Below are 72,089 nucleotides of genomic sequence, written 5' to 3'. Positions count from 1 at the left end.
ACGCAGAATTCCAGCGTATTTTCTATTGTGCTTTGATAAATAGGCTCCTTTGTTGTTACTGCTCTATGCAGTCTGTGAACTGATTTGTGCATGCAAGTTTCTTGATATCGATCTGTTTGTCCAGTAATTAAAGCAACTCTAAACTTTCAGGATTCAGATTGAGCAAACACTTTGTTTTAACACCATTCCGAATTGTTTCCATTATCAATTTGTTCTCAGTATTTTTGCATGCAAACTTTCTAAGGCAGCAGCATCTACTGAGCATGTGCAACAGTTAATTGTATACAAATACGAGTCTGTAATTGGCTGATGGCTGTCACATATACAGTGAGCAGGGAAATGGAAGCAATCTTTGAAATTTCTCTACTCATAATTTGAAATTTAGTGTGTTATTGCTTTGTCATTGTATTGTTTATTGTTGGATAATGCAAATATACTGTATTTAATGGTTCTTTAATAAACTTTAAAGGCAGATCCTCCCATTTTTCTGGGATCTGGCATTGTGTGTGTTTCTTTGTTCCTTGTCTTGGCTTCTTGTATGCTCAGTCTGGATTTCCTGGATTTGACCTGCTTTCTCACTAATCATGAATTGCCTACTTACCTTGCAACTTTCTCAGGCCCTTTGGTACTTTGCCTTGAATCATTGTACAGTCCTCCTCCTCTGGCTCTGTCCCACCCAGACATGAGAGATTATTCTAGCATAGACATTGGTTCACCGTCCATCCCAACTGGGTTTTTGTTACTGTTAAGTTTCCATTTAAAGTCTGCACAAATACCTATGTACTCCTCTATTTAAGTGTGGGGCTCTTTCAAGTCCAGACATGGGTGCTGATCTTAGCCCAGCAGTGTATTAACTGTCCAGCCCAGCTGCCATCTTACCACTATGTATCCTGTCAAGTTGCCAGTCATTGCATTCTAAAAAAATCTTTCCACTGACTACAGCCCTTATAATTGACTTTATAATTTCCTGTCTACTATTCTGCTGCACTTCTGCCTCAAAGAGGCCTTTAGTATCGTTTTTGCATTCCAATAAAGCTCACACAGTGTTTTCTTTCAAACTTGACCTATGCATAATAATGCTGTTGTGTTAAGTTTTCATTATGTCTAGATATTAACGTTTCATGTTCTGCATTTTTCTTGACCCAGCTATTTTTTTTTTCCTAGCTCTTACCTACTGCTTGTGCCTTTTCAAATACATTTTTTTGCACTGTGAAAACATGACAGATAATTTTTAGTGAGAAAACAATGGTATTCCAAACCATCATAAAAAAAAAAAACTGGGTTTACATATTTTTTATTTTTAAAATTCAACACTTTTCATGTTTGTCTGCTAAAATACCTTTAAAAGGTTGCAAAAGCCCTTTTCTTTTTAAACTAAAAATCTGGACCCCCCCCAACAAACATACGGCTAGATTATGAGTCTTGCATTAGCCTTAAAAAGCAGCGTTAAGGGGTCCTAATGCTGCTTTTTAACGCCCACTGGTATTACGAGTCAGGCAGGAGAGGGTCTACCGCTCACTTTTTTTCCGCGATTTTAGCTTACCGCAAATCCCCTTACGTCAATTGCGTATCCTATCTTTTTAATGGGATTTGCCTATCACCGGTATTATGATCGCCTGAAAAAGTGAGCGGTAGACCCTCTCCTGTCCAGACTCCTACCGCATATAAAAGTCAGTAGTTAAGAGTTTTATGGGCTAACACAGTAACATAAAGCTCTTAAAGGGACAGTAAAGTCAAAACTAAACTTTCATAATTCAGATAGGGCATGCAATTTTAAACAATTTTCCAATTTACTTTTATAATCAAATTTGCTTTGTTCCCTTGGTGGTATTTTTGAAAAGCTAAACCTAGCTAGGCTCAAACTGATTTCTAAACAGTTGAAAACCGCCTCCTAGCTCAGAGCATTTTGAAAGTTTTTCACAGTTAGACTGTGCTAGTTCACATGTGTCATATAGATAACATTGTGCTCACTCCCGTGAAGTTATTTAGGAGTCTTCACTGATTGACTACACTGCATGTCTGTCAAAGGCACTTAGATAAGGAGGCTGTCTGCAAAGACTTAGATACAAGGTAATCACAGAGGTAAAAAGTATATTAATATAACTGTGTTGGTTATGCAAAAACGAGGAATGGGTAATAAAGGGATTATCTATCTTTTTAAATAAGAAAAATTTTGGTGTAGACTGTCCCTTTAACTAAAGTGCTACAAAGTACACTAACATCCGTAAACTACCTATTAACCCATAAACCAAGGACCCCCCACATCGCAAACACTATAATAAAATTATTTAAGCCCTAACCTCTTTTTAGAGTTGGGTTGGGTGTGTGGGTGGTGGGTTTTAATGTTGGGGGGGTATTGTATTTTTTTTTACAGGTAAAAGAGGTGATTACTTTGGGGCAATGCCCCACAAAAGACCCTTTTAAGGGCTATTTGTAATTTAGTATATGGTAGGGAATTTTATTATTTTGGGGGGCTTTTTTATTTTATTAGGGGGATTAGATTAGGTGTAATTAGTTTAAAAAAATTGTAATTCTTTTTTATTTCCTGTAATTTAGTGTTTTTTTTTCTTCGTAATTTAAATTATTTAATTTAATTGTAATTAATTGTAGGTAGTTTAGGTAATTATTTTAATTGTAGTATAGTGTTAGGTGTTATTGTAACTTAGGTTAGGGTTTATTTTACAGGTAAATTTGTATTTATTTTAACTAGGTAGTTAGTAAATAGTTAATAACTATTTAAAGGACCAGTCAACACATTAGATTTGTATAATCAACAAATGCAAGATACCAAGACAATGCAATAGCACTTAGTCTGAATTTCAAATGAGTAGTAGATTTTTTTATAACAAATTTCAAAGTTATGTATATTTCCACTCCCCTTGTACCATGTGATAGCAATCAGCCAATCACAAATGCATATACGTATAGTTTGTGAATTCTTGCACATGCTCAGTAGGATCTGGTGACTCAAAAATTGTAAATATAAAAGACTGTGCACATTTTTTTTAATGGAAGTAAATTGGAAAGTTGTTTAAAATTACATGATGTATCTGAAACATGAACATTTTATTTAACCTGAGTGTTCCTTTAATAATTATTGTACCTAGTTAAAATAAATACAAAGTTGCCTGTAAAATAAATATAAACCCTAAGCTAGATACAATGTAACTATTAGTTATATTGTAGCTAGCTTAGGGTTTATTTTATAGGTAAGCATTTAGTTTTAAATAGGAATAATTTATTTAATTTTAGTAAATTTATTTAGATGTATTTAAATTATATTTAAGTTAGGGGGGTGTTAGGGTTAGGGTTAGACATAGGTTTAGGGGTTAATAAATTTATTATAGTGGCGGCGATGTTGGCGTCGGCAGATTAGGGGTTAATAAATTTAATATAGTTGCGACGACGTTGGGGGCAGCAGATTAGGGGTTAATAACTATAATGTAGGTGTCGGCTATGTTGGGGGCAGTAGATTAGGGGTTCATAAGTATAATGTAGGTGGCAGCGGTGTCTTATTAGGGATTAATAATACAGGGAGTGCAGAATTATTAGGCAAATGAGTATTTTGACCACATCATCCTCTTTATGCATGTTGTCTTACTCCAAGCTGTATAGGCTCGAAAGCCTACTACCAATTAAGCATATTAGGTGATGTGCATCTCTGTAATGAGAAGGGGTGTGGTCTAATGACATCAACACCCTATATCAGGTGTGCATAATTATTAGGCAACTTCCTTTCCTTTGGCAAAATGGGTCAAAAGAAGGACTTGACAGGCTCAGAAAAGTCAAAAATAGTGAGATATGTTGCAGAGGGATGCAGCACTCTTAAAATTGCAAAGCTTCTGAAGCGTGATCATCGAACAATCAAGCGTTTCATTCAAAATAGTCAACAGGGTCGCAAGAAGCGTGTGGAAAAACCAAGGCGCAAAATAACTGCCCATGAACTGAGAAAAGTCAAGCGTGCAGCTGCCAAGATGCCACTTGCCACCAGTTTGGCCATATTTCAGAGCTGCAACATCACTGGAGTGCCCAAAAGCACAAGGTGTGCAATACTCAGAGACATGGCCAAGGTAAGAAAGGCTGAAAGACGACCACCACTGAACAAGACACACAAGCTGAAACGTCAAGACTGGGCCAAGAAATATCTCAAGACTGATTTTTCTAAGGTTTTATGGACTGATGAAATGAGAGTGAGTCTTGATGGGCCAGATGGATGGGCCCGTGGCTGGATTGGTAAAGGGCAGAGAGCTCCAGTCCGACTCAGACGCCAGCAAGGTGGAGGTGGAGTACTGGTTTGGGCTGGTATCATCAAAGATGAGCTTGTGGGGCCTTTTCGGGTTGAGGATAGAGTCAAGCTCAACTCCCAGTCCTACTGCCAGTTTCTGGAAGACACCTTCTTCAAGCAGTGGTACAGGAAGAAGTCTGCATCCTTCAAGAAAAACATGATTTTCATGCAGGACAATGCTCCATCACACGCGTCCAAGTACTCCACAGCGTGGCTGGCAAGAAAGGGTATAAAAGAAGAAAATCTAATGACATGGCCTCCTTGTTCACCTGATCTGAACCCCATTGAGAACCTGTGGTCCATCATCAAATGTGAGATTTACAAGGAGGGAAAACAGTACACCTCTCTGAACAGTGTCTGGGAGGCTGTGGTTGCTGCTGCACGCAATGTTGATGGTGAACAGATCAAAACACTGACAGAATCCATGGATGGCAGGCTTTTGAGTGTCCTTGCAAAGAAAGGTGGCTATATTGGTCACTGATTTGTTTTTGTTTTGTTTTTGAATGTCAGAAATGTATATTTGTGAATGTTGAGATGTTATATTGGTTTCACTGGTAAAAATAAATAATTGAAATGGGTATATATTTGTTTTTTGTTAAGTTGCCTAATAATTATGCACAGTAATAGTCACCTGCACACACAGATATCCCCCTAAAATAGCTATAACTAAAAACAAACTAAAAACTACTTCCAAAACTATTCAGCTTTGATATTAATGAGTTTTTTGGGTTCATTGAGAACATGGTTGTTGTTCAATAATAAAATTAATCCTCAAAAATACAACTTGCCTAATAATTCTGCACTCCCTGTATAATGTGAGTGTCAGCGATAGCGGGTGTGGCAGATTAGGGGTTAATAAGTGTAAAATTAGGGGTGTTTAGACTCAGGGTTCATGTTAGGGTGTTAGGTGCAGACATAAAATTCCTTTCCCCATAGGAAACAATGTGGCTGCGTTAGGAGCTGAACACTGCTTTTTTGCAAGTGTTAGGTTTTTTTCAGCCAGCTCAGCCCCATTGTTTCCTATGGGGAAATCGTGCACGAGCACATTTAGCCAGCTTACCGCTACCGTAAGCAACACTGGTATTGAGGTGAGATGTGGAGCTAAAGTCTGCTCTACGCTCACCTTTTTGCGGCTAACGGCAGGTTTAAAAAAACCTGTAATACCAGCGTTACTATAGGTGAGCAGTGAGCTGAAACTAAGCGTTAGCAACGCATCCCTGTTACCGCAAAACTCGTAATCTCGCCGATAATGATTGGTAGGTCCCCTGACTTTTTGCTTTAAGATAATAAGTCTAAAATTGGATATAAAGTCTGGGCATGAATTTGCAGCTAACACGGCTAGCCATGGTTATTATGCTAGTATAACATACATTGTTTTCATTTCTTATCTGTTAAAGCCAAGCAGGAAAAGATATGTAGAAGGGTTAGCCTTGAGTAGTCTGTAGTTTGCTTTTTTAGATTTTGCATTGAGAAATGCTGCACTTTCCAGAGCTAAATTACATGAAAAGGGGGCAAAATAAAGCATAATGTAACATTTTTGCACTATACATAACTAAAAGGAGATGGATATCAAAGAATATCAAAGGCATTAAATGCTCCATGGAGCACTGTCAAAGAATCATCAATAAGTGGAGAAAATGTGGCACCTCAGAGACAAAGATTAGGATAACCCTTGAAAGTCGATGAGAGGAATAATGAGAAAACTTATCCGGGTGGCTACCAAGAGGCCAACAGCAATACTGAAAGAGCTACAGGAAATTCTCATAATTTAAAGAATACCATACTGACTTTGAAGTATAATGGTAGCATCATGCTTTGGGGCTGCTTCTTTTCAGCTGGGTTTTAAGGGACTCTTGTCAAGATAGATGGGATAAAAAACAGCTCTAAATATTAAGATATTTGGCAGAAAACCTGATGGCCTCTGTCTAAATCCTGAAGAGGAAGAGAAATTTCACATTCCAACATAACAAACAATGATCCAAAGCAAACATCCAAATCGACCAAGACATGGCTTCAGAGAAGGAAAATCAAAGTCAGAGCCCAGACCTCAAGCCCCTTGAAAACCAGTAGAATGACCTAAAGAGAGCTTTACCTGGGAGATTCCCTCATAATGTGAAGGAACATTAGATTTTGTGCAAAGATGAGTGGCATAAAATTCCAAAGTCTAAGTTTTGTTTTATAATTGTATGCTCTGTCTGAATCATAAAAACAAACAAACATTTTTGGGTTTCATATTACTTTAAATATTCATCTGGCTTCATAAACATTTGGATACATTTTTCTTGCCTGATACTCAGTGTCACATATTATATCCCATAAACTTGAGGCTATTTAGACTATAATGATTAATAACTTTAACATGCCTTGCAAATATGGCACCTTATAAATGCATCAAAAATCTGTATACTCAAAAGATGTCCTCTAATGATGATCAGTATCACTTAGCTGTTAATCATCCTTGATTTCAAGAAATGTAATACTAGGTTATATAGATAGGAAGCTTAGTAACATACATTAGTTGGCATCTTGGACACAATATTTAAAAACTATAGTTGCATTAAAATCTGTTTAGGACTCTTTAAGAAGTCAGTATGTGTTTTCTAGCATAGAAAAAGTTTATGCTTTAGTCATTTTAAAGAATAATAGTGTTTATCTTTTTTTTCTGTAGAAAAATATGAGAATAACATTGTTCTATTGCAACAATAGTTTGTGTTATTTCATCTATTCAATTTTGCTTTGAGGAAAAATCTGTTGAAAAGAAAGTTTGAGAAACAATGAGGAAGAAGACACATTTATTGTTTTCTGTCTGGCTTTTCACTTTGTTTCAGTTCATATTTAATGACTAAGCATAGATCCTTTGTAGGAAGCTAAGATTGAGTCACTGAGGGAAAAAACAACTAGCAACAGTAGATTCTACATGATGGCCCCATTCAGTATCCTGACCATAAAATGCTAATCTCCATGAACCTGACCACTGCTATATCTAATAACTGATAGCCTGATACCCCACCATTATCAACCTTGACATGGACATCCCACTGTACATAAACATAAAGGCTAACCTGCTCCACCTGCTACTATCCTACACACAGACCCCGTTTCTAATATCCTCATATTCACAGGGTATAATACTTACACTTTTTTTTATTTACTATCTAAAATAGAAGTTTAAAATCTATTACAGCTCTTCCTAGATTTTTGAAGTTTAAAATTACATTTAAGCATCTTTTACTTCAGCTTTTTTCAAGTAAAAAATATGTTTAACGTGTTTATTTCTTCTTTTCATATACATGATAAGTAGAATTTGAGTATCATGTTCCTTTAACTCAAAGCAACCACCTCAACAAGATCCCTTAAATGAAAAAACTTGTGTACAATCCCACCCATTGCAACCACTCCACCACTAAATCAAAATCCTGCTTTGCAAACAACCCAATATGAATAAATAGAAACACGTGTAATTAAAAATTATAAAAAGAAAAAATGTTGTCTAATTCAAATATGCTCATTTGAATTCTAACTGAATGTTCCCTTTTAGCCTCTTAACGGACGTCAACAGCAGCTCCTTGTCCTTCATTCATTTCTTGCCATAGGGGCCCATTTATCAAGCTCCGAATGGACCGCTGCTCCAAAACCTGTCCGCCTGCTCTGAGCAGGTGGATAGACATCGTCGCAATTCAACCCTATCGAGTATGATCGGGTTGATTGACACCCCCCTGCTGGCGGGCGATTGGCCACAAATCTGCTGGGGGCAGCGTTGCACCAGCAGCTCACATGAGCTGCTGGTGCAATGCTGAATATGGAGAGCGTATTGCTCTCCGCATTCAGCAAGGTCTGTTGGACATGATCCGCAATGTCGGATCAGGTCCGACAGACCTTTGTTAAATAAGCCCCATAGTCTAGACTTCTCCTAATGCTTATCAGTGATGGCTGCTGCAAATCATTGCTACTTAGTTTATGAAAAGGCCTTTCTCAGAGCAAACATAAAAAGTTCATCAAACAAGCATCCTTGTTAACATCTGACATGGCTGTTGGTAGGACACAGGACCACTCATTTGAAAGAGGTGGATCTCCTTTTAAATTTTATAGGTACCAGTGTTTTTGAAGCTGGTGTCAGTGCTGGTAAACATTATTGGTAAGAAGGACCAGCTGTACTATAATGTAGTGGGTGTAAATAGCATGCTGTTACTAAATAATAGGTTATAAATATTGCAGGGTCACAACAAATATCATATTTTCATGCATTGGTTAAATTTTCTTAGTATAGAAGTTATAAAGGTTGTTAATGATATAATTGTGTTTTATAATTAAGCAATATCCATAAACTAAAAAATAAGGATATCAAGAAGAAAAAAGTCAATTAAAATAAAAGCATTTTTTTTGACTGATGTAATATAAGTCATGTTATAAAGAAAATTAGTACTAACTGAATACATAGTCATACAATATTTTATATATCTGATGTTAGAATATTGTTAGTTCTGATTGTGAACTATTTTAGGATCCTGGTGGACAAATAAAAGTCCTTTAAAATTAAATCTTTGGTTGAACTGTTCTTTTTTTGGTAGTTGCATTTGAGGGTTTAGCATCCCTTGTCCATGCCTGGAGCAGAAAATGGGGATCGATTGTTTTTCCACTTTGATTCACATTGTGGGCTAGATTACAAGTGGTGCACTATTGGGTTTTATTCATATTTCACATTCCAATGTTCTTTATATACAGGATAATGTTTTTTTTATTGTAAATACATCTTTATATATATATATATATTTAGGAATATATATACCTATACCTGTATATATATTCCTAAAGATATATAGGTATAAATACCTATTCTATGTTACCATATTCATATTTATATTTATATATATGTACAGTATATATATATACATATATATATATATATATATATATATATATAGTTAGTTCTTTTATTAATAGAATATCACCATAAATATTATATCAGCGCTGTACTCCGGTTATGTTATATTTATCCTAGGTTACACTATAATTTATTATATTTCAGCAGTAACCTCCAAACAATGTGGGTATATTTACACAACAATAATTCTAACTAAAATTGAACATTTAATCCTTAGTTCTGATCAGTTACCTTTATAGACACATTGAATATATTTATGTTAAAACCAGATTATGAATCAATTATATATGTTTATGCTGTTACAATTTTCAATACAAAGCAGACCATAAAATATATATCTCTAAAATGTATCCTTAGCTCCAAGTGAGTCTCCTATTAAAATATCACAGATGAGTATACCAGAACAATCTATATTTAGCCAGCAATCTAATTTACTGCCACTATATGATTCACTAAGTTACAATACTGAATTTATAACAGACCAGAGAAATTATATATTATTATCACTATAACCAATTTATAAGCAATTTCTGAGATATTTCGCAATAAATGAGACTGACTTATAAATATAAAAAAATACAAAATCTCTTTCAGCAATACAATCATTTAGCACCAATATAATTATTTCTAAACTACTCAGGAATATTGAACCCATAGCTGTACTTACAATTTACACTTACAAATCATAGCTACCATTTATCTATAGAATACCTTTGTTAAAGGGACAGTCAAATCCAAAAAAACGTTCATGATTTAAATAGGGAATGTAATTTTAAACAACTTTCCAATTTACTTTTATCACCAAATTTGTTTTGTTCTCTTGGTATTCTTAGTTGAAAGCTAAACCTAGGAGGTTCATATGCTAATTTCTTAGAACTTGAAGACAGCCTCTAATCTGCCTCTAATCTGAATACATTTTGACCACTAGAGGCCATTAGTTCATGCGTTTCATATAATAACATTAAGCTCATACACGTGAAGTTACCCTGGAGTGAACACTGATTGGCTAAAATACAAGTATGTCAAAACAACTGAAACAAGGGGGCAGTTTGCAGAGGCTTAGATAGAAGGTAATCACAGAGGTAAAAAGTGTATTTCTATAACAGTGTTGGTTATGCAAAACTGGGGAATGTGTAATAAAGGGATTATCTTTCCTTTTAAACAACAAAAAGTCTGGTATTAACTGTACCTTTCAAATCTATTAAAATCACCAGCAAAACAGTATGAGAATTCAATATCCTGTGGCTTCCTGTTGGTCTAACATGAAACAATATTCCACTATTTGCAAGGGTACAGGCCTCAAACTTATCTTTCTTATCCTTAGAAAGGGTCCCAACAAAATGGAGTCAGAGAAACTAGCAAAATGTGTGTATCTCTGTTTTAGCCCAGTGAGTGTGTGCCAGCCAAGTGGGTCTGCAGCCAAAAAGTCTCCAAGAGGTTTTTGTCTCTATGAATCTGTTTGAGTCTGTGTCAGTCCCCTCTCACAGCTAGTGTAGCAGCTTTTATCAGTGCTAAGTCACTCCATCACTTCTAATAATTCCAACAGGAATTGTGTACGTCCTTAATCAGAGCTTGTCTTTTCATTGGCCCTTCGGATCTTGTCTTCTCATAGGTTACTGGGAAATGCATATGGTAGTCCAACCCCCATAATTGAACATTATAAGTAAATAAAAGTAAAATAAAAATAAAAATAAATAAGTAAATATTACAGGAACATATTCTCTTATATGTTTTCATTAAATATACTTATATTTTCCAGTATTAATAAATAATACATTCAATCTATATGGGACTATTTCATACTACTGAAGATGCACAATTCAAGACCACACATGGCATACTGATCAATTCTATAGTAATTCATTATATAGACATATTTAACATACACATCCTTGTGTGTGTCTCACTATAATTTTCTACTCATAATATTTCAAAAGATGTACTTAAAATGTCATATTTTTATAAATGGACTAGTGGTATAAATCAATAATTTCAGTATGACATCAGTCAATCTTTCAGGAACCCTAACAATATTTAATTTCATGTTTTGCTGTTATATTGCTATAATTTTGATTATATCTCTAAATATCATATGTACCTGCATCAGAGTTCTGTAGCAATTTAGTCATGACAGATATATATATATATATATATATATATATATATATATATATATATATATATATATATATGAGCACTATTAGTATTGACTATGGCCTCTATTTATCAAAGTCTGGCGGACCTGATCCGACAGTGCGGATCAGGTCCGCCAGACCTCGCTGAATATGGAGAGCAATACGTTCTCCGTATTCAGCATTGCACCAGCAGCTCACAAGAGCTGCTGGTGCAACGCCGCCCCCTGCAGGCTCGCGGCCAATGGGCCACCAGCAGGGGGGTGTCAATCAACCCGATCGTATTCGATCGGGTTGAATTGCGGCAATGTCTGTCCGCCTGGTCAGAGCAGGTGGAGAGGTTATGGAGCAGCGGTCTTTAGACCGCTGCTTCATAACTACTGTTTCTGGTGAGCCTGCAGGCTCACCAAAAACACGGGGCCTCAAGCTCTATCCGGAGCTTGATAGATATGCCCCTATATATAGTCAATTTTATTATGGCACATGTCTCAAAAATGTTTAAAATATGGACCCCTATCTATGACATATTAATAGGATAATGTATTGCATCTATATTAATTCATATTTTGAATCTTACTGGTTTATCAGATGCTTGAAAGAAACAAAGAAGATGGAATTTATTCTGAAGTAAGTTGGTTAAACATTTTAAATAGACAGTTATATATTCACTTTAGATATATTATACAAATCTTACACACATCTCCCAGATTCATAAATATATATATTATTTATAAAGTCTGAGTATTATAACTAGATGTGAAAATTATGCAATCCATTTTAAAATAGCTTTTCCCATTGTTGATATCTTAAGCTAGAAAATTTCCCCAGAAGTATATGTGGATTGGACCTTCAAAGGAACTCTAATTTGTATATCATACAAGTGCTAATTACTTACTTTTCTTAGGTTCTGTTGGCTTATCTGACTTTAAGTACAGAATTGTGTCTGTCACCCAGGGGGGCATCCTGAATTAACTTTATTACTAGTTCTTCTGACAGTGATCAAAAGTTTATTTGAAGTAACATAATCAAATGTTCTCTTTTGAACTCTTAGATGTCTTAAGCAGCGAGGGGGGTGGTCTGCTGTGGCTATAGCCAAATCAATTTATATCAAAGTAGATATTAGCTAAAATGTCAGTCAGACATTGACCGGATCATTTGGTTAACTAACTGAGCAGAGTAGCGCTCAGTAACACCCGACACGGAGGCAAGCCAGACAGAGATCTACAGTGCAGCAAGCTAGCGGCCATGTCGGAAACCCACATGGCGAGGGTGAGATTGTTGCTTTTCTCATGCTTATAAAGGCAATTGTGAGGATATACAGTTGGCACCGGAGGTTGTAACGGTGCTTGTTAGTATAAAGCTGAAATGATTTATGTTTGCAGGGAGCGCTTTCTGGAGGCAGCAAGCTACTAAAACCCAGGCTCAATTGGGACTTTGTTATATAGTGAAAAGATTAGTGAGATGCAGGTACAATGTGTTAAAAATAGCGCTCATGTTTCAAACTCTTTTTGTTTACTAAAATACGTTCTTCAGTGTGATAAAAGGACTCATGAACAAGTTTTAAAGGAGACAGCAAGTTACATATAGATGCAGACCTACAATAAGGAAGTTTAATAGCTAATACATTTACAATGTGAAAGATGTCTTAACTGTGAACAGACCTCATGGTGGATTAGAAAGCCTGTTGCTCTGTTTTAGCAGCTGCATAGGCAACAAGGTAGATATATTCTGAAAGAGGATAGGTTTCCAGGCCGCAGAGGAATAAAAATCCTCACGTAAAACAAAAAGGGGGCATTTTGTCAAAAAATTATATCAGCAGAGGGCCATAAGTAACAGAGTTTATATGACTGGCCGGGTGCTATTATCATGACCACTAAAAGAAATACCAAGGCTATGCCATTAGGCAAGCAACCTACAGCTCCCATCTTTTTTAAAGCTACTAGAGAGAAATCTCCAGATCAGCAATCACCCCAGTCGGATGAGGAAAGAGATCATGATGCAAGATACCAAGCAGGGGTTGGAAATCAAGTACCAATCACAAAGGCTGATTTGGAGCACCTGGTTTCAAAACAGGACATTTCTACAAACTTTGAGAAACTCCTGGAAAAAATGGAAAATTTGCAAAATATGGTTGCCAGCAGCTTGACATAACGTAAACAGGAGATGGGTGAATTAGGCTCCAGAGTGAATTCTCTTGAGAAAAGTGGGGATGTCTTAGCAGAAGGTTTAAACAACATCACAACTCAAGTATATGCTCAACATCAAGAAATAGAATATATATATGATAAACTTTAGGATCTGGAGAATCGGAGTCGCTGTTGTAATATAAGGCTGAAGGGGGTGCCGGAATCGGTGAACCTTAAAGATATGAACACATACCTGCTCAATCTATTCCACGGTATCACAGGGACCGGTGGTGAAGAGAAATTTCAGATAGAAAGGGCTCATAGGGCTCTCGGGCCAAAACCTAAAGGAGAAAATCCGTCATGTGACGTCATTATTAGGATGCTTAGATATCAAGAAAAAGAAGAAATTCTGGTGGCAGCTCGCAGAAATCCTACATTTAAGTATCAAGGAAATGTTGTCCAATTCTTTCAGGATTTGTGTTTGAGGACTTTGCAGAGGAGGGGTGCCCTTAGACCGCTCACATCTCAGCTGAGAAAAAATATAATTCCATATAAATGGGGATTTGCATTTGCTTTACACATCACATGGGAGAACAAGATGCTCTCCATTAAAGATCCTGAGGAGATTCCAGAAATATGTAGAAAATTGAAACTTGATCCTCCAGTTCTTCAGCAACAGAGATCAACGTCAGGAAGTGATACTGGGAGCAGACCAACTTTCCAGAAAAAATGGTCTAAAATGCCTGAGAAGAGACGGAAGACGTGAAGCTTCAGGAGTAGATCTTTGAAAACTAAGACATTTGGAGCTTACTTGAGCTCTTAGCATGGACTACACACGTTTAGGTCCCACGTTGTGAGATGGCGAGGATCATTGAATTAACAGATCATCGGACAGATGAGTATAATATACTGCTGTTTATGTATTGTTCCTTTTATAGGTCGTGGTTGGTTTATGTCTAAGGGCCACTATATTAGTTAAACAGACCCATATAAAGAGTTAAGGTTCATGCTTGATGGGTGGTGTACTTGTTGATTAGCAGGTACCTGGATACATTTGCAAGAAATATGTGGGACCCATAATACTGCCAAGATGGGAACACTGGATGATCAAAAATGTATTGCAATATCTTCAGTAATGACTGATGGAACTACAGTATAATAAATACACTAGCCATTGATGTTATTTAGGATATAAGATGATATAACAACTGCCTTTTAGGTTAATATGATGCAATGTTCAGTTAAGATTGGAAAAGTTATTGTTCAATTGTTATGTTATATTCTGTTATTATTTGTTTTTTTCCAGGTGGTGCCAAATAGTTACAGGTACGGGGAACAAAAGATATGGAGAGGGAGGTGGGATAACGGGAGATTAGGGTACATTAAGGTGCAGAGACTCACTTACATAGAAGACAACATTTTCAGGTGTGGGAATATAGGGGACAGAGAGAGATAGAGGGGTTGAGCAAAGATGTCAAATAATTTCATTTTACTTTCTCACAATGCGAGAGGGCTTAATACAGATACTAAAAGAAAATCTGCTATGTCACAATACCTGAAAACAAAAGCCAAAATAATATTTTTACAGGAGACACATTTTGTGAAGGCAACCATTCCAAAGTTTTGGTCGCACCACTTTCCACAACACTTTCACTCTACTTTTGATTCCAAAAAAAGAGTGGTCTCAATATTGATACATAGATCCCTTGACTTTGTGACAAACAAGGTAATTAGGGATAAAGACGGATGTTATGTGATAGTCCAGGGCACGTTTCAGGACGCAAAAATAATATTGAGTAATATATATGCCCCCAACGAAACACAAAATACCTTCTTTTCTAAGATGTCCTCATTGCTCACACAGTGGTGACAAACTAGATTAATTTTGGCAGGCGATTTTAATATCAATATGTCTCCTTTTGCGGGGTAAGAAGCCTCGAAATTAACTAACAAACAACACAGACACAACAGCATAATTAAATCAATTAGAAATTCATTGGAAGAGCATGGTCTTGTGGATTCATGGGAAGCTGTGGGCAATTCAGACCATGATTATACTTACTACTCACCTGCCCATAAAACTTACACCACACTTGACTACATATATGTTAGCCAAATTCTGACACCAAATTTAGTGACATCAGGCACTCAAGTGTGCGTTTAGTCAGACCACTCACTGATATACCTAGAGCTTACGGGACTTATACATTTTTCTAGGCACAGGTCATGGACATACAACCCGACTTTATTGAAGGACCCTGAGATACATAGTAGAATACAGAAGCCATTAAGCAAATATTGGGATATAAATTTAAGCTCAGTTAAAAATCCATTAATGACATGGGCTGCTCATAAACCTTTTATAAGAGGGCTCCTCATAAAAAAAAGTCGATTAAGAATAAAAAAGCAACTGCATTGGTTAATACACTGTAGGGGGAAGTTGAACAATTGGAGAAGGAACATCAGCGTACATTATCTGATAGAACATACAAGACACTAGTAGTTAAAAGAAGGGAATTAGTCAGGATACTAAACAACGCTTCTATAAGAACGGCCTTGAGACTGAAAGCCCACTACTTTGTTTATGCAAACAAGCCGGACAGATATCTGGCACATAAATTGAGGGAAAAAAACAAATTATTCTCTATATCTAAATTATTTATGCACAACGGTGATCTTACCACAAACCCGCAGGAAATTGCAGACTGTTTTGCCCAATATTATGAGAATCTATATGATGGTAACAAAGTAGCATCTGGAAATGTAAACGCCCAGATAACCAAATTTTTAGACAAGGCAAGACTGAAATCAGTTGAGGATAGTGACCTAAAGAACCTTAATTAAAAATAACGAACTCGGAAATATTAGGAGTAATTAAGGACCTAAAAATAGGTAAAGCGGCGGGACCTGATGGCTTGACGGGAGAATACTACAAACTTTTTAAGAAAGAATTGCTCCCCATTTGGTCAATTTTTGTAATGGGATCATGGAAGTCTGGGAGTTACCTAGGGAATTGCTTCAGGAAAATATTATAGTGATACCAAAGGGTGGGAAAAATGCTAAATTATGTCAAAATTATCGTCCGATCTACCTGATAAACCACGATATTCACATTTTTGCTAAACTTATGGCGAATAGACTGAAACAGATTTTACCCTCACTAATCCATCAAGATCAGGTGGAGTTTGTTCAGGACAGGGAAGCTCCAGACAATGTCAGGAGAACCCTCACTCTGTTGGATTATCTGAATGCGACTGGGAACCCAGCTCTAATCCTGTCGTTAGACGCGGAAAAAGCGTTCGACAGGGTGGACTGGAATTTCATGTTTAAAGTACTATCGGCCATGGGATTTATAGGAGCCTTCATAAAAGCACTTGAATGCATTTATTCAAGGCCGATGGAGGTGGTGGGAGCGGCAGGTTATCGGTCAAGGCAAATTAATGTTTTAAATGGGACTCAGCAGGGCTGTCCGCTGTCGCCGCTGCTGTTCGCTATCTGTATAGAGCCATTGGCATCGTGTATTAGGAATTCGAGGGACATCTCGGGGTACAGTTGGCAGCTTCTGAGTATAAATCAATGCTGTTTGCTGATGACATTTTGTTAACAATTACCAAGACATTGAGTTCATTACCACACCTTTATAAAGTTCTGGGAGAATATTTAGAGATTTCAGGTTATAAGATCAATACTGATAAATGTGAGTCACTTGCGGTTTGTCTTCCCGCACACACTAAGAAAGCAATTGAGTTGAATTTTGAATTCTCATGGGCAAAAAGCCATATAACATATCTAGGGGTTAAATTGAGTGACAAAATGACGGACTTATACAGACTAAATTATATCCCTATCTATAACGCTATTAGAGATGACTTGAGGAAGTGGAAAAGGGGTAACTTTTCGTGGTACGGGAGACTCAAGACTACCAAGATGAATGTCCTTCCATGATTAATGTACCTTTTTAGAGCTATACCGATTGGTATACCCATCCCAGAACTGGAGGCCTTGCAGGCTGATCTTTTAAAATTCCTGAGAGGGGATGGTAGGACAAGGATAGCCTAACAATTATTGAAACAACATAGGCAGGTAGGAGGAGTAGGTGTCCCAAATCTTGTAGAATATTATCAGGCCTCTAGGTTGGCACAGACGGTTATTTTAAGTAAAAAAGATTGCGGGTTGGTGTGGCCACAGGTAGAAGCAGAAATGGCGGGATGCTATAAAGCCGCAGATATTATTTGGGACCCAGAGTTACTTACAAAAACGCGGGAATATAGATCACCGATAACATCAGAAGCAATTTGCTTGTGGAATAAGATCACGAGAGGACTGAAGTTATGTAGGCCAGAATCATTACTAATGCCTGTTAAATTCTTATTACCAAGGGACTTGTGAAGGCTATTAGATACATGGGAAAATAAGGGCTTATATAGTGTAGCAGATTTTCTGCATGTGTCAAAAATGCTTTCGTTTAATCAGGTTAGAGGACAAATAGAACCAGAACAGTTACATTGGTTTATGTACTTACAGATCAGCTCGGCAATAACCACATATACGTTACATAAACAGGCCCAACCGCTCACAGAACTTGAGAGAATGGTAGTTGCACCTTGTAGGGGGAAAAGGTTGATCTCTCGACTTTACGTGTTAATCCAAAAAGCTAAATATAATTCTAAATCTACTATGGTAGAGAGATGGGAAAGAGATACCATGGAGGTGAGGGAGAAAAGTGACTGGGATGAACTGATGTTGATCTCTAGTAAGGGCTTGATTAGTGCGGACATGAAGGAAAATTGCATCAAGGTTTCTTTTAGATGGTACCTGACACCTGAATGAACAGCACACTATGAATCATCGCACAATGGAAATTGCTATAGAGGTTGTCAGGTAAAGGGAACATTTCGACACATGTGGTGGGATTGCCCAGGGGTTCAGTCACTATGGAGGAGACTATCAGACTTGATAGGTAATCTATTAGACGAGAGAGTAACTCTCACAATGTCACAAGCATTATTACACGACAGGGTGAGACCATTCAATATAGCAATCAACAAGTTTATCAGAATCCTCTGCAAATGTTTGAGAATATGTGTTGCTAGACACTGGAAGGTTGGGACGCCCTCATGGCAAAAAGTAGTGGGAAAAATCACAGACACATACACCATGTCAGAACTAGCTGCCTGGACACAGGGGCAACCTGAGCAATTTCAGAAGATCTGGTTTTATTGGATGTTCAGGAATGAGTAGTAATAGAGAGCGGATGAAATGAGGTGGCAGTTTAAGTTGGGGAGGCTAAGGTTGAATAATTTAGCCATGATTATGGACTCTTGATGAAGATATACCCCTATAAAGGAGATTAAGGATTACATTAGAAAACACACAACTAAACAATTACCTCCATTAAGGAGAGCTTGGCACTACCTGGAAGGGGGGGGGGGGGGAGTTCACTGGGTGGGGGGTGGGGATTTAGGTTGGTTATTTATCTATGTTATTAAGAGTACAGGGCAGATGGAGTAATATAAAGGTTCACAGATGATTAATGTCATTATTGTACTCTTCTGAATAGGAGTTTTGGAGTGCTCTATATATGGCATTTGTTTTGATATACTGCCTGTACAAATATGTTATTATGATTGAGTTTGTTTTTCAAAAATCACTAAAAATTATTTAAACTAAAAATATTAATAAAAATGATTAAAATGATTATACATAATGTAAACAAATTAAAACACTCCATATAATATATTGCCGATGACACCCAAATCTACCTCTCTGCACCAGACCTACCTCCTTCCTTACTAACCCGTGTCACTAACTGTCTTTCTCACATCTCATCTTGGATGTCCTCTCACTACCTTAAGCTAAATCTCTCCAAAACTGAACTCCTTATTTCTTTGATGTAATTGGCAAGAGTCCATGAGCTAGTGACATATGGGATATACAATCCTACCAGGAGGGGAAAAGTTTCCCAAACCTCAAAATGCCTATAAATACACCCCTCACCACACCCACAATTTAGTTCATTTCCAGCGTCATACATGACGTCGAGACCTTTCACACGGCAGCGTCATTAGTGATGCAAGTGTGTCATTTCCGGTCATTTTTGGCGCCAAAAAAGTTTACGTTACATTGTGCGTCATACTTGGCGCCAATTTTTTCTTCATTATTTCAATACCCCATTGTTGTTTGCCTCCTGCTTTCCTTTCTATCAAGAGGCCTATGCTTTTGCATTTTTTCCCATTCCAACTGTCATTTAAGGAAATAGATAATTTTGCTTTATATGTTGTTTTTTCTCTTACATTGAGCAAGTTGTCCCAATCTGATCCTGCCTCTGAAGTTTCTGCTGGAACATTGCTGCCTGACATGGGTTCTACAAAAGCTAAGTGCATTTGTTGTAAAATTGTAGAAATTATTCCACCAAATGTCATTTGTAATAGTTGTCATGATAAATTTTTACATGCAGATAGTGTTTCTATCAGTAATAGTACATTGCAAGTTGCAGTTCCTTCAACTTCTAATGTGCATGATATACCTGTAAATTTTAAAGAATTTGTTTCTGAATCTATTATGAAGGCTTTGTCTGCATTTCCACCTTCTAATAAACGTAAAAGGTCTTTTAAAACTTCTCATTTAGCTGATGAAATTTCAAATCACCAACAACATAATAATTCATCCTCTTCTGATGAGGATCTATCTGAAACAGAAGATCCTTCCTCAGATATTGACACTGACAAATCTACTTATTTATTTTAAATAGAGTACATGCGTTCTTTATTAAAAGAAGTGTTAATTACTTTGGATATTGAGGTAACCAGTCCTATTGACGTTCAGTCTAATAAACGTTTAAATGCTGTTTTTAAACCTCCTGTGGTTTCTCCAGGTCTTTTTCCCATTCCTGAAGCTATTTCTGATATGATTTATAGGGAATGGAATAAGCCAGGTACTTCCTTTATTCCTTCTTCAAGGTTTAAGAGATTGTATCCGTTACCAGCAAAATCTATAGAGTTTTGGGAAAAGATCCCCAAAGTTGATGGGGCTATTTCTACTCTTGCTAAACGTACCACTATTAATATGGAAGATAGCACTTCCTTTAAGGATAGGAAGCTTCAATCTTATCTAAGGAAGGCCTATTTATATTCAGGTCATCTTCTCAGACCTGCTATTTCTTTGGATGATGTTGCGGCTGCATCAACTTTCTGGTTGGAAAATTTAGCGCAACATGAATTAGATTCTGACATATCTAGCATTGTTCGCTTACTGCAACATGCAAATCATTTTATTTGTGATGCCATTTTTGATATTATCAAAATTGATGTTAGATCCATGTCTTTAGCTGTATTAGCTAGAAGAGCTTTGTGGCTTAAATCTTGGAATGCTGATATGACATCTAAATCTAGATTACTATCTCTTTCTTTCCAAGGTAATCATTTTTCTCAGTTGGATTCTATTATTTCAACTATCACTGGAGGAAAAGGAGTTTTTTTGCCTCACGATAAAAAACCTAAGGGTAAATCTAAGGCTTCTAACCGTTTTCGTTCTTTTCGTCAGAATAAGGAACAAAAACTCAATCCTCCTCCCAAGGAATCTGCTTCCAGTTGGAAGCCTTCCTCAAATTGGAATAAATCCAAGCCATTTAGGAAACAAAGTCTGCCCCTAAGTACGCATGAAGGTGCGGGCCTCATTCCAGCTCAGCTGGTAGGGGGCAGATTAAGGTTTTTCAAGGAGTTTTGGATAAAATCTGTCCAAAATCATTGGATTCAGAGCATTGTCTCTCAAGGGTATCGAATAGGAGTCAAAGTAAGACCTCCTGTGAGAAGATTTTTTCTCTCACGCATCCCTGAAAATCCAGTAAAAGCTCAGGCTTTTCTGAAGTGTGTTTCAGACCTGGAGTCTTCAGAGGTAATCATGCCAGTTCCTCCTCAGGAACAAGGTTTGGGGTTTTATTCAAACCTATTCATTGTACCAAGGAAAGAAAATTTGTTCAGACCAGTTCTGGATCTGAAAATTTTTAATCATTATGTAAGAGTACCAACTTTGAAGATGGTGACTATAAGGACTATTCTGCCTTTTGTTCAGCAAGGACATTATATATCCACAATAGACTTGCAGGATGCATACCTTCATATTCCGATTAATCCAGAACACTATCAGTTTCTGAGATTCTCTTTTCTAGACAAGCATTACCAATTTGTTGCTCTTCCATTTGGCCTAGCAACAGCTCCAAGAATCTTTTCAAAGGTTCTGGGTGCCCTACTATCTGTAATAAGAGAACAGGGTATTGCGGTGTTTCCTTATTTGGACGATATCTTGGTACTAGCTCAGTCTTTACATACTGCAGAATCTCACACAAATGAACTAGCGTTGTTTCTTCGGAAACATGGTTGGAGGATCAATTTACCAAAAAGTTTCTTGATTCCTCAGACAAGGGTCACCTTTTTAGGCTTCCAGATAGATTCAGTGTCCATGACTCTGTCTCTAACAGACAAGAGACGTTTAAAATTGGTCGCAGCATGTTGGCTCCTTCAGTCTCAGTCATTCCCTTCAGTGGCTATGTGCATGGAAGTTTTAGGTCTCATGACTGCAGCATCGGACGCAATCCTCTTTGCTCGTTTTCACATGAGACCTCTACAGCTTTGTATGCTGAATCAATGATGCAGGGATTATACAAAGATATCACAATTAATATCCTTGAATCCCAATGTACGACACTCTCTGACATGGTGGATAGATCACTATCGTTTGGTTCAAGGGGCTTCTTTTGTTCGCCCAACCTGGACTGTGATCACAACAGATGCGAGCCTTTCAGGTTGGGGAGCTGTTTGGGGGTCTCTGACAGCACAAGGGGTTTGGAAATCTCAAGAGGCAAGATTACCAATAAATATTTTAGAACTCCGTGCAATTCTCAGGGCTCTTCAGCTCTGGCTTCTACTAAAGAGAGAACCATTCATTTGTTTTCAGACAGACAATATCACAACTGTGGCTTATGTCAATCATCAGGGTGGGACTCACAGTCCCCAAGCTATGAAAGAAGTATCTCGGATACTGGCTTGGGCGGAATCCAGCTCCTGTCTAATCTCTGCGGTGCATATCCCAGGTGTAGACAATTGGGAGGCGGATTATCTCAGCCGCCAGACTTTACATCCAGGGGAGTGGTCTCTCCATCCAGATGTGTTTTCTCAGATTGTTCAGATGTGGGGGCTTCCAGAGATAGATCTCATGGCCTCTCATCTAAACAAGAAACTTCCCAGATACCTGTCCAGGTCCAGGGATGTTCAGGCGGAAGCAGTGGATGTACTGACACTTCCTTGGTGTTATCAACCTGCTTACATCTTCCCGCCTCTAGTTGTCCTTCCAAGATTGATTTCCAAAATCATCATGGAACATTTTTTTGTGTTGCTGGTGGCTCCAGCATGGCCACACAGGTTTTGGTATGGGGATTTGGTTCGGATGTCCAGTTGCCCGCCTTGGCCACTTCCGTTGCGGCCGGACCTACTATCTCAAGGTCCGTTTTTCCATCAGGATCTCAAATCATTAAATTTGAAGGTATGGAAATTGAACGCTTAGTTCTAAGTCATACAGGTTTCTCTGATTCAGTGATTAATACTATGTTACAAGCTCGTAAATCTGTCTCTAGAAAGATTTATTATAGAGTTTGGAAGACTTACATTTCATGGTGTTCTTCTCATAAATTCTCCTGGCATTCTTTTAGAATTCCTAGAATTTTGCAGTTTCTTCAGGATGGTTTGGATAAGGGTTTGTCTGCAAGTTCCTTGAAAGGACAAATCTCCGCTCTTTCTGTTTTATTTCACAGAAAGATTGCTATACTTCCTGATATACACTGTTTTGTACAGGCTTTAGTTCGTATTAAGCCTGTCATTAAGTCAATTTCTCCTCCTTGGAGTCTTAATTTGGTTCTGAGGGCTTTACAGGCTCCTCCATTTGAACCTATGCATTCTTTGGACATTAAACTACTTTCTTGGAAAGTGTTGTTCCTTTTGGCTATCTCTTCTGCTAGAAGAGTTTCTGAGCTATCTGCTCTTTCTTGTGAGTCTCCTTTTCTGATTTTTCATCAGGATAAGGCAGTTTTGCGGACTTCTTTTCAATTTTTTCCTAAGGTTGTGAATTCTAACAACATTAGTAGAGAAATTGTTGTCCCTTCTTTATGTCCTAATCCTAAGAATTCTTTGGAGAGATCCTTACATTCTTTGGATGTGGTAAGAGCTTTGAAATATTATGTGGAAGCTACTAAAAATTTCAGGAAGACTTCTAGTCTATTTGTTTTATTTTCTGGTCCTAGGAAAGGTCAGAAAGCTTCTGCTATTTCCTTGGCTTCTTGGTTGAAACTTTTGATTCATCAAGCTTATTTGGAGTCGGGTCAAACCACGCCTCAGAGAATTACAGCTCATTCTACTAGATCAGTCTCCACTTCGTCGGCTTTTAAGAATGAAGCTTCAGTTGATCAGATTTGCAAAGCAGCCACTTGGTCTAAACTAAACTAAAAATATTAATAAAAATGATTAAAATGATTATACATAATGTAAACAAATTAAAACACTCCATATAATATATTGCCAATAACACCCAAATCTACCTCTCTGCACCTCTCTACCTCCTTCCTTACTAACCCGTGTCACTAACTGTATTTCTCACATCTCATCTTGGATGTCCTCTCACTACCTTAAGCTAAATCTCTCCAAAACTGAACTCCTTATTTCCCCCCCTTCTTCCAATGTCTCCACCCCCAAAATTTCTTTAACTGTTGATAATTCCATCATTACCCCTACCCCGCTCACCCGATGCCTTGGGGTCACACTTGACTCAGATCTTTCCTTCACTCCTCACATCCTGTCCTTGGCTAAAGCCTGCCGCTTCCACCTTAAAAACATTGCTAAAATTAGACATTTCCTTACACAAGATTCAACCAAAGATTTTAATCCACTCTCTCATCCTTTCCCGCCTCGACTACTGCAATTCCGTCCTCTCTGGTCTACCTAGCTGCCGCATAGCTCCTTTACAATCCATTATGAATGCCTCTGCCAGGCTCATCTTCCTTACTCGTCACTCTTCATCTGCTGCACCTCTCTGCCAATCCCTTCACTGGCTTCCTCTTGCCTCTAGAATTAAACATTAAATCCTCACCCTGACATATAAAGCTCTCAACTGCACTGCTCCCCCCTACATCTCAGAACTTGTCTCTAGATACTCTCCCTCCCGTCCCCTTCGATCAGCTCAGGATCTCCTCCTCTCCTCCTCTCTTGTTACTTCTTCACATTCACGTTTACAGGAATCTGCAGACTGGCCCCCATCTTGTGGAATTCCCTGCCTCACTCCATAAGACTCTCCCCTAGTTTTAACAGCTTCAAGCACTCCCTAAAAACTCTACTATTCAGGGATGCATACAACCTACACTAACCTTTCCTAACGCCATTGCTTTCCCCTTGAACCCCTTAGATTGTAAGCCTATGGGTCCAGCTGTTTACAGATCACTTCAAAAGAGCCGACTACAACAGTGAAACTCTCGGCAGGGCCCTCTACCCACTTGACCCCTACAAAAGCTATCCTGTACACCGACTATGTTTACAGCGCTGCGGAATCTGTTGACGCTCAGCAAATACCTGATAATAATATCTATCTATATATCTATCTATCTATCTATCTATCTATCTATCTATATATATATATATATATATATATATAAATATATATAACATTTAAAATTATGGGGAGGTGAAAAGTGAGTTTAAAATCCTCCACTAAGCACAAAATATAGAGAAAATAACTTATTGTGTAGTACATTAACAAATCTAGACAAGCCAGAAGGCTTGTTTTTCCCACAGAAAACCTCTGAATTACAGAGAAATCTATAGCTATATATATTTACAAAAAAAATTACATTATCCTGTATGTGAAGAACAACAGAATGTTACATATGTACAGTATATATACAGTAAAACACATAAATGCATCTGTACACACACACACATATATATATATATATATATATATATATATATATATGCACACTATGAGTAAAGAAGAACTAAATGACATACATTACTGTCACGTTTAGAGAGAACAAAGTTCCTCTCATATTTATTAACTGCAACTTGCACGTGTCAGAATTGGATATCATTTACAAGGATAAAAGTGATATATGTGACATACAAATAAGCAAATAGTATGAAAACAAAACAAAACATATAAAAAAAGAAATTGGAACAAATACAGGAGGATACTAACTCCCAGGGTAGAGAGGCTAATACGGTAAAAATGTATACAGATGATAGCAAACAAATTTAGCTGGCCAGCTAACTACCGTAAACAAACCAAACATGGGGTTACCTCCCAAAAGAGTCCACCTTTGTGCTACTCCAGAGAGAACTTTATAATGGAGGCTGGTAAACAGTTAGTAGAGTAATGGCTGCATCATGCCATAAAGCTGTATAAACAAACTGCCTGCATGCTCCTCTCCTTGGAGCTTCCAAAGCTCATAGCAGTGATGTCACAGTAAAGGTGTGTCAGAAGCAATACACACCTCTCCTCCAATTGGTGGAATCTCAATCTCTCTGCACAAATCACAACAGAGCCCATCCTGGCTCAAACAATTGTGATACAAAAGACTGTATATTAATGCAAGCAGATAGGTAGATCGTCAAGCTGAGAGCAAAGCATGGTCATCTCAACTCTTGCAGTGTACTTCGGGGTAAAACCGGACACATTTCTCAGGTCACTCCTGGATATCCGGAAGACTCCTCCCACCAGCTTCACAGGACACTGCAGACTCACAGACCTCACACGATGCAAAGTCAAATGTCCCAAATGTCAATAAGAATAATGAACACAGATGTTAGCAGTGTCCACATACAAGCAACACATTCAGTGTCCAGGTAAACACACTTGGTGCCAACATCATGAGCGTTTCACCCCCACAAATCTCATGTGTGTGAGGGGCGTCATCAGGGCATGATTAGTAACTCAGAACCACCTCCTTTTATAGCACCTGTCTGTGCTCAGGTGATTCACCTCTTAATTACTTAAAGTGAACTTGCATATCATGCTGCAACTTATACATACATGCAAAGAACAAAGTTATACCCAGGTTAAACACAAACTCTAAACAGATAGCTTAAGTAATAGCAACATTATTCCTAGTGCACATTAACACAGCTATATGTCTATCAACTGCTGACACATACATCACAAAGTGATATGGCACTCACTCTCATAAATGCAAAGTGTTATATAGGAAAGATACTCGTATTATTTAAGAAAAGTTTCAGGTAACTAACTTATAGAATAAAAGATATAGGTTGCACTAGCTGGATTTGAACTCACAACCTTTGGTTTGGGAGGCAGTTAACCTAACTACTGTGCCACAGCAGCCTCAAAATAACAATAGGGAACGAGTCTCAGATTAAAAGATGTTTTACACATTATAAAAATCAAGCATATTCACACCTTTCATTAAGGCCAGAAGGGAATTTGGTCCCCACCCTAAAGATTCATTTAGCTTCTTTTTGAAGCAGAACTTTGTTATTATAACCACCTCTCCCAGAAGCAATGCCATTATCAATTATTACAAAAGTAAGGGAGTGCACATCAGCATTATGTGCAAGCGCAAAATGTTTTGCCGCATTAGTGTCCCTTAATTTTGTAATGCCATCTCTATGTTCTTGTACCCGGTCCATCATGGACCTTTTGGTTTTACCAACATAAAAGACCAGGCACGAACACCACAGGAGATAAATTACCCCAATAGAATTACAGTTCAAAAAGTATCTGATGTCATAGCGTTTTACACCATCTACAGAAAAGGTTTTGGTACTATCCATATCGGTACAGTAAACACAATGGCCGCAAGGAAAGCTTCCCTTAATTCCTTTATTTTTACGAAGCCAATCAGAACTTGATGGCCCTTTGATGAATTGGCTTTTCACCAACTTATCTTTTAAACTGAAATCCTTTCTTGCAGCCATTGAGGGTACCCTACCTACTGCTTCACCTACAAAGCTCTTAAAGGAGGAACAGTTCCTTTTCAGGCGCAGAAACTGGCCATAGGGAACACATTTTTTAAGGTGGTCCATATGTCCACTGTCTGCGTGTAGTACGCTATTCATTGCCGTGAGCTTCCTAAAGTTTTTAGTCAAAATCTCCTGTCTTTCCCTCATGATGGTAATGTCCAGGAAGGACAGGGACTTATTACTGGTCTCAAAAGTCAAAAAAATATTCCTAGCATTCTTATTCAGAATTGATACAAATTCTTTAAACTCATCTGCAGTACCATCCCATAGGATGAACACGTCATTCACAAAGCATACCCACATCCGTACATGATCCTCCACATTATCCCTGTATTTATCAAACACATCCTCAAGTTCCCAGGCCCCTAGATGTAAACATGCAGAGGTGGGGGCACAAACTGCCCGCATGGCTGTACCTCTCATCTGTCGGTAAATTTTGCCATCGAACATGAAAACATTTTTTTCCAATACAAATTTTAATAGCGAGATCACAAAATCAGTATGTTCGTTAAATTCTGGGCCTCTACTATTCAAGAAACACTTTGCAGCTTCCAAACCAGTATTATGAGGAATTGACGAGTACAAACTTTCCACATCCAGTGATGCCAGAATACACGTCTCTCTCCCACACATATACCATCCAATCTTCTAAGGAGATCTGATGTGTCCTAGGAGGGAAGTGTCACCAAAAATGGGCGTAGATACTGATCTACAAATTCGCCAATCTTTTCGGTGACACTTCCAATCCCGGACACTATCGGTCTCCCAGGTGGACATTTCATATTTTTGTGTTGTTTGGGAAGAACATAAAACGAGAAGAGTGGGGGGAAATAGGTTGGGTGTGTGTATTATGTAAATAGATGAAAAAATCTGTAAGAACAGAAGATTCAGTTCAATAGTATGTTGTTAAAAGCTGATGTGCAAATAGACTGTATAAGGTGTATATATGTACATACACTAGGATGGCAGTGTTTCCCCCCAAAACACCTCCCACCATTCAGATTCCAATGAAGCAGTAACAATCCACTGTAGATGAAATTTTGTAATAAAGGTGACTCACCACTCACTGCCTCCTTGGAAAAGGGGGCAGCCTTGTTCTTAGGTGCTGTGTCCCCTATGTTGGGGATGTCCGTCCTATTCTGCTCACCTCCGGCTTTTAGCAATGATATAGCAAAAATGCTTTAGCTGGACATATGAAGTATTTCTTCTTTACAGCATCCGTGGTTTCCCAGCTGTCCCTTTAATGTTGCAGTCTAATGCAGCAAGCTTCTAGCTACCTCTCACAGTATTTATCCTTACCTGTGCTCACTGTCTGGCCTTTTTGAGAACTGCAGAAAAAATGTGTAACAGGAGCACCAGGTGAAGTGATAAAAGTATAAATTTTTATTAAATGCAAAAGGGTATATACCCCGGGTAAGAACACACAAAAAAGAAAAAAGTAACAAACAGATGAACAATGGCTGACCGGTTTCGGCTGTTGCCTTACTCCTAGCCTGCTTAAAACAGATTGACAGTTACTGCCTTAAAAACCCTCATCTGAGTTACTATTGGTTCAGGGGCACACGCCCCAAAATCTCAGCTTCATTCAATTAAATGATCATTAAATGACACCTGAATCTCTACGGTACATGGTTCACAAAAAGCATGCAAATATACAAAACCAAAACTAATACACCTTAACACTCTTGGAGTTTCGAATAATGTTGATCTTTGTTCTGTTATTGTGTCTGAATATGAATTTATGCATGCTGTGATTGTGTGCATGCTAAAACATGTATACCTGTGTACAAGTAGTTGTTAAACTTGCCGATCGCTCCGGCTGTGTGTGAAAGTGCTTAATGTTTTATTCATTTAGGAGGGACACTTTAGTCCGTATCATATGCTTTAGTGAATGATAGATTTCTTTAAAGTTTACCTTAAACTTTTTGCATTTAGCCTCGTTTGTTATCGTCCGCTCACTGCTGTGTGGCTTGCAAAGGGTGGCCGCCCATGTCATTGTTCAAAACATTCTGATAGGTTGAAAATCGTAAGATTTGGCCAATCACCCTGCAAGTCTCACTGCACAAGTCTGGAACGGAGAAACACAGTTTCCTATTGGGTCCCTACGCTTGCAGTGTCCTCCTATTCGTGACATATGCATGTTTGTTAGCAACCGACTGTGGGTAAAATCTGCAATTAGCTTTTCATTCCATGTGGAAAAATAAGTTAAATGGGGTGAAAATTTGACAAACAATGAATAGATAGAGAACTAAAGTCTAGGATCTACAAGTTCCTAATACAAGATAATGCTGCCAGTTTAAGGAGATATTAAGGTATGATGTAAATAGCTTGTAGTGTAATATCTAGATTGTAACTATCTAGCTAATAGTATAGTGAGTGGCCCCCATACAGTGTGCCTATTATCTAAGGAAAGATAGTTACCAAATGAAGATATTAGACCTGAATTATAATTTGAATATAAAATGGAGGAATAAACTGCATTGTGCAGTGGTTAAATTAAGGAATGATACTAAAAAGGAACAATTCAACTAGGGAAATCAAAAGATACCAGGTATGGCATTTTTTGATTTGCTATGTGTGGTGTGAACTAGCCTCGGTTACCAAAAATTAATTAAATCAAATTCTGAGTTGAGGCCTTCTGGAACTCTCGTTTTTAAACGAAATATCCAGAAGGCCTCTCTTTCACCCAATTTACGAGTCCTATCTCCCCCTTTGGTCTGGATAGGTACTCTCTCAATGATTGTCCACGTAAAGAATCTCTTATCTTTATTGTGAACATTCGAAAAGTGATTGATTAATGGAGTGGTGAGAGCACCTTCTTTTATATCCAGCAAGTGTTCTTTAATCCTGACTCTAGCTTCCCTCGTTGTGAGTCCTACATATTGGAGCGCACAATGTGTACATGAGATCAGATACACCACGAAGGTTGACCTGCAATTCAGGCATAGCTTCTTTTGAAAATTCTCACCTGTGACCAGGGAACAAAAAGTATCCCCTGTAGTAACCCTTTCACAGGCCTTGCAGGTAAGATGGTTGCACCTAAAGGTGTCATTAAGTCTTAACCAAGAAGACCCATCCGTCTGTTCTTGTTTTAATCTCGTAGGTGCAACCATGTTGCCTATAGTCTTGTTTCTTCTGTAGGTGCATCTGATACCCTCTAACACAGTTTCTTTAAGAGCATCATCAGCTAGCAATAGCTGGTAATTGTTCGTAATGATCTGGCATATCTGGGTATACTGCTGAGAGTAATCCGTCGAGAATGTGATTTTCTTCTCGATTTTCCTTTCGGTCTCTTTTCTATTCTGTTTTAGAAGGTCAATTCTACTGATCTTGGTGACAGAATTCCTCTCTTTCGAAATAATTGACCTGGGGTATCCTCTTTCTAACAGTCTGTTCGACAGTTCATCCGCTTGTTGCTCATATGTACTGTAACTCGTACAATTTCTTTTTAAGCGGATGAACTGCCCTCTTGCTACACCCCTGAACACTCTCCTGGGGTGGCAACTTGAGGCATGCAATAGAGAGTTCCCTGTGATTGGTTTTCGATAGGTCTCTGTAATATCTTGTGGCCTGCTACTCCTTTGAGCGTAATATCTAGAAAATTTACTTTGTGTTGTTGAATCTCTGAGGTAAAGCTGATTCCCACAGTATTGTTATTTAATCCCTTCACAAATTCCTCCAAATCCTGAAGAGGACCTTGCCAGATGAAAAGAAGGTCATCTATAAAGCGCCTGTACCACACTATCCCCTGCCTGAAGGGATTCCTCTCTCCAAAGACGTGGGAGAGCTCCCACCACCCCATGAAGAGGTTGGCATAGGAGGGGGCAAACTTGGCCCCCATTGCCGTCCCACGCCTCTGGAGAAAGAATTTCCCCTCAAACAGGAAATAATTGTGAGTCAGGAGGAATTTGGTTAGGCGAAGCATCAGAAAAAGTGTATAACAGGAGCACCAAGTATATGGATAAAAAATTAAACTTTATTTAGAACATAAAGGGTGTCTTCACCCTTGGGTAAGAACATACATGAATAGTCAAACAGATGAACAAATGGCTGACCGGTTTCGGCTGTTGCCTTACTCCTAGCCTGCTTAAAACTGTCTGTCAGTTCTCAGATTTAAAAACCCTCATCTGAAATCCTATTGGTCCAAAAAACAAAAATAAAATAGTATATTAAGATTCACTTCTAATTGGAGAAATCTACAGGAGATAGGTTCTATGCTAGAGCGCAACACACCTACCCCTTTAAATAAATGTGTATTTACACTTGGATAGGGTTCAAAAGGGAGTGTCATAATGGAGTCTTTATTCTTTAATTCAGGTTTGGCAGGCAATACACGCACATAGTGTACGGATACATTCCATTATTTACATGTAGTGAACATTTAGCAGTGACAGCTTAGGAAAACAGGGACTGACAGAGAGGTGTGACGTGACAGGCATCATTATGATTGGTGCACACATACGATATTTGACCAATCAGGGCACACTAAGCAAGGACCAATAGCTACTGACATGACTTCCTGCAAAGCACAGCTTAGGAAAACAGGGACTGACAGAGAGGTGTGACGTGACAGGCATCGTTATGATAGGTGCACACATACGATATTGGACCAATCAGGGCTCACTAAGCAAGGACCAATAGCTACTGACATGACTTCCTGCAAAGCACTGGGGTTTGATAGATCACACCGGATTGGCCGGCACATACGGTATCTAACCAATAGGGATTGGGGAATAGCCTCCATTTATAAACAATAATTACGAACCAGCACAGAGTTTAAGCAAAATACACGGTTTTCTCCATAACAACTATAGGCGATCTAGGATGTATCTAACAAAAACTGAGAGCTGCTATGTATATATAAAAGTCTGGTTAAATACTAACACACAGTACTAGAGTTAATATATATCTCTATACACAAGCGGCCCAGCCCTAAGATAATTTCCTTATACAATGATACAAAAATGTATGTCAAATAGACAGTTAACAGTTCTCTTCATGTTTTTTTATTAATGATAAACAGGAGATTAGGAATGTAGTCTTTTGCAATATTGAGTAAATAGATGAATACAGCTATGTTAAAGAGGTGAGTTAATTGATTCAAGCTGAAGGGAGTTTAAAATGAGGGGTGTGGATTTTTGGACCAATAGGATTTCAGATGAGGGTTTTTAAATCTGAGAACTGACAGACAGTTTTAAGCAGGCTAGGAGTAAGGCAACAGCCGAAACCTGTCAGCCTTTTGTTCATCTGTTTGACTATTCATGTATGTTTTTAACCAAGGGTGAAGACACCCTTTATGTTCTAAATAAAGTTTAATTTTTTATCCATATACTTGGTGCTCCTGTTATACACTTTTTCTGATGCTTCGCTTATTATTTGGCCAAACAGTGAGCACAGGTTTTGGATATAAATTGCGGTAGGTGAGCTAGAGGCACACTGCATTGACTGTTTTAATATCCAAGGGACACAGGTGGACTTTTTTCAGGGCCCCAAAAACAGAATAAATGGGCAGAGAGTAATAATCCTGGATTACAGGACACAACTGTTCACACCAAAATTGGATACAGCATCCTGATCTGAGAGGAAAAGAAAAAACACCTCACCAAGGGACTGAAAAGTGGTGAGTCAAGCACTTTATCTTGTATATATACGGATGTCTGGGAGTGGTCCCTTGTGAATGATAATATTGTGGGGGTTGTTTTGGGGGAACGCCGCCACATTTTTCATTTATAAACAGTCTAATTTGTGCAGTGGCCTTACAAGGAATTGTTTTCAGGACTACTCATATATATATATATTTCTTTAATAACAGTGCATACACCTTACCCCTCCCCCTATTGTATCTTGAAAGGAATTTGGTTACCCTCAGTACGTAATCTATAAAATCCTGATCATGTTATATTTTCTAGATAGAAAAAATTCCAGGGCCTCAAGGCCTTTCTCATGGGGTATGGTGGAGTACAGGGATCTTACATCCACTGTCAACCATTTGAAGTTGCTCTGCCAGGTGATTTCAGAGAGTAAGTTTAGTACATGCTTTGTGTCTGACAGGTAACTCCAAAGGGTGCTTACCATGGGTTGTAGGATACCATCCAGCCATTCTGACAAGTGCTCTAGGAGGGAACCAATTCCGCTTACAAATGGTCTCCCTTGAACATTCTCTATAGACTTGTGAATCTTGGGTAGGTGATTAAACACAGGAATGCCAGGATTTTGTATCAGAAGATAATTCTTGGTTTCCTGATCCATATAACCCATCTCTACCCCATCGTCCACAAGGGAGAACAATTGTCGCTGGAATTGGCGTGTAGGATCTTGTGACAATATTATGTAATCGAAATCTGACACTCAGGAAATTCTTCAGGACCCAAGATTCAAGTGGAAATGATGAGAGTCCACAATCTGTTGATGGCTCCGAATTAGAGCCTAATTACATCACTGATCTAAATTTCCAGGAATTGTGTGATGTGAGAGTTCTGGAATCTCTCCAAGGAGAGGAAGAATTGTCAGATGGAAGAAGCATTAAAACACCATCACTTAAGAACAATTCTCTCTTTTTATCCCATTCAAAGTAGGGGTCCTCTTTTGGAGAAATTCCAGAAACGTGTGGAGAATGATTTGATCAAGCTTCAGTACACTACACAGAGGGGTCTTAACTCAAATATCACAAAAAAACAGAAAACAGCTTTGGAAAATTTAAGGAATAATAAAAACCTTGTAATTAGAACTGCTGATAAGGGCGGAGCTATAATGGTCCTAGATAGGGAGGATTTCATTAAAGAGGCCCTTAGGCAATTAAGTATAGAACAGGATTACAGACACGAAGCATGTACTAAACTTACTCTCTGAAATCACCTGGCAGAGCAACTTCAAATGGTTGACAGTGGATGTAAGATCCCTGTACTCCACCATACCCCATGAGAAAGGCCTTGAGTCCCTGGAATTTTTTCTATCTAGAAAATATACACATGATCAGGATTTTATAGATTACGTACTGAGGGTAACCAAATTCCTCCTGACTCACAATTATTTCCTGTTTGAGGGGAAATTCTTTCTCCAGAGGCGTGGGACGGCAATGGGGGCCAAGTTTGCCCCCTCCTATGCCAACCTCTTCATGGGGTGGTGGGAGCTCTCCCACGTCTTTGGAGAGAGGAATCCCTTCAGGCAGGGGATAGTGTGGTACAGGCGCTTTATAGATGACCTTCTTTTCATCTGGCAAGGTCCTCTTCAGGATTTGGAGGAATTTGTGAAGGGATTAAATAACAATACTGTGGGAATCAGCTTTACCTCAGAGATTCAACAACACAAAGTAAATTTTCTAGATATTACGCTCAAAGGAGTAGCAGGCCACAAGATAATTACAGAGACCTATCTAAAACCAATCACAGGGAACTCTCTATTGCATGCCTCAAGTTGCCACCCCAGGAGAGTGTTCAGGGGTGTAGCAAGAGGGCAGTTCATCCGCTTAAAAAGAAATTGTACGAGTTACAGTACATATGAGCAACAAGCGGATGAACTGTCGAACAGACTGTTAGAAAGAGAATACCCCAGGTCAATTATTTCGAAAGAGAGGAATTCTGTCACCAAGATCAGTAGAACTGACCTTCTAAAACAGAATAGAAAAGAGACCAAAAGGAAAATCGAGAAGAAAATCACATTCTCAACGGATTACTCTCAGCAGTATACCCAGATATGCCAGATCATTAAGAACAATTACCAGCTATTTCTAGCTGATGATGCTCTTAAAGAAACTGTGTCAGAGGGTATCAGATGCACCTACAGAAGAAACAAGACTATAGGCAACATGGTTGCACCTACGAGATTAAAACAAGAACAGACGGATGGGTCTTCTTGGTTAAGACTTAATGGCACCTTTAGGTGCAACCATCTTACCTGCAAGGCCTGTGAAAGGGTTACTACAGGGGATACTTTTTGTTCCCTGGTCACAGGTGAGAATTTTCAAAAGAAGCTATGCCTGAATTGCAGGTCAACCTTCGTGGTGTATCTGATCTCATGTACACATTGTGCGCTCCAATATGTAGGACTCACAACGAGGGAAGCTAGAGTCAGGATTAAAGAACACTTGCTGGATATAAAAGAAGGTGCTCTCACCACTCCATTAATCAATCACTTTTCGAATTTTCACAATAAAGATAAGAGATTCTTTACGTGGACAATCATTGAGAGAGTACCTATCCAGACCAAAGGGGGAGATAGGACTCGTAAATTGGGTGAAAGAGAGGCCTTCTGGATATTTCGTTTAAAAACGAGAGTTCCAGAAGGCCTCAACTCAGAATTTGATTTAATTAATTTTTGGTAACCGAGGCTAGTTCACACCACACATAGCAAATCAAAAAATGCCATACCTGGTATCTTTTGATTTCCCTAGTTGAATTGTTCCTTTTTAGTATCATTCCTTAATTTAACCACTGCACAATGCAGTTTATTCCTCCATTTTATATTCAAATTATAATTCAGGTCTAATATCTTCATTTGGTAACTATCTTTCCTTAGATAATAGGCACACTGTATGGGGGCCACTCACTATACTATTAGCTAGATAGTTACAATCTAGATATTACACTACAAGCTATTTACATCATACCTTAATATCTCCTTAAACTGGCAGCATTATCTTGTATTAGGAACTTGTAGATCCTAGACTTTAGTTCTCTATCTATTCATTGTTTGTCAAATTTTCACCCCATTTAACTTATTTTTCCACATGGAATGAAAAGCTAATTGCAGATTTTACCCACAGTCGGTTGCTAACAAACATGCATATGTCACGAATAGGAGGACACTGCAAGCGTTGGGACCCAATAGGAAACTGTGTTTCTCCGTTCCAGACTTGTGCAGTGAGACTTGCAGGGTGATTGGCCAAATCTTACGATTTTCAACCTATCAGAATGTTTTGAACAATGACATGGGTGGCCACCCTTTGCAAGCCACACAGCAGTGAGCGGACGATAACAAACGAGGCTAAATGCAAAAATTTTAAGGTAAACTTTAAAGAAATCTATCATTCACTAAAGCATATGATACGGACTAAAGTGTCCCTCCTAAATGAATAAAACATTAAGCACTTTCACACACAGCCGGAGCGATCGGCAAGTTTAACAACTACTTTTACACAGGTATATGTTTTAGCATGCACACAATCACAGCATGCATAAATTCATATTCAGACACAATAACAGAACAAAGATCAACATTATTCGAAACTCCAAGAGTGTTAAGGTGTATTAGTTTTGGTTTTGTATATTTGCATGCTTTTTGTGAACCATGTACCGTAGAGATTCAGGTGTCATTTAATGATCATTTAATTGAATGAAGCTGAGATTTTGGGGCGTGTGCCCCTGAACCAATAGTAACTCAGATGAGGGTTTTTAAGGCAGTAACTGTCAATCTGTTTTAAGCAGGCTAGGAGTAAGGCAACAGCCGAAACCGGTCAGCCATTGTTCATCTGTTTGTTACTTTTTTCTTTTTTGTGTGTTCTTACCCGGGGTATATACCCTTTTGCATTTAATACAAATTTATACTTTTATCACTTCACCTGGTGCTCCTGTTACACATTTTTTCTGAAGAACATAAAACACTGGCATCACTGGATGTGCAGGATACAGTAAAAGAAATTCTTTAGGAGAAATTACACCTCTAATTTTTGCATCATTTAGCAGCATAAACAGGGAATTTTGTATTTTATATAGAGGATTCTTGTCAAGTTTTTCATATTGAGACTTATCATTCAGATGTTGTTTCACCTCATTCATGTACAGGCATTTGTCCATTAGGACCAGGTTACCGCCCTTGTCCGCCGGCTTAATCACCAAATTTCTAGCATTGCAAAAGCCAGTTCATCAAAGGGCCATCAAGTTCTGATTGGCTTCATAAAAATAAAGGAATTAAGGGAAGCTTTCCTTGCGGCTATTGTGTTTACTGTACCCATATGGATAGTACCAAAACCATTTCTGTAGATGGTGTATAACGCTATGACATCACGTTCCCTATTGTTCCTTGGAGGCTGCTGTGGCCCAGTAGTTAGGTTAACTGCTTCCCAAGCCAAAGGTTGTGAGTTCAAATCCAGCTAGTGCAACCTATGTCTTTTATTCCATAAGTTAGTTACCTGAAACTTTTCTTAAATAATATGAGTATCTTTCCTATCTAACACTTTGAATTTATGAGAGTGAGTGCCATATCACTTTTTGATTTATGTGTCAGCAGTTGATAGACATATAGCTGTGTTAATGTGCACTAGGAATAATGTTGCTATTACTTAAGCTATCTGTTTAGAGTATGTGTTTAACCTGGGTATAACTTTGTTCTTTGCATGTATGTATAAGTTGCAGCATGATATGCAAGTTCACTTTAAGTAATTAAGAGGTGAATCACCTGAGCACAGACAGGTGCTATAAAAGGAGGTGGTTCTGAGCTACTAATTATGCCCTGATGAAGCCCCTGACACACATGATATTTGTGGGGGTGAAACGCTCATGACGTTGGCACCAAGTGTGTTTACCTGGACACTGAATGTGTTGCTTGTATGTGGACACTGCTAACATCTGTGTTCATTATTCTCATTGAAATTTGGGACATTTGACTTTGCATCGTATGAGGTCTGTGAGTCTGCAGTGTCCTGTGAAGCTGGTGAGAGGAGTCTTCCGGATATCCAGGAGTGACCTGAGAAATGTGTCCGTTTTTTCCCCGCTAAGCAAGTGTGTATTGAATGAAGTACACTGCAAGAGTTGAGATAGCCATACTTTGCTCTCAGCTTGACGATCTACCTATCTGCTTGCACTAATATACAGTCTTTTCTATCACAATTGTTTGAGCCAGGACAGAGAGATTGAGATTCCACCAGTTGGAGGAGAGGTGTGTATTGCTGCTGACACACCTTTACTGTGACATCACTGCTACGAGCTTTGGAACTTCCAAGGAGAGGAGCATGCAGGCAGTTTGTTTATACAGCTTTATGGCATGATGCAGCCATTACTCTACTAACTGTTTACCAGCCTCCATTATACAGTTCTCTCTGGAGTAGCACAAAGGTGGACACTTTTGGGAGGTAACCCCATGTTTGGTTTGTTTACGGTAGTTAGCTGGCCAGCTAAATTAGCAGATGTTTGTTTGCTATCATCTGTATACATTTTTACCGTATTAGCCTCTCTACCCTGGGAGTTAGTATCCTCCTGTATTTGTTCCAATTTCTTTTTTTATATGTTTTGTTTTGTTTTCATACTATTTGATTATTTGTATGTCACATATATAACTTTTATCATTGTAAATAATATCCAATTCTGACACCTGCAAGTTGCAGTTAATAAATATGAGAGGAACTTTGTTCTCTCTAAAACGTTTTTGTGTGCAAATTTCCGTTTCTTTAAAGTGACAGTAATCTATGTCATTTAGTTCTTCTTTACTCATAGTCAGTGGAGGCTCCTCCATATGTGCACAAGCGCACGTGCCCCCCTGGAGAAAACGTGCCCCCCTGGAGAAAAAAGAAAGAAAATTAAATGTTTTGGCTGAATAAATATAATTTTTCCAATAGCCCCCCTATTGGAAAAAAATTATATTTATTTATCCAAAAAATGTTCCTGTCTACTGCACAGTTTAATAAAATGAAAAAAAAATCCGTTTTATATATCTCTATACCTCTCTACCGCACGTGCGGTAAGAGAGGTATAGCCTGCCTTAGCCCTTAGCATATTTTTTCTATGTGCCTGCTGCTCCGCCCATAACTGAGCCTATACCTTTCCTAATCGCACAATCTTCAGTGTGCGATTTGGCTCATTGCTATGGGCGGGCAGCAGGGGGAGCACTTTTTTTAATGCTTCCTTTTTTTTTTTAGCTGCCTGTGTTAGCTGCGACGCTCAGAGGCAGTATAGTCAGTGTGGGATTGAGTCACAGTGAATTATGCTCCGCCTCTGGGAAGACTGACAAGTCGGGCAATTCGGCATATTAGAGGGCCCGCTGCCACTGCAGATAGATTAAGGTAACTTATTTTTTATTAATAATAGTATTTATTACTCAAGTTTAGGCACTCAAGTTTGTGTGTGGGGGTCCGTGTGAGCGGTGCGCTGTGACAGTGGAAGCGCAGGAGGTAAGTCCAGCCTGGCTGACAGAGGCAGCTGCATATGTAATATTACAAAAAGATCGCAGATTCACATTGTCTATTTTTCTATCTGCAAATTTGAGCAAACTACTATTTACAAATTTGCAGATAGAAATATACACTATGCGATCGTTAAACTTTTGTAATATTACAATTAGCCATGTTGTTTTGTTTCTCCATAAGCAGCAGCCAGCCAGGCAGCCAGTTTGTTCCTCCTTGTCTGACCCCCGTTGACTGTAGCAGGGAATTTAATTGATTTTTGTACGTGCTGTGATAGCCTCCTGTGCATACTCTGACTAAACTGTCAGCTCCCGCATGGCCAGCTCAGGTTAAAAACATTCCGTTGTCAGAGAGCACAGCACTGCAATCCTCTTCCCCCCTCCTTCTTTCTGACATAGAGAGCCATGCTGAATGAACTGAAAGAGAGGTAAGAGGAGTCGGAGGTTATCTCTTCTTGCGGTCAGCCTCCCTCTCTGCAGAGTTGTAAAGTTTAGTTAACCCATTTGTTCCCTATTATTTGTGTCTTGACTCTTGTGTGTAAAATGTGCTTCCTAATCATACTCATTGATGTGTTGTTTAGTCTAGGTACACACAAACACACACACATATATATATATATATATATATATATATATATATATATATATATATAATGTATGTGTATATATATGTATGTGTGTATATATATATATATATATATATAATGTATGTGTGTGTATATATATATATATATATAATGTATGTGTGTATATATATATATATATATATATATATATAGTGTGTGTGTATATATATATATATATATATATATATATATATAGTGTATGTGTGTATATATATATATATATAATATATATATTATATATATATATATATATAAATATATAAAGTGTGTGTGTGTATGTGTGTATATATATATATATATATATATATATATATATATATATCTCAAAATCACAAAAGTATTGCATTAAGCAATGATACTTTTTTATTGGACTAACTATATATTTATAATATATAGTTAGTCCAATAAAAAAGTATCATTGCTCAATGCAATACTTTTGTGATTTTAATATATATATATATATATACATACACACACTTTATATATATCAAAGACCAAGTTTGCAGGTGTCAGTGTAGCTGACGTGAGGGAGGCCATATTTAAAAAGGCTTTTGTAAGGAATGTTTAGTCATTTTTTTGCCTCCATAGTTTAAACAAGTCTAAAAAAATATAAAACGCCCATTGTTTTTAAGACTATACTATTGTCTGTGCAGTGTGTATTATAGATAAAACGATATGACTTTTTATGGGCTAGTATATTGGATTCATTACTTTTTAAGTGCCCCTAATTATACTTACTTACGTGTTTGCATTTTATTTTTTAATGATTATTATGTATAATCCATGCTGGAAAAGCACACTTTCACTGGCACAGTGCTACAGTGATTAATTGCAAAGTTAAAATCCTTACAGAATTGTAATTCAAGTGCAACTATCTCCTACTCATTGTAAAATGTACTTATTTACAAAATGGACATATATGTATGCTATGGTTTCATTCTTTCAGATGCAATTTTACAGCATACCCATAATAATCATATTATAGCTTTCTATGATTATACAGGACTGAATTTCTGTTTTATATATTTTAGTTTTCCTCAATTTTCCTAATATAAAACTTTTCATGCTGTATGCTATGCATAACAATTTATGTGAATCTAGTATTGTGTATGTGTGTGTGTATAAGGGCTGGTTGATTGTGTTGTGATACTACTTCTGCCCATAGTAGTCTCCTTGCTAATGTTGGTCTGTGTGTAGACCAGTCTCCTGTCAGTATGTATGTCTAAACTGATTTGTAAGTGTGCCAGCGCTATACCTAACTTGGGCATTTCTTAGATATGTTGTTAAATATATACACATACATACACAATAAAATGGGCGGAGCCATCTGAGGGGCGGGGCTAGTGCTCCCCCATCTTCAAAAGTCACCAGCCGCCACTGCTCATAGTGTGCATATTATGTAAAGGGTTGCACTTTAAACTAATTATATTGTGGTATTATCTCCTCCCTCATATCTCTATCTATATATATATATATATATCTATATATCTATATATCTATATATCTATCTATATATATATATATATATATATATATATATATATATATATACATATTTAGACATGTATTTGCATGCATATATACACTATAGCCCTTTGCAATAAAACACCTTGTCATATACCATGTACCTTTTAAATCTTATAACTTTTTTTTATATTTCTATGAATAATTTTAAATGTATTTATACTTTTTTAACGCAATACCATTTATGCGAGAATTTAAGTCACGCTAACCCATAGAATATAAAATGCAGTTGGGCCTTCACGATTGCATTTACTTTCAACTTGGAATATGCAGACTATTTCCGACGTGTTCAAAAACTTGGTAGCGCTCGTGCACAACAGTTATCACACCACTTTTAATTTAGTCATGATGGCACAAGACTGCTTTTGTTGCTGCTTCCACCTTAAAAACATCTCTAAAATTAGACATTTCCTTACACAAGACACAACTAAGATTTTAATCCACTCTTTCATCCTTTTCCACCTTGACTACTGAAACTCTGTCCTCTCTGGTCATCTTTACAATCCATAATGAATGTCTCTGCCAGGCTCATCTTCCTTGCACGTCGCTCTGCATGCTGCACCTCTCTGCCAATCCCTTCACTAGCTTCCTCTTGCCTCCAGGATTAAACACAAAATCCTCACTCTGACATACAAAGCCCTCAACTGCACTGTTCCCCCCTACATTTCAGACCTTGTCTCCAGATACTCTCCCTCCCGTCCCCTTCACTCTGCTCACGATCTCCTACTCTCCTGCTCACATTCCCGTTTACAGGACTTCTCCAGACTGGCTCCCATCTCGTGGAACTCCCTGCCTCGCTCCACAAGACTCTTCCCTAGTTTTAAAAGATTTAAGTCTTTTCTATTCAGGGATACATACAACCTACACTATCCTTTCCTAACTCCATTGCTTTCCCCTTGAACCCCTTAGAATGTTAGCCTATAAGTCAAGCTGTTTGTAGATCGCCTTCTTAAGAGCTGACTACAATAGTGCAACTCTCAGCAGGGCCCTCTACCCATTTGATCCCTATAAATGTTAACTTGTATACTGCCTATGTTTATAGCACTGCGGAATCTGTTTGTGCTCTACAAATACCTGCTAATAATAATAATAATAATAATAATAATAATAATAATAATAATAAAGCTGGACCATAACGGCTCTAAAGTTGTCTCCAGAGATTCATAGATGGGGGCAAAAATGTTTTTTTACTTTCTCTCATCTCATAGAGAAGGCTTACATTTATTGGTGTGGGGCTTAGTAAAATAGATCACATAGAGAGCATCCAAGACTCAAGTGTGTAATTGTATTAAGCAAATAAAAACCCGGCTATGGTTGCACTTACTAAAAATGTGATGTTAAAAGTCAAATATTTATTTTAATGGGTATATTTACAGTAAGAGTTAATTATGGTGGGAAGTTCCTGTCTGTTATTATTCAATTATTGAGTGTGTTGTCAGTTATTATAATTAATAGCTAAGGGTTATTTGAGGTTAAAGCCTGATGAAATGGAGTGTAGCTGTGAAACATGTTGATTTTATGATTTAATTAAAGAGATTTTAACTTTCTACTTTACACTCCTAAGGTTATGTTTTCACCACCTACAGCTCATTTGTCACTCTGACATTAAACCACTTTCGAGTGGAAGTGGTGGTCTTGACATTTGTATCCGGTTATAGAGCACTGAAAACTTCTGTGGTGTTTTGTTTCTGCAGCTGGTGGTGAGCTTGCCAGGCAGCTCTGAGGTCCCTGTTGGCATTGCTAGCACTGATTTAGTGATTTCCCACAAGTGTGTACAATCTCCTGACATTATATCGGACTGTTTACTGAAGTTACTGCACTATAAGATGTCTCCTCTTCTTTGTTGTCATTTATATAGTAACCTATTGCTTAGGAGTGCTGCCCTGGATGGAGTAAATTTGTTCTTCAGCAGTCCAACACTAGTACTTTGTATTGCATATTTAATAGATTTAAATGGTTTTATATCAAGAATGTATATATGATATACTCTCCTGGTGCATTTTAGTAAGTATATGATATTCACTACTGTTTGATATTATCTCTCTTTGATATATAGTGGTGCTCACTAGTAGTTTGTTTTAGAGATATTTGATTTAAAGGGCCACTAAACCCAAAATCTTTCTTTCATGATTCAGATAGAACATACAAATTTAAACAACATTACAATTTAGTTCTATTATTTATTTTGCTTCATTTTTTAGATATCCTTATTTGAAGAAAAAGCAATGCATATGGGTGAGCCAATCACATGAGGCTTCTATGTGCAGCAACCAATCAGCAGCTACTGAGCATATCTAGATATGCTTTTCAGCAAAGAATATCAAGAGAATAACACAAATTAGATAAAAGACGTAAATTAGAAATATGTTTAAAAATGCATTCTCTTTCTATATCATGAAAGAAAAAATGTGGGTGTCATGTCCCTTTAAATACTTTATAGACCTTGCTGTCAGCAGATACTCCTCTAAAGAAACACTGCATAGAGTAAGGTAAAACAGGGCACACAAACAAGTGCTGGGCATATTGCATATGAGTCACAAAAATGTTATGGCTGTCCATAAAAATCACCTTATATGCTTATATCTATGTTATGTGCAGTCAGATCATATGTCACACATAATTTATTTTACAGGTTTAGTAAATTATCATATATTTGCAATTTAGCTTGCCTCATGCTTGGTTTGGCATTTGATATATTTTCTGCGTATTGTAAAACTTTTGATGGCAATTATAAAAAAATGTCTGTAAAAAAAGTAAAATATATGCATTAGAAGGGAAAAGGCATTGCACATTTAACAAAGAAATAATTATTTTTTATTTACATGTTAAGCAATTTTCTAATTTCACAGAATCTGAATTCTTAACACAACAGGAAATAAACATAAACAGATATGACAATACCATTTCATTTTTATCTCCACATTGTTTTCCCTTCAGTTTCTTGTCAGCACTCATTACTATTTGATTGTTACATACAGTACTTTATGAAATTAAATACAAATAAAATTGTACCTCAATATTTTATTTAGCTTTCAATTAGCATTCAACATATTTGTTCTGTTATATTGTTAATAACTACATATATATATAAATCTTCCTTGCTGAGCAATAACATGTTCTAAATGAGAAATGTCAGTTTACCCAGGAGTCCAATTATGTTTATTGACTTTCATGCCTTTTAACTAAAAAGCTATTTTGACAAGACACTTGTCAGAGTCTCATTCAACTCATCACGTTGTCAGGTAAGAGCTGAGATTATGCTAATAATGTAAACAAAATCAATAAATGTAACCTTTCTCATATCAACTAAATACAAACTGCCAGTCATGATTTTCTGTTTGAAATATATATTCAACAAACATCTAAACAACAAAAAAGCAGTGTATGTAACAAATGCTAATAAAGAAAAACATTATTGTAAAATAAATATTATTATACAGAAAAAACAAGAGGTTGATCTCCTATTCTCTAAATAGTCTGTGTGAAAAACTAAAAAGTCACTTGATAGAAACTAGATCTTCACAGATGTATTAGTTCATTAATATCCAGCATCTGTACATTTATATGTGACCAAATACCAGTTCATAGATCCCACAACACCTTTTCTCTGAGGGCTTGACTCACCCTTACTGCTGACCGCCTTACAGTCGATCCTATAGTAAACCAGATACCCGTTCACAGATTCCACATACCTCTTCTAAGAGACTTGACTCACCATTGTTGCTGACAACCTTGCTGTCTAGCATGGCTTCTCACTTCTGATTGTGCGGTTATACTGCTATGTTGTCTCAAAAATGTTCTGCTGGTTATGTGTCTGTCTTCGGGGTTTCGTGGTCACTTGACCTATCTTATCAATTGTTAGATTCTTGACAGCGGGTAAAAAAAACATATGTTCACATTCACAGTAACAGAGCGCTCTGCATTGGAGTTTGAACATCAAAATCTTAATCTTCACAGTTGCGATAGTACATTTACACATTTCAGCTTTTAACAGCCTTTATCAAGATGCATTAACTTTAGTTTTGGTGCTATTTAATATTCTCTCGATTTGGTTATCCAATCATAGAATGGTCAACTTTTTTCAAATATTAAAGGCATATTTCTCTTGAGGACAATCGTGTTTCCAAAGTACTTTACTCATTTTCTGTGTTCTATATTTTCAGCCCATTTTGAGACAAATCGATTATACATACATGAAATACATTGTAATTACATTTAAAATCTTTCATACTATAAAGTATAATATCACAATTAAAAGATGCAGATGATATATTCATTATTGTGTGCAATATTCTTATTAAAGCATGTCTTGCTTCAAATAAAACATTTTAGTCATATAAAAATGGGTTTAAATCCAGTTCTGCATTTAACCCACCTGGTGTTAAGATGCAAAAATTGAAAATCTGTTAAGCCTCATAGTAAAGTATTTTTTTTCGTATAGTCTTCCCCTCTTTTTCTGTATAGATCTTTATAATTCCCCAGAACTGTAAGCCTTTGGCATTCCCATTATGTGATTCTTTAAAATGCCTAGATACCAGATGACCCTCAAATCTGTTTTTTATATTAGACAAATATTGCCTTAATTTATCTCGGAGAGGTCTTTGGGTCTGTCCTAAGTACTGTTTTTTGCACGGACATTGAATAAGGTATAGCTGCGTCTTATTGTGTCTTTAATCTTAAAATGGTACTCTCTAGTTGTTGAAGAGATAATATCTCTTTTATTGCTATATTTACAGGCTACACAGCTGTAGCATGGAAAGTATCCTTTATTTTTATTCCTGAATAGATCTTTATCAGTCACAGTGGGTGTCTTTTGAATTCACTTGGGGCTAAAACATTCGTCAAATTATTAGCTTTTTTGAAAATAATGTCTGGGTTTGATTTTGCATGGTCTCCCAGTATATGGTCCTTTTTTATAAGATGCCATTGTTTTTTTTTTTTTATTGATTTCATGTAACTGTATTGTGCAGTATATTTTGTAATAAAAGGTAGAGTCAATTTATCTGAGTTTGTTTCCTTTTTTTTGGGTCCCCTTTCCTACTTTTTAGTAATTAATCTCTATCTTTATCTCTTGCTTCCCCAAATAGCTAGGTCTATATTCTCTTCCTTATAGCCACTTTCCATATATTTTCTCTTTAAAATACCAGCTTGTTGCTCATAATATTCTAAATCACTACAATTCTTTTTTATTCTAGTGAATTGGCTTTTTGGCACATTAATCACCCACCTATCTAAATGAAAAATCTTCTTAAAGAGGGTTTTTGCGAGAGTTTTCTGTTTCATCAATATTTATCTCTAAATCCAAATAATGAATTCAAGTTGCACTTGTTTCTGAAGTGAAAATAAGTCCTAATTTATTATTATTCATGTCTTCTAAAAACATATGTAATAATTCATCATCTCCCTTCCAGATTATGAAGATATCATCAATATACCTTGTATATATTTCACACCCCAGGAGGGGGTAAGAAACCAGAAATAGAAACAAAAAAGAATGAAATAAACACTGACAGTATATTTAATCTTAGTAAAATAGAATTAAATGAAACTCAGAAAAAGTTTTAAAGCTAGGTCTTACTGTTGCTCCCACTACAAAACTTAAAAAATTTAAACATTTATTAATATTGATCAATATATAAGAAGAATTACATTAAATATATATATTTTTTTTAAAATGCATATGATAGCTCAAGAAGGACTGATTTAACACAAAGAAAGGGGGATCTTTATCAACACACAGACTTCAAAGGGAAATCATAAGAAAAAGGTGAAAATATTGACGCCTAGATTTAGAGTTCTGCGTTAGCCGTCAAAACCAGCATTAAGGGGTCCTAACGCTGCTTTTTACCGCCCGCTGGTATTTAGAGTCAGCCAGGAAAGGGTCTAACGCTCACTTTCCAGCCGCGACTTTTCCATACCGCAGATCCCCTTACGCCAATTGCGTATCCTATCTTTTCAATGGGATCTTCCTAACGCCGGTATTTAGAGTCTTGGCTGAAGTGAGCAGTGACAAGGCTCCAGCCGCAGAAAAAAGTCAGAAGTTAAGAGCTGTATGGGCTAACGCCGGTTTATAAAGCTCTTAACTACTGTGCTCTAAAGTACACTAACACCCATAAACTACCTATTTACCCCTAAACCGAGGCCCCCCACATTGCCGCCACTATAATAACAATTTTAACCCCTAATCTGCCGACCGGACACCGCCGCCCCCTATATTATCCCTATGTACCCCTAATCTGCTGCCCCTAACATTGCCGACACCTACATAATATTTATTAACCCATAATCTGCCCCCCCCCAACATCGCCGCTACCTACCTATACTTATTAACCCCTAATCTGCCGACCGGACCTCGCCACCACTATAATAAATTTATTAACCCCTAAACCGCCTCACTCCCGCCTCGCAAACCCTATAATAAATTTTATTAATCCGTAATCTGCCCTCCCTAACATCTGCAACACCTAACTTCAAGTATTAACCCCTAATCTGCCGACCGGACCTCACCGCTACTCTAATAAATGTATTAACCCTTAAAGCTAAGTCTAACCCTAACAGCGCCCTAAGTTAAATATAATTTTATTCTAACAAAATAAATGAAATATTATTAAAAAATTAATCCTATTTAAAGATAAATACTTACCTGTAAAATAAACCCTAATATAGCTACAATATAACGAATAATTACATTGTAGCTATTTTAGGATTTATATTTATTTTACAGGCAACTTTGTATTTATTTTAACTACGGCACAATAGATATTAAATAGTTATTAACTATTTAATAGCTACCTAGTTAAAATAATTACAAAATTACCTGTAAAATAAATCCTAACCTAAGTTACAATTAAACCTAACACTACACTATCAATAAATTAATTAAATAAACTACCTACAATTACCTACAATTAAATCAACTAAACTAAATTACAAAAACAAACAAACACTAAATTACAAAAAATAAAAAAAGATTACAAGAATTTTAAACTAATTACACCTACTTTAAGCCCCCTTAAAAAAATAACAAAGCCCCCCAAAATAAAAAAATGCCCTACCCTAATCTAAAATAAAAAGTTAACAGCTCTATTACCTTACCAGCCCTTAAAAGGGCTTTTTGTGGGGCATGCCCCAAAGAAATCAGCTCTTTTGCCTGTAAAAAAACATACAATACCCCCCCAACATTACAACCCACCACCCACATACCCCTAATCTAACCCACCCAAACCCCCCTTAAAAAACCTAACACTAAGCCCCTGAAGATCTTCCTACCTTGTCTTCACCCAGCCGGGTACCATCCGATCTGTCCAGAAGAGGGTCTGAAGTCTTCAGCCTATCCGGCCAGAAGAGGTCCTCCAGAGGGTCAGAAGTCTTCATCCAGGCGGCATCTTCTATCATCTTCCATCCGGAGCGGGTCCATCTTGAAGCACCCGGCACGGATCCATCCTCTTCTAATGACGTCCTAACACCGAATGAAGGTTCCTTTAAGGGACGTCATCCAAGATGGCATCCCTCGAATTCCGATTGGCTGATAGGATTCTATCAGCCAATCGGAATTAAGGTAGGAAAAATCTGATTGGCTGATTGAATCAGCCAATCAGATTCAAGTTCAATCGGATTGGCTGATCCAATCAGCCAATCAGATTGAGCTCGCATTCTATTGGCTGATCCGATCTCAATCTGATTGGCTGATTGGATCAGCCAATCCGATTGAACTTGAATCTGATTGGCTGATAGAATCCTATCAGCCAATCGGAATTCGAGGGACGCCATCTTGGATGACGTCCCTTAAAGGAACCTTCATTCAGTGTTAGGTTGTCGTTAGAAGAGGATGGATCCGAGCCGGCTGCTTCAAGATGGACCCGCTCCGCTCCGGATGGTAGAAGATAGAAGATGCCGCCTGGATGAAGACTTCCGACCCTCTGGAGGACCTCTTCTGGCCGGATAGGATGAAGACTTTGGACCCTCTTCTGAACGGATCGGATAGTACCCGGCTGGGTGAAGACAAGGAAGGAAGATCTTCATGGGCTTAGTGTTAGGTTTTTTAAGGGGGGTTTGGGTGGGTTAGATTAGGGGTATGTGGGTGGTGGGTTGTAATGTTGGGGGGGTATTGTATGTTTTTTTTACAGGCAAAAGAGCTGTTTTCTTTTGGGCATGCCCTGCAAAAAGCCCTTTTAAGGGCTTGTAAGGTAATAGAGCTGTTAACTTTTTATTTTAGATTAGGGTAGGGCATTTTTATATTTTGGGGGGCTTTGTTATTTTTTAAGGGGGCTTAGAGTAGGTGTAATTAGTTTAAAATTCTTGTAATCTTTTTTATTTTTTGTAATTTAGTGTTTGTTTGTTTTTGTAATGTAGTTTAGTTGATTTAATTGTAGTTAATTGTAGGTAGTTTATTTAATTAATTTATTGATAGTGTAGTGTTAGGTTTAATTGTAACTTAGGTTAGGATTTATTTTACAGGTAATTTTGTAATTATTTTAACTAGGTAGCTATTAAATAGTAAATAACTATTTAATAGCTATTGTACCTAGTTAAAATAAATACAAAGTTGCCTGTAAAATAAATATAAATCCTAAAATAGCTACAATGTAATTATTAGTTATATTGTAGCTATATTAGGGTTTATTTTACAGGTAAGTATTTAGCTTTAAATAGGATTAATTTTTTTAATAATATTTAATTTATTTTGTTAGAATACAATTATATTTAACTTAGGGGGGTGTTAGGGTTAGACTTAGCTTTAGGGGTTAATACATTTATTAGAGTAGCGGCGAGATCCGGTTGGCACATTAGGGGTTAATACTTGAAGTTAGGTGTCGCAGATGTTAGGGAGGGCAGATTAGGGGTTAATAAAATTTATTATAGGGTTTGCGAGGCGGGAGTGAGGCGGTTTAGGGGTTAATACATTTATTATAGTGGCAGCGAGGTCCGGTCGGCAGATAAGGGGTTAATAAGTGTAGGTAAGGTAGCGGCAACATTTGGGGGGGCAGATTAGGGGTTAATAATAATATGCAGGGGTCAGCGATAGCAGGGGCGGCAGATTAGGGGTTAATAAGTGTAAAGTTAGGGGTGTTTAGACTCGGGGTACATGTTAGAGTGTTAGGTGCAGACTTAGAAACTGTTTCCCCATAGGAAACAATGGGGCTGCGTTAGGAGCTGAACGGTGCTTTTTTGCAGTTGTTAGGTTTTTTTTCAGCCCAAACTGCCCCATTGTTTCCTATGGGGGAATCGTGCACAAGCACGTTTTTCAAGCTAGCTGCTACCGTAAGCAACGTTGGTATTGAGAGTTGAAGTGGCGGTAAATATGCCTGTATGCTCCCTTTTTGGAGCCTAACACAGCCCTTCAGAGAACTCTCAATACCAGCGTTATTTAAAAGGTGCGGGGGCAAAAAAACACGCGTAGCTAACGCACCCCTTTGGCCGCAAAACTCTAAATCTTGGTGTAAGTTATTTGAGATGATAAATATTTAGAACAATTTAAAGGGATTTAAAGGGAAAAATAATAACTGTTCCTTTAAATTTACTAAGTAGGAATATACATTACTACAAGACCATAGGCGAAATAGGGACATATTTATCAAGCAAGCAGATAAGGGGGCTGTCATCATGAACACAAAGGATTATCTAAATCCCTTATGGCTAGATTGCGAGTTGTGTGTTAAGGTAAAAAAGCAGCGTTAACAGGTCCTAACTCTGCTTTTTCACTACCGCTGGTATTACGAGTCTTGCAGGTTTAGAGGCCCCGCACACTTCTTTGGCCTTACCGCAAAATGACTTACGTAAACTTTGTGAACCATTTTTTCTATGGGACTTCCATATCGCCGATATTATGAGTCTGTCCTGGGAGGCCAAAAAGTGAGCGGTACAGCCTACCCCGTCAAGATCCGTAACGCATTCTAAAGTCAGTAGTTATGAGTTTTACACTACAACGCCGAAGCATAATACTCATAACTAAAGTGCTAAAAAGTACACTAACACCCATAAACTACCTATTAATCCCTAAACTGAGGCCCTCCCGCATCGCAAACATTAAAATAAATATATTAACCCCTAAACCACCACACTCCCACCTCGCAAACACTAGTTAAATAATATTAACCCTTAATCTGCTATCCCTAACATCACCGCCACCTACCTAAATTTATTAACCCCTAATCTGTAGTCCCCAATGTCGCCACCACTATATTAATTGTATTAACCCCTAAATCTAAGTCTAACCCTAACACCCCCTAAATTAAATATCATTTAAATAAATCTAAATAAAATTCCTATCATTAACTACATTATTCCTATTTAAAACTAAATACTTACCTATAAAATAAACCCTAAGCTAGCTACACTATAACTAATAGTTACATTGTATCCAGCTTAGGGTTTATTTTTATTTTACAGGCAAGTTTGTATTTATTTTAACTAGGTTGAATAGTTATTGAATAGTTATTAACTATTTAATAACTACCTAGCTAAAATAAAGACAAAAGTACCTGTAAAATAAAACCTAACCTAAGTTACACTAACACCTAACACTACACTACAATTAAATAAATGACCTAAATTAAATACAATTAAATAAATTAAATCAATTAGCTAAAGTACAAAAACAAAACAAAACACTAAATTACAGAAAATAATAAACAAATTACAAGATATTTATACTAATTACACCTAATCTAATAGCCCTATAAAAATAAAAAAGCCCCCCCAAAATAAAACAAAAACCCTAGCCTAAACTAAACTACCAATAGTCCTTAAAAGGGCCTTTTGCGGGACATTTCCCCAAAGAAATCAGCTCTTTTTCCTGTAAAAAAAATACAAACACCCCCAACAGTAAAACCCACCACCCACACAACAAACCCCATAAATAAAAACCTAACTAAAAAAAACTAAGCTCCCCATTGCCCTGAAAAGGGCACTTGGATGGGCATTGCCCTGGAAATGGCAGTTATCTCTTTTGCAGCCCAAAGCCCTAACCTAAAAATAAAACCCACCCAATACACCCTTAAAAAAACCTAACACTAACCCCCTGAAGATCGACTTACTGTTCTGAAGACCGGACATCCATCCTCAAGGACACTCCGCATCGGATGGATGAAGATAGAAGATGCCGTCTGGATGAACACTTCTGCCCGTCTGGAGGACCACTTCTGCCAGCTTGGATGAAGACTTCTCTCGGCTTCGTTGAGGACTTCGGCCCAGTTGGATGAAGAGTTCTATCGCTTCCATGAGGATGGATGTCCGGTCTTCAGAACAGTAAGTCGATCTTCAGGGGGTTAGTGTTAGTTTTTTTTTTAAGGGTGTATTGGGTGGGTTTTATTTTTAGGTTAGGGCTTTGGACCACAAAAGAGCTAACTGCCCTTTGCAGGGCAATGCCCATCCAAATGCCCTTTTCAGCGCAATGGGGAGCTTAGTTTTTTTTATTTAGGTTTTTATTTGGGGGGTTTGTTGTGTAGGTGGTGGGTTTTAAAGTTGGGGGTGTTTGTATTTATTTTTTTACAGGTAAAAGAGCTGATTTCTTTGGGGAAATGCCTCGCAAAAGGCCCTTTTAAGGGCTATAGGTAGTTTAGTTTAGACTAGGTTTTTTTTTTTTTTTTGGGGGGGGCTTTTATATTTTGTTAAGGCTATTAGATTAGGTGTAATTAGTTTAAATATCTTGTAATTTGTTTATTATTTTCTGTAATTTAATGTTTTTTTTTTTTTTTTACTTTAGCTAATTGTATTTAATTTATTTAATTGTTTTTAATTTAGGTCATTTATTTAATTGTAGTGTAGTGTTAGGTGTTAGTGTAACTTAGGTAAGGTTTTATTTTACAGGTACTTTTGACTTTATTTTAGCTAGGTAGTTATTAAATAGTTAATAACTATTTAATAACTATTCAACCTAGTTAAAATAAATACAAATTTGCCTGTAAAATAAAAATAAACCCTAAGATAGATACAATGTAACTATTAGTTATATTGTAGCTAGCTTAGGGTTTATTTTATAGCTAAGTATTTAGTTTTAAATAGGAATAATGTAGTTTATGATAGGAATTTTATTTAGATTTATTGAAATTATATTTAAGTTAGGGGGTGTTAGGGTTAGGGTTAGACTTAGGTTTATGATAGGAAGTAGTTTATGATAGGAATTTTATTTAGATTTATTGAAATTATATTTAAGTTAGGGTTAGACTTAGGTTTAGGGGTTAATACATTTAAAATAGTGGCAGCGACGTTGGGGACGGCATATTAGGGGTTAATAAATATAGGTAGGTGGCGGCGATGTTAGGGATAGCAGATTAGGGGTTAATATTATTTAACTAGTGTTTGCGAGGCGGGAGTCCGGCGGTTTAGGGGTTAATAGGTTTATTATAATGGCGGCGATGTCTGGAGCAGGAGATTAGGGGTTAAAAAATATAATGTAGGTAGCGACGATGTCCGGGGTGGCAGATTAGGGGGTTAATAAGTGTAAGATTAGGGGTGTTTAGACTCGGGGTTTATGTTAGGGTGTTAGGTGTAAACATACATTTTATTTCCCCATAGGAATCAATGGGGCTGCTTTTTGGCAGGTGTTAGACTTTTTCTCAGCCGGCTCTCCCCATTGATGTCTATGGGGACATCATGCACGAGCACGTTACGACCAGCTCACTGCTGGTATTGGAGTGCGGTAAGGAGCACAATTTTGTTCAACGCTCACTTCTTGCCTTTTAACACTGGGTTTGTAAAAACCTGTAATACCAGCGCTGCAGGTAAGTAAGTGGTGAGAAAAAACTGCTCGTTTGCACAGCACAGCTTCTAACACAAAACTCGTAATCTGGCCGTTAGACTTTTAGGGGATAATACCATTTATAGAAAATTATTATCAAACCCCTTGGCTAAACAAAAGAAAGTTTAGAGAAACTTCTGGAAAAACTTCTGGAAAATGGACAGGTCTCTTAAATGTGAATGAATATAATGTCCTCATAAACCACTTTCCGAAAACACTGATATTTTATTTCCTAACGAAGATACACAAGTCCCTGGTTAATCCACCAGGACATCTTATTATCTCTGGGATAAATTAATTAACTTCATATCTATCCCAATGTGTCGAGAAATATCTACAGAAATATGTTGTTACTCTTCCTGCATATCTTAAAGGGAACCTAAACACCATCTTTTTTTCTGTGATTAACTTTTTTTTTAAACGTTTTTGTATGGTTTTAAACGTTGTTGCTTACTTTGTTTATTTACCTAGCCTCTGCTCAATTATTTTTCAGTCTCAATATTACCCCTAAACCACTGCCTACTGAATGCGGTGCTAGCCGCCATGTTGTAACGTGCGTTGTCTATATAGACTGGATGCGCACTCCCTTGCAAATCCAAACCGGAAGCCTGCTTAGTGCTGTGAGCGTGCACACATATAGACATTGCGCTCACAGCATAACTAAAAAACTACTGCTGCTATAAAGTTTGCAGCTATTACCTGCTTCACTGCTAAAGCATATCTTTTGAACCGGTGTTGTGCCGTGAATGGATTCCTCATCGACAATGGTTTCCCCGGCACTCGGCAATCTATGGCGCTCCGCCCCCGCTACATCTACTCCTACTATCCTTGCCCCACTCATTACAATACTATTTTCTAACGCCTCCACATTCTTTGCGCTCCGCCCCGCTGCATCTGATCCCTGCCCTTGCCCTATTCATTCATTGTATATTTTTCATTATACCGTGCGCGTGCACGCACCATGTTTCCCCTATCAACAAATATAATATAAACATTAAAATAATGTTCCTGAAAAAGCTATCAGCAGCATAAATTAGAATATAATCATACTTTATATATATATATATATATATATATAAAGTATGATTATATTCTAATTTATGCTGCTGATAGCTTTTTCAGGAACATTATTTTAATGTTTATATTATATTTGTTGATAGGGGAAACATGGTGCGTGCACGCGCACGGTATAATGAAAAATATACAATGAATGAATAGGGCAAGGGCAGGGATCAGATGCAGCGGGGCGGAGCGCAAAGAATGTGGAGGCGTTAGAAAATAGTATTGTAATGAGTGGGGCAAGGATAGTAGGAGTAGATGTAGCGGGGGCGGAGCGCCATAGATTGCCGAGTGCCGGGGAAACCATTGTCGATGAGGAATCCATTCACGGCACAACACCAGTTCAAAAGATATGCTTTAGCAGTGAAGCAGGTAATAGCTGCAAACTTTATAGCAGCAGTAGTTTTTTAGTTATGCTGTGAGCGCATTGTCTATATGTGTGCACGCTCACAGCACTAAGCAGGCTTCCGGTTTTGGCAACATCACTTTCACCCATATCTGCAGAGAGCGGTCAGAAAGTCACATAAATGTAAAAAAAAAACTAAAAAAAATAGAACACCTATAATAAAAAAAAGGGATTTGCATTTTAAAAACTGAAAAAAACATTATGAATAAAAAAACACAAAACCCTAATGACAAGTGTTTAAGGTCCCTTTAAGGATTCCACACTTCTACTGAACAAATTGAATGAGATAGAATGGAGTGAGAAATATAGTATGTTCCATCGCTATACACAAGTATATATCTGAATTATATTTGAGTAGAGATAAAGATTTGAAGAAAGAACAATCAAGCTTCATTTTAGAGTGTATAAAATGTATTCTACATACTGCTTTCTTTTTAATGAAAAAGTTTGCACCCAGTTATGCCAATCTTTTTATAGGCTATTTTGAGGAATATTTTATCCATAATGGCATCTGGGGTGTGAGCTTGGTTCTATATACAAGGTATATTTATGATATCTTCATAATCTGGAAGGGAGATGATGAATTATTGCATATGTTTTTAGAAGACATGAATAATAATGAATTAGGACTTTGTTTCACTTCAGAAACAATTGTAACTTCAATTCTATATTTGGATTTAGAGATAAATATTTTAGAACAGAAAATTTACACAAAAACCTTCTTTAAGAAAGTAGACGCAAACAATGATATACACATTGATAGTTGTCATTTAGATAGGTGGGTGAACAATGTGCCAAAAAGCCAATTCACTCGAATAAAAAAGAATTTGTAGTGATTTAGAATATTGTAAGGAAAAAGCTGGGATTTAAAAGAGAAAATTTATGGAAAGGGGCTATAAGGAAGCGAATATAGACCTAGCTATTGGGGAAGTTAGAGATAAAATAGAGATGAATTACTAAAAGGTAGGAAAGGGGACCCCAAAAAAGGGTACAAACTCAGATAAGTTGACAATATCTTTCATTACAAAACATACTGCACAATACAGTTGCATAAAAAATCGATTTTAAAAAAACACTGGCATCTTTTTTTTAAAAAAGGAGCATATACTGGGAGACCATGCAAAATCAAACCCAGATATTATTTTCAAAAAAGCTAATAATTTCAAATGACAACAACTGTGACCGATAAAGATCTATTCGGGAATAAAATTAAAGGATACAAAAGAGATACTGGGGGGTAGTTATCAAGCCGTCAACCTCAAATAAGCTGGAATTCCACAGCGTATTTGTGGCGAGGCTGATTCGCCTTAGTTATCAAGCCCTAGATCCTGGCAAAAGTAGAATTTTGTGACGTAAGCTTTGATCCGCCGGACTCAGTCCAACACAGATCGATTCTTACGTCACTCCAGATGTTCCGCACACAAGTGCAGCACAATCTGACTACTTTTGCTAGTTATCAAAAAACTAGCAGGTACGCTCGGCACTTTTCCGGCCCAGCGTACCTGGTTTTCAAACCGCCGCCCTGGATCAATTCCATTGGATAGGAATCAATGGGAGTCTGACCATAGCGAAAGTTCATGTTCGCTGCTGCCCGATATCCCATTGATTCCTATGGGAGATGTCTGCACCTAACACCCTAACATGTACCCCGAGTCTAAACACCCCTAATCTGCCCCCCCTACACCACCGCAACTAAATAAAGTTATTACCCCCTAAACCGCCGCCCCCGGAGCCCACCGCCACTCTAATAAACTGTTTAAACCCTAAACCGCCACTCCCGGAGCCCACCGCAAGCTATAATAAATATGTTAACCCCTAAACCGCCGCTCCCAGTCCCCGCCGCAACTATAATATAAGTATTAACCCCTAAACTGCCGCTCCCAGACCCCGCCGTCACCTACATGATACCTATTAACCCCTATCCTGCCCCCCCTATACTGCCGGCCTCTATAATAAAGTTATTAACCTCTATCCTGCCGATCCCGGACCTCGCCGCAACTAAATAAATAGTTTAACCCCTAAACCGCCGCTCCCGGACCCCGCTGCAACCTATATTAAACTTATTAACCCCTAATCTGCCCCCCCTACACCGTCAACACCTATAATAAATTTATTAACCCCTATCCTGCCCCCCCTACACCACCGCCACTGTAATAAAATTATTAACCCCTAAACCTAAGTCTAACACTAACCCTAACACCCCCCAAACTTAAATATTAATTAAATAAATCTAAATAATATTTCTCTGATTAACTAACTTAATCATATTTAAAACTAAATACTTACCGTTAAAATAAACCCTAATATAGCTACAATATAAATAATAATTATATTGTAGCTATCTTAGGATTTATTTTTATTTTACAGGCAACTTTCAATTTATTTTAACTAGGTACAATAGCTATTAAATAGTTATTAACTATTTAATAGCTACCTAGTAAAATAAAGAGAAATTAACCTGTAAAATAAAAACTAACCTAAGTTACAATTACACCTAACACTACACTATACTTTAATAAATTATTTCTATTTAAAACTAAATACTTACCTGTAAAATAAACCCTAACCTTAATAATTACATTGAAGCTATTTTAGGATTTATATTTATTTTACAGGTAACTTTGTATTTATTTTAGCTAGTTAGAATAGTATTTAAATAGTTATTAACTATTTAATAACTACCTAGCTAAAAGAAATACAAAATTACCGGTAAAATAAATCCTAACCTAAGTTACAATTAAACCTAACACTACACTATCATTAAATTAATTAAATAAATTACCTAAAATAACTACAATTAAATTAAATGAAATAAACTAACTAAAGTACAAAAAAATAAAAAAAGCTAAGTTACAAAAAATAAAAAAAATAAGTTACAAACATTTAAAAAATATTACAACAATTTTAAGCGACTTACACCTAATCTAAGCCCCCTAATAAAATAACAAAGCCCCCCAAAATAAAAAAAATCCCTATCCTATTCTAAATTAAAAAGTTCAAAGCTTTTACCTTACCAGCCCTTAAAAGGGCCTTTTGCGGGGCATGCCCCAAAGAAAACAGCTCTTTTGCCTGTAAAAGAAAATTACAACCCCCCAACATTAAAACCCACCACCCACATACCCCTAATCTAACCCAAACCCCCCTTAAAAAAAACCTAACACTACACCCTGAAGATCATCCTAACTTGAGTCGTCTTCAGCCAACCGACCATCGATGGAACCGAAGAGGAGATCCGGAGCGGCAGAAGTCATCATCCAAGGGGCGCTGAAGAAATCTTCTATCCGATAGAAGTCATCATCCAGGCGGCGCTGAAGAAGTCTTCCATCCCGGCGATGTCATTTTCCAAGTGGCGTCTTCAATCTTCATCCATCCAGAGCGGAGCCATCTTCAGACGAGCCGACGCGGAGCCATCCTCTTCTTCCCAACGACTACCGACGAATGGATATTCCTTTAAGGGACGTCATCCAAGATGGCATCCCTTAATTCCGATTCGCTGATAGGATTCTATCAGCCAATCAGAATTAAGGTAGGAAAAATCTGATTGGCTGATTGAATCAGCCAATCAGCCAATCAGATTGAGCTCCCATTCTATTGGCTGTTCCGATCAGCCAATAGAATGCGAGCTCAATCTGATTGGCTGATTGGATCATCCAATCGGATTGAACTTCAATCTGATTGGCTGATTCAATCAGCCAATCAGATTTTTCCTACCTTAATTCTGATTGGTTGATAGAATCCTATCAGCCAATCGGAATTGAAGGGACGCCATCTTGTATGACGTCCCTTAAAGGAATATCCATTCGTCGGTAGTCATCGGGAAGAAGAGGATGGCTCCGCGTCGGCTCGTCTGAAGATGGCTCCGCCCGGATGGATGAAGATTGAAGACGCCGCTTGGAAGATGACATCGCCGGGATGGAAGACTTCTTCAGCGCCACCAGGATGATGACTTCTATCGGATAGAAGATTTCTTCAGCGCCCCTTGGATGATGACTTCTGCCGCTCCGGATCTCCTCTTCGGTTCCATCGATGTTGGGGGGTTGTATTTTTCTTTTACAGGCAAAAGAGCTGTTTTCTTTGGGGCATGCCCCGCAAAAGGCCCTTTTAAGGGCTGGTAAGGTAAAAGAGCTTTGAACTTTTTAATGTAGAATAGGGTAGGGAATTTTTTTATTTTGGGGGGCTTTGTTATTTTATTAGGGGGCTTAGATTATGTGTAAGTAGCTTAAAATTGTTGTAATATTTTTTAAATGTTTGTAACTTATTTTTTTTTATTTTTTGTACATTAGTTAGTTTTTTTTAATTTAATTTAATTGTAGTTATTCGTAGGTAATTTATTTAATTAATTTAATGATAGTGTAGTGTTAGGTTTAATTGTAACTTAAGTTAGGATTTATTTTACAGGTAATTTTGTATTTCTTTTAGCTAGGTAGTCATTAAATAGTTAATAACTATTTAATAACTATTCTAACTAGCTAAAATAAATACAAAGTAACCTGTAAAATAAATATAAATCCTAAAATAGCTACAATGTAATTATTAATTATATTGTAGCAATCTTAGGGTTTATTTTACAGGTAAGTATTTAGTTTTAAATAGAAATAATTTATTAAAGTATAGTGTAGTGTTAGGTGTAATTGTAACTTAGGTTAGTTTTTATTTTACAGGTTAATTTCTCTTTATTTTACTAGGTAGCTATTAAATAGTTAATAACTATTTAATAGCTATTGTACCTAGTTAAAATAAATTGAAAGTTGCCTGTAAAATAAAAATAAATCCTAAGATAGCTACAATATAATTATTATTTATATTGTAGCTATATTAGGGTTTATTTTAAAGGTAAGTATTTAGTTTTAAATAGGATTAAGTTAGTTAATAAGAGAAATATTATTTAGATTTATTTAATTAATATTTAAGTTAGGGGGGTGTTAGGGTTAGTGTTAGACTTAGTTTTAGGGGTTAATCATTTTATTACAGTGGCGGCGGTGTAGGGGGGCAGGATAGTGGTTAATAAATGTATTATAGGTGGTGACGGTGTAGGGGGGGCAGATTAGGGGTTAATAAGTTTAATATAGGTTGCGGCGGGGTCCGGGAGCGGCGGTTTAGGGGTTAAACTATTTCTTTAGTTGCGGCGAGGTCCGGGATCAGCAGGATAGGGGTTAATACCTTTATTTTAGAGGGCGGCGGTATAGGGGGGGCAGGATAGGGGTTACTAGGTATAATGTAGGTGGCGGCGGTGTCTGGGAGCGGCGGTTTAGGGGTTAAAACATTTATAAGAGTTGCGGCAGGGTCTAGGAGCGGCGGTTTAGGGGTTAATAACTTTATTTAGTTGTGGGGGGCTCCGGGGGCGCCGGTATAGGGGGTAGAACAGTGTAGTTAGTGTGGGTGTTTAGTGACAGGCTAGCAATAAAGCTGTCAAAAACCCGAAGAGCAGCGAGATCGGATGAGTGATAACTCTCACAGTCCACTGCTCATCGCCCCATACTTGGTGCGTGGCTTTTTGACAGCTTTTTTGATAACTTAGGCGAAATTTTGCAGGTCCGCGGTGGCGATGGTAGGCGGGAGTATTGGACTGGCGAAGGCAGGTAAAGTAGACAGCTTGATAACTACCCCCCAGAGTCTCTTCAATAACTAGAGAGTACCATTTTAAGATTAAAGACACAATAAGATGCACGGACAAAGGTGTGATATACCTTATTCATTGTCTGTTTCAAAAATAGTACTTAAAGGGCCATAATACCCAAATGTTTAAACACTTGAAAGTGATGCAGTATAGCTGTAAAAAGCTGACTAGAAAATATCTCCTGAACATCTCTATGTAAAAAAGAAAGATATTTTACCTCAAAAGTTCCTCAGTAGCCACCTCCCATTGTAAAGGATTTCTAAGCAGCATTTTAGTGTGTCTGTCCTGAGACAGCTAAGGGGATGAGCCTCGTGAACTCTCATAATATTTCACCAATCAGGTAAAGGAAGCTTACTATGAAATCTCATGAGAGTTAAGTCAAATCTCATGAGTTCACAGTAAGAGTTCATGACCTCAGCAATGCTGATGCTGATTGGCTGCTGTTCATTTCTTCATTTTTTTTTTCCTGCAGCTGGGAGCAGGTGAAGTATAACTTTTTACACAGAACTTACTCTGCTGAGCTGAGGAAATTGTGAGGTAAAATATCTTCCTTTTTTACATAGAGATGCTCAGGGGATATTTTCCTGTCAGCTTTTTACAGTTATACTGCATCAGTTTCAAGTGATTTAGCATATGAGTATTATATCCCTTTAAGATAGACCCATAGACCTCTCCGAGATAGATTAAGGTAATATTTGTCAAATATAAAAAATGGATTTGAGGGTCATCTGGTATCTAGGCATTTTAAAGAATCACATAATGGGAATGCCAAAGGCTTACAGTTCTAGTGAATGAAAAAGATCTATACTGATAAAAGAGGGGGAGACTATATACGAAAAAGATACTTTACTATGAGGCTAAACAGATTTTCAATTTTGGAACTTTAACACCAGAAGGGTTAAATGCAGAACTGTATTTAAACCCATTTTTTAAATGACTACATTTTTTTATTTAAAGCAAGATATGCTTTAATAAGAATATTATACACAATAGTGAGTATATATCCCCAGCATCTTTTAATTTTGATATTGTACTTTATAGTATGAAAGATTAAAAATGTAATTACAATGTATTTTATGTATGGATAATAATCGATTTGTCTCAAAATGGGCTGAAAATATAGAACATGGAAAATGAGTAAAGTACTTTGGAAACACGATTGTCCTGAAGAGAAATATGCCTTTAATTATTTGAAAGAAGTTGACCATTCTATGATTGGATAACCAAATAGAGAGATCATTTAAATAACACCAAAACTAAAGTGAATGCATCTTCATAAAGGCTGTTGAAGGCTGAAATACATAGATGTATTATCGCAACTGTGAAGATTAAGATTTTGAGGTTCATACAGAGCGCTATGTTAGTGTGAATGTGAACATTTGGCTTTTTACCCGCTGTCAAGCATCTAACGATTTATTGGATAAGATAGGTCATGTAAACACGAAACCCTGAAGACAGACACATAAGCAGCAGAACATTTTTTGGATAGCATAGCGGCATACTACCCACACAATCAGAAGTGAGAAGCCCATGCTAGACAGCAAGGTGGTCGGCAACAAGAGTCAAGTCCCTAACAAGAGGAATGTGGAATATGTGAACGGGTATTTGGTTTACTATAGGATCATCTACGAGGTGGTTAGCAGTAAGGGTGAGTCAAGCCCTCAGAGAAAAGGTGTTGTAGGGTCTCTGAACTGTTATTTGGTCCCATATACTGTAAATGTACAGATGCTGAATATTAACAAACTAATACATCTGTGAAGATCTGGTTTCTATCAGGTGACTTGAGTTTTTTACACTGACTATTTAGCCCATTGATACATTAGTTATTTATTGATTTAATGATCTATTTTTTCATTTTATTTTAACCACCAGTGGTCTTTTTTATGTAATACATATTAACTGGTATATTTACTGAGGGTCTTGTGATATTCTGCTTTTTAGCGCAAGCATTGCGTATGTGTTTAAGATTATAAATATTATTATAGATTCATTTGTTTTGAAAACAAGAAGTAATAAAAATAATAATAATAAATGCATTAAGTAAAATTTAATTCATATTAAAAGAATACAAACAAACTGTTCTGTAAAAATGTTATAATGGAAAATTGTTAAAGGATGGGTCCAGGTTATGAGCTCAAATGGTACTTGGCAAGGATGCCCTTTACTCGCCGTAATCCAGTGGTTGAAGAGCGACGTTAAAGCCATATGAATTTACCCCTGTACCTAGAATAACATAGAATGGGATGATCATAATCTAGGAAACAACAGTGGATCTGCCACTCGCAGGCTGAAGTTAACTTGACTCAATAGAATTTTAATGGTTTCAGGCAGTACTATCAAAAAAATTTAGAACCCATAATGCTATTTATTTTATTTTTTAATATACTCACTGAGTGCAATTGTTTATTTCTTTGATTTTTTTTTTTTTTGTAATGGCATTCACAATCTTATTTTTATACTTTTTGAAACTATAGATAGACCAGTAAAGTTATCTACCTAACTCATACTAAATCAAATACCACATATTTTGGTATCAGAATATATAACATCATCTTTTTAATTTTTATTAATAATGGTTAAAATGCCATGGTCTGTTAGAAGGAATCTTTACCATTATTAGTATATTTCTTAAAACTCCCTCTGGCAAAAATTTCAATCTCTATTCTATATATATTTATAATACACATTTAACAATCTTTAAAACTTCATTGAGACTCATTATTTATCCAAAGATCCTTACACTGCAAACTGAAGGGTGTGTGTGTGATATTTTTCAGTGGCAACCAATAGTCTCCACATGAGTTTTATTCACTTTAAGTTAACATTGGCCTGTCTGAACATCCTATATAATTGTATATTTTTTGTTTTATACTAAATTCTGATTTGCTTAAACATAAGAAAATGATTCATAGGGGCAAATTTATCAAGGCCCGAATGCATCTGTTTCCGCGCGAGCCATGAGGCTCTCCAAAAACAGGAGCTAAGAAGCAGCGGTCTTAAGAACACTGCTCCTTAACTCGTCCACCATCTCTGAGGCGGCGGACAGCAATCAGACTGATCAGATACGATCGGGTTGATTGACACCCCTGCTAGCACAAATGTACAGGAGAAGGCATTGTACAAGCATTTTATGAGAAATGCTTGTGCAATGATTAATGCCGACAGCGTATTCTTGCATTACAAGTTAAAATTATATTGAAGGCATGAGAGCAATCGCAATTTACACTAGAATGATTGCCACAACCTCAGAGCTCTGGTTAAGTATTATGGTCAAATAAAAAAATTCACAAAACACATCAAAAGTACATTTAACAGTACAGTAACACTCATAACAACACTGATACATTTTAAAAATATGCATAAAAAGTTATAAGGGCTCAAGGATATGAGGCCTCAGGTGTTTTATGTATTTACAGACATATATACACATATAAACACATAAATACACGTTTACATATATAAACATATACTGTATATAAGTGCTATAGGGACTTATTTATCAAGCTCCGAAAGGAGCTTCACGGCCTGTGTTTCTGGCGAGTCTTTAGACTCGCCAGAAACAGCAGTTATGAAGCAGCGGTCACGAAGACTGCTGCTCCATAACCTGTCCGCCTGCTTTGAGCAGGCGGACAGACATCACCGGAAATCAACCCGATCGAGTACGATCGGGTTGATTGACACCCCCCTGCTGGCGGCCCATTGGCCGCGAGTCTTCAGGGGGCGGCGTTGCACCAGCAGCTCTTGTGAGCTGCTGGTGCAATGCTGAATACGGAGAGCGTATTGCTCTCCATATTCAGCGAGGTCTGGTGGACCTGATCTGCACTGTCAGATCAGGTCCGCCAGACCTTGTTAAATAGAGGCCTTAGAGACCCTTGCAGTCAAGTAGATGAAAACATGAAAAAAATCATATTATAGCAATATTCATGTTTAATAAAGTATCATACTGTGTATTTACTGTAACTATTATACATTCCAATGTTCTGCAAATAGCAGAATATGCTCTATGGCCTAGATTTGGAGTTTTGTCGGTAACGACCCGAAAAACTAACGCCGGATTTTTTCTGGCCGCACCATAAAAATAACTCTGGTATCGAGAGTCCACATAAAGGCTGCGTTAGGCTCCAAAAAAGGAGCATAGAGCATTTTTAACGCAGCTTCAACTCTCGATACCAGAGTTGCTTACGGACGCGGCCAGCCTCAAAAACGTGCTCGTGCACGATTCCCCCATAGGAAACAATGGGGCTGTTTGAGCTGAAAAAAAACCAAACACCTGCAAAAAAGCCGCGTTCAGCTCCTAACGCAGCCCCATTGTTTGCTATGCGGTAACCCTTCCTACGTCTGCACTTAACACTCTAACATGTACCCCGAGTCTAAACACCCCTAACCTTACACTTATTAACCCCTAATATGCCGCCCCCGCTATCGCTGACCCCTGCATATTATTATTAACCCCTAATCTGCCGCTCCGTAAACCGCCGCTACTTACATTATCCCTATGTACCCCTAATCTGATGCCCCTAACACCGCCGACCCCTATATTATATTTATTAACCCCTAATCTGCCCCCCACAACGTCGCCTCCACCTGCCTACACTTATTAACCCCTAATCTGCCGACCGGACCTGAGCGCTATTATAATAAAGTTATTAACCCCTAACCCGCCTCACTAACCCTATCATAAATAGTATTAACCCCTAATCTGCCCTCCCTAACATCGCCGACACCTAACTTCAATTATTAACCCCTAATCTGCCGACCGAATCTCGCCGCTATTCTAATAAATGTATTAACCCCTAAAGCTAAGTCTAACCCTAATACTAACACCCCCCTAAGTTAAAAATAATTTAAATCTAACGAAATTAATTAACTCTTATTAAATAAATTATTCCTATTTAAAGCTAAATACTTACCTGTAAAATAAATCCTAATATAGCTACAATATAAATTATAATTATATTAGAGCTATTTTAGGATTTATATTTATTTTACAGGTAACTTTGTATTTATTTTAACCAGGTACAATAGCTATTAAATAGTTAAGAACTATTTAATAGCTAAAATAGTTAAAATAATTACAAATTTACCTGTAAAAGAAATCCTAACCTAAGTTACAAATAAACCTAACACTAGACTATCAATAAATTAATTAAATAAACTACTTACAATTACCTACAATTAACCTAACACTACACTATCAATAAATTAATTAAATACAATTGCTACAAATAAATACAATTAAATAAACTAGCTAAAGTACAAAAAATAAAAAAGAACTAAGTTACAAAAAATAAAAAAATATTTACAAACATAAGAAAAATATTAAAACAATTTTAAACTAATTACACCTACTCTAAGCCCCCTAATAAAATAACAAAGCCCCCCAAAATAACAAAATGCCCTACCCTATTCTAAATTACTAAAGTTCAAAGCTCTTTTACCTTACCAGCCCTGAACAGGGCCCTTTGCGGGGCATGCCCCAAGAAATTCAGCTCTTTTGCCTGTAAAAAAAAACATACAATACCCCCCCCAACATTACAACCCACCACCCACATACCCCTAATCTAACCCAAACCCCCCTTAAATAAACCTAACACTAAGCCCCTGAAGATCATCCTACCTTGTCTTCACCATACCAGGTTCACCGACCAGTCCAGAAGAGCTCCTCCGATGTCCTGATCCAAGCCCAAGCGGGGGGCTGAAGAGGTCCATGATCTGGCTGAAGTCTTCATCCAAGCGGGCCAGAAGAGGTCTTCCATCCGATTGAAGTCTTCATCCAAGCGGCATCCATCCGGAGCGAAGTGGCAGCATCCTGAAGACCTCCACCGCGGAACATCCATCCTGGCCGACGACTGAACGACGAATGACGGTTCCTTTAAATGACGTCACCCAAGATGGCGTCCCTCGAATTCCGATTGGCTGATAGGATTCTATCAGCCAATCGGAATTAAGGTAGGAATATTCTGATTGGCTGATGGAATCAGCCAATCAGAATCAAGTTCAATCCGATTGGCTGATCCGATCAGCCAATCAGATTGAGCTCGCATTCTATTGGCTGTTCCGATCAGCTGTTCCGCGCATCCACTGACCGCTCCGCCTCCACTGGGATGAAGATAGAAGATGCCGGTCTGACGATGGATGAAGATGGAGCTGCCTGGATGAAGATGCTTCGCTGCTGGGATGAAGATCATTTGCCGGACTTCAGGAATGGTGAGTATGGATTTTTGGGTTTTTATTTTGGGGGTTTGGAGGGGTGGGGGGTTGTAATGTTAGGGGTTATTTGTTTAAATTTGTTGGCAAAAGAGCTGTTAACTTTAGGGCAATGCCCTATAAAAGGCCCTTTAAAGGGCTATTGGTAGTTTATTATAGGTTAGGTTTTTTTTATTTTGGGGTGTTTTTTTTTTTGTTTTTTTTTAAAACGGGGTATAGAATAGGAATATTTATTATTATTTTGGATAATTTTGTTTGTTATTTTTTGTAATGTAATTTTTTTGCATTTGTAGTTTTTATTTTTTTATAATGTTAGGTTTTTTATTTTTTGTATTTTTTTTTAAAAAAAAAAAAAACAAGTAATGTTATTATGCAATATTGCATAATAAAATTACTTGTTTTTTTTTTTAAAAAAAAAATAATACAAAAAATAAAAAACCTAACATTACAAAAAAATAAAAACTACAAATACAAAAAATATTCTGGACCTCCGCCTCCGCGCATCCACTGAACGCTCCGCCTCCACTGGGATGAAGATAGAAGATGCCAGTCCGACGATGGATGAAGATGGAGCTGCCTGGATGAAGATGCTTCGCTGCTGGGATGAAGATCATTTGCCGGACTTCAGGAACGGTGAGTACGGATTTTGGGGCTAGTGTTAGGTTGTTTTTTTGGGGGTGTTTTTTTTAAGATTAGTTTTTTTTTATTTTTAATAGGCATTAAAAGAGCTAAATGCCCTTTTAAGGGCAATGCCCATACAAATGCTCTTTTCGGGGCAATGGGTAGATTCCTTTTTTTTAGTTAGGTTTTTTTTTATTTTGGGGGTTTGGAGGGCTGGGGGTTTGTAATGTTAGGGGGTATTTGTTTAAATTTTTTGGCAAAAGAGCTGTTAACTTTAGGGCAATGCCCTACAAAAGGCCCTTTAAAGGGCTATTGGTAGTTTATTATAGGTTAGGTTTTTTTATTTTGGGGTGGATTTTTTTTTTAAAACGGGGTATAGAATAGGAATATTTATTATTATTTTGGATAATTTTGTTTGTTATTTTTTGTAATAGTAGTTTTTTATGTTTTGTAATTTTAGTGTTTAATATTTTTTGTATTTGTAGTTTTTATTTTTTGTATAATTTTTTTTTTATTTTTTTTAAACAAGTAATGTTATTTTTTTTAGTTTAAGCTTAGGTTTTATTTTATTTCACAGGTAAGTTTGTAACTAGCTTAGGTATTTTTTTTATTTCACAGGTAAGTTTCTATTTATTTTTAAATAGGTAGTTAATAATTGTAACTTTACTTTAGGTGTATTTTAATTATGTTAAAAGGTAGGGGGTGTTAGGTTTAGGGGTTAATAGTTTTATTTAGGGAGTTGCAATGTATGAGGATAACGGTTTAGGGGTTAATAGGTTTATTTAGGGTTGGTTGATGTGGGGGGATTGCTGTTTAGACGTTAATTGATTTAGTTAGTGTTGGTGTGTGAGGGGACAGCAGTTTAGATGTTAATAGGTTTAGTTAGTGTTGGCAATGTGGGGGGACGACAGTTTAGAGGTCAATAGGTTTAGTTAGTGTTGGCTATGTGAGGGGATGACGGTTTAGAGGTTAATAGGTTTATTTAGTGTTGGCGATGTGGGGGGATGGCGGTTTAGGGGTTAATAGCTTTATTTAGTGTTTTATTTAGTGTTGGCAATGTGGGGGGGGGGGGCGGCGGTTTAGATTAGAACAATGAAAAATTCCGATTATGAATAAAGAATGGATCCGAAATTTCAGAAACTGAGGCCTAGATTTGGAGTTCGGCGGTAAAAGGGCTGTTAACGCTCCGCGGGCTTTTTTCTGGCCGCACCATAAAATTAACTCTGGTATCGAGAGTTCAAACAAATGCTGCGTTAGGCTCCAAAAAAGGAGCGTAGAGCATTTTTACCGCAAAAGCAACTCTCGATACCAGAGTTGCTTACGGACGCGTCCGGCCTCAAAAACGTGCTCGTGCACGATTCCCCCATAGGAAACAATGGGGCTGTTTGAGCTGAAAAAAAACCTAACACCTGCAAAAAAGCAGCGTTCAGCTCCTAACGCAGCCCCATTGTTTGCTATGGGGAAACACTTCCTACGTCTGCACCTAACACTCTAACATGTACCCCGAGTCTAAACACCCCTAGCCTTACACTTATAAACCCCTAATCTGCCGCCCCCGCTATCGCTGACCCCTGCATATTTTTTTAAACCCCTAATCTGCCGCTCCGTAAACCGCCGCCACCTACGTTATCCCTATGTACCCCTAATCTGCTACCCCTAACACCGCCGACCCCTATATTATATTTATTAACCCCTAACCTGCCCCCCACAACGTCGCCGACACCTGCCTACACTTATTAACCCCTAATCTGCCGAGCGGACCTGAGCGCTACTATAATAAAGTTATTAACCCCTAATCCGCCTCACTAACCCTATCATAAATAGTATTAACCCCTAATCTGCCCTCCCTAACATCGCCGACACCTAACTTCAATTATTAACCCCTAATCTTCCGATCGGAGCTCACCGCTATTCTAATAAATGGATTAACCCCTAAAGCTAAGTCTAACCCTAACACCCCCTAAGTTAAATATAATATTTATCTAACGAAATAAATTAACTCTTATTAAATAACTTATTCCTATTTAAAGCTAAATACTTACCTGTAAAATAAATCCTAATATAGCTACAATATAAATTATAATTATATTATAGCTATTTTAGGATTAATATTTATTTTACAGGCAACTTTGTAATTATTTTAACCAGGTACAATAGCTATTAAATAGTTAAGAACTATTTAATAGTTACCTAGTTAAAATAATAACAAATTTACCTGTAAAATAAATCCTAACCTAAGTTATAATTAAACCTAACACTACCCTATCAATAAAATAATTAAATAAACTACCTACAATTACCTACAATTAACCTAACACTACACTATCAATAAATTAATTAAACACAATTCCTACAAATAAATACAATTAAATAAACTAGCTAAAGTACAAAAAATAAAAAAGAACTAAGTTACAGAAAATAAAAAAATATTTACAAACATAAGAAAAATATTACAACAATTTTAAACTAATTACACCTACTCTAAGCCCCCTAATAAAATAACAAAGCCCCCCAAAATAAAAAAATCCCTACCCTATTCTAAATTAAAAAAGTTACAAGCTCTTTTACCTTACCAGCCCTGAACAGGGCCCTTTGCGGGGCATGCCCCAAGAATTTCAGCTCTTTTGCCTGTAAAAAAAAACATACAATACCCCCCCCCCAACATTACAACCCACCACCCACATACCCCCAATCTAACCCAAACCCCCCTTAAATAAACCTAACACTAAGCCCCTGAAGATCTTCCTACCTTGTCTTCACCATCCAGGTATCACCGATCCGTCCTGGCTCCAAGATCTTCATCCAACCCAAGCGGGGGTTGGCGATCCATAATCCGGTCCAGAAGAGGCTCCAAAGTCTTCCTCCTATCCGGCAAGAAGAGGACATCCGGACCGGCAAACATCTTCTCCAAGCGGCATCTTCGATCTTCTTCCATCCGGAGCGAAGCGGCAGGATCCTGAAGACCTCCAGCGCGGAACATCCATCCGGACCGACGACTGAACGACGAATGACTGTTCCTTTAAGGGACGTCATCCAAGATGGCGTCCCTCAAATTCCGATTGGCTGATAGGATTCTATCAGCCAATCGGAATTAAGGTAGGAATTTTCTGATTGGCTGATGGAATCAGCCAATCAGAATCAAGTTCAATCCGATTGGCTGATCCAATCAGCCAATCAGATTGAGCTCGCATTCTATTGGCTGTTCCTGGTAAGGTAAAAGAGCTTGTAACTTTTTTAATTTAGAATAGGGTAGGGAATTTTTTATTTTGGGGGGCTTTGTTATTTTATTAGGGGGCTTAGAGTAGATGTAATTAGTTTAAAATTGTTGTAATATTTTTCTTATGTTTGTAAATATTTTTTTATTTTCTGTAACTTAGTTTTTTTTTATTTTTTGTACTTTAGCTAGTTTATTTAATTGTATTTATTTGTAGGAATTGTGTTTAATTAATTTATTGATAGTGTAGTGTTAGGTTAATTGTAGGTAATTGTAGGTAGTTTATTTAATTATTTTATTGATAGGGTAGTGTTAGGTTTAATTATAACTTAGGTTTGGATTTATTTTACAGGTAAATTTGTTATTATTTTAACTAGGTAACTATTAAATAGTTCTTAACTATTTAATAGCTATTTTACCTGGTTAAAATAATAACAAAGTTGCCTGTAAAATAAATATTAATCCTAAAATAGCTATAATATAATTATAATTTATATTGTAGCTATATTAGGATTTATTTTACAG

Source organism: Bombina bombina, chromosome 5 (assembly GCF_027579735.1).
Source record: "Bombina bombina isolate aBomBom1 chromosome 5, aBomBom1.pri, whole genome shotgun sequence".
Lineage (NCBI taxonomy): Eukaryota > Metazoa > Chordata > Amphibia > Anura > Bombinatoridae > Bombina > Bombina bombina.
The sequence above is the reverse complement of the archived record's forward strand: the minus strand, read 5'-3'. Positions refer to the sequence as shown.